Consider the following 58,951-nt stretch of genomic DNA (forward strand, 5'->3'; position numbering starts at 1 on the left):
AATTAGTACATAAAATTAGAAAGATAATAGTGTAAATAATTCAGCGTTCGAAATTAAGTAAGCTTAAAGACATGATACCCATTAGGAAATTGTAATATTAAAATAATATTATGAATATTAGTTTTTAACCTTTTGTGGCAGCAACATCACGTGAATTATTCAGCAACTTGTGATCACATGGTATTGATTCCATTTTGACATAAGTTAGGAATAACATAAATTAGGAATATAAGGTGACAAAATAGTATTGCGTGTTTTGATATCAATTGAAAGTAGATGTGTAGCTTTGTAAGGATTGTTGACAGGATCCAGATACATCCATTTATCTAATGTGAATTTTTTCTCACACCATTAGGTTGAATAATAATGCTTTTCATCAAAGAAGTAATTTGATGAATAAATATCTATATAGATAATTGTCTGATTCAGTTACAGATAACATAATCAAAATACTTGATTTAATGATACAAAAATCATTTGCTATGTAATCAAAAAAGGAACAATTTCCAAGTTATCACATGAATTTAGTAATGTTGATTATAACTTGAATTTTGGTCCTATCAGCAAATATATCCATTTGTGCTACTCCTGCATGATAAAAAGGGTACTCTGATATATATATATATATATATATATATATATATATATATATATATTATAAACTAAAATTACTTACATCATAGATAAGCAATATCTTGAATACTACTACACACAGCAAAATTTGATATGTAATCAAAATAGGATCAATTTCCAAGTTATCATATTGTTGTAGTAATGTAGATGTTAACTTGGATTTTGTTTCTATGAATGTGTGCAAAAAATTTCCAACTCATCCATGTGTCATGTGCCTACATGAAAATGAATGCAATTCTAATCAATTTCAGAAGTGAATTTTGAAAAAATAATCTGATCAGAAACAAAAATAAATTCTAATTACTTACATTATAGGTTTTCAAATATTTCCTTGTAGACCACATTCATGGTAGTTGATAACTCCAATTTATTAGAATCATGGATCAGTATTTTTAAACCTGCCTTGCTCTTAACTCTGGACATAGCTACATAAAGCTGACCATGACTAAACACAGTTCTAGGAAGATATAAACCAACACTATCAAGGGACTGACCTTGAGATTTGTTAATAGTCATTGCATAGGATACTATAATTGGGAACTGTCTTCTTGTAAGCTTAAATGGCCAAGGTGATTGAGAAGGAGACATGTCCAACCTTGGAATGTAAGTCATATTGCCTATGTTCTTTCCTGAGATAATTTTTGCTTCAAGGACATGCTCAGCCATTCTAGTAATGATCAGTCTAGTCCCATTACAGAGTCCCTCATACTGGTCTATACTTCTGAGAAGCACAATAGGAGTTCCCACTTTTAACTTAATTCTGTGGTTGGGTAGACTAGAAGTTCTAAGGGAACTAAGAAATTCAGGAGTTAGAAATTGAAATGATTCACATTCATCATTGATTTCTGATCTGTCAACAGTATCACAGCTTAAATATTCTCGTTCTTCCCCTATTTAAAAATATACGACGAAATTGTAAATTACATTGAATCATTAAATAAACAGTAGTGTTTAATAAATTGGATTGAACATTACCTTCAATCAATGACAGTATATACTCGTTAATTTCATCAACAACCTCAATTGTGGAAGCAAGATAAGTACTCTCAAATTGTAAATATTCAGGATTGTTGTAGTCATTGAAGAAATCCAGATAAGTACTCTCAAATATAGCTTGTATTGGATTCTCAAAACCTTTTATCAAAAACTCAGCCGGTATATCAATCTCAACATTTCCATCATTTGGCTCTGATAACTTTCCTTCACCAACTTTCAGAAGCCATTCAGAAAAGTCCTTCAACTCTTGAGAATTAGTAGACATTGGATTTGGTTGCAGACACATATTCTTGGTGAGTGTTAGAACCTCACATGAATCCCATATGTAAGAAGAATTAATTGATGCATTAACAATGTCTGAACGATCAGCTCTAGGTACTACGGGTAAAATCTGTCTGAAATCACCTCCAAAGACTATAACTTTTCCACCAAAAATTTTGTCATTGTTCAAAATGTCTTTGAGTGTTCTATCTAGAGCTTCAAAACAGAATTTATGAGCCATGGGTGCTTCGTCCCATATGATCAATTTGGTCAACTTTAGAAGTTTAGCAAGTTCACTTACACCCTCAATATTACACATGGAGTTTTCAAGAGTCGGGACCGGTATTTTGAACTTTGAGTGTGATGTCCTTCCTCCCGGTAACAATAGAGATGCTATGCCACTTGTAGCCACTGTCAAAACAATTTGGCAACGACTTCTTAAAGATGCAGCTAAAGTTCGCCACATAAAGGTTTTACCAGTACCACCATACCCATGCAAGAAAAATACACCGCCTTTTTTCCTACTAACAGATGACATGATTTTGTCGTAAATTGAACGTTGTTCATCTGTATGATATTATTTTAGTGACTATGCAGCAGTAATATATATGATTCTATAGTATACAAATAAACTATTTGTTCCTGTTAAAGATCTGAATAACTGTTGAAATTCTACAGCTAAAGCATTTGCATTGTAATTGAGTTCATCATATATAAGTCTGTTACCAAGTTGTTCGACAACATATCCTGATGGATATGGAAAACCCTTAAAATCCTTCAATGTTCTTATGTTTCTTTCCATGTGCCTTTCAATCTCAATTAATGTTAAATTCTTGATCTGTTCTTCATTGAGTTGTAGACCTGAATCATATTAAATAGCAAGGTCAATTACGTGAGAAAACCATAGGTAAGTATTTGAAGACATTAAAAAAATGATCGAGATTATAAACTACAACATACCTGGATTGTTTGCTAACCTTCTTTGTTCATAAAGAATACCATCACTCAACCACTGCCAAGTATTTTCCCAAACATGTGTCGGTCTATGCATACAGCTTGTTATCAAAAGAGTTACAAATAACAGTCTTAGGAAATATCCAGAGCCCCACACATGTGCTTTTTTAATTGCAGCAATGTATTCTTTGTCATCCATCAAAAAACCACTTGCAAAGCATGCTTCCCTAAATGAGTCATATACGACATTGTTGACTGTTCTCATGTCCTCATAAGATGTTGGTCCTTTGACTCTGGTTAACATCATTCTTAAGTAGTATAACTCTCATGTGGTTGGTGGTACCCAAATTAACCTTCCTATAGTAAAACCTTTCTTTCTTGGTTTCCAAGTACGTTTAGCTTTGTCATAAACAAACTTAGATAAAAAGTTTGCATATGTAAGTGTTTTAGCTTCACTGTACTCGGCATTGCATTGAATCCATGATGTAAACATAGACTCAGTAACAGAAGGTTTAAGCATTACATCATCAATATGTTCATAATCATTGAAATAAACCGAGTTTTCACCTTCCAAATGAAAAAATAATCTCTCAACAGATGGTTTTCTTCCATGAATTGGATATGAAAAAATGCGCCAGCAAGCTTCGCTAGGTGAGACATATCGACAATCAAGGTACTTTTTGATTTCATCCTCGTTTTTATTTCCAGATGGATTTGTTGAGTTCTCACAAACAACAGCAGCAGTAATTCGATCATAGCCTTTGTTAATGTACTTGAAGAGGTATTTGATTGAGGTTGATTGGTTGCACCACTCCATGTTCATATGAGCTTGATATTTCATTAACAGATGAGGATTGTGTGGAACAACATGTCGATTGTCTAGTGTGATTCCACTCTTTAGAATTTGAGCACCGTTATCCCTTCTTCTATAAACAGGGTATCCATCATTATCAACAATAGTGTTGTTGATAAATTTCTTTGGTTAGTACTTGGTACATCGGCCTTTAGGATTCATGCAAGGAGACTTTTTATTTGCTAGACCACAAGGACCATGCATCATGTGAGTTCCCACCAATTAGTATAATTCTGGATGTTTACTTGCACATGGTATCGCAGCCGAAATGATTTTATCTATGTCTTCGGGCGTTGGATACTTGCTAGACGGGTGTAGAAAAAGAAGAAGATGTGCATGCGGTAATCCTCTCTTTTGAAATTCAATTGTATACATGTCTGTAAAGAAAAATAATTAAAATTCAAATTTATATGAAAATAAAAGATATATTTAGATTTAAAATTTGAAAATAATTTGACATTAACTTACATGCAATGACCTTCCCAAGCACATGATTCTTTGTTAGATCTTTTAGCAGCTGATCAAATTTGAGCTTGAATACTCTTGTAATGATATCTGGACGATCATGTGGTTTAAGATTTTTTGGTCTAACAAATCTTTGGATCTCAGGTCAATTAGGATTGCAAGTAAAAGTGATGAATAAATCCGGAAATCCAACCGCACTTGAGATTGCCATGCCATCAAAATAGAGTTGGTCCATGTACCTTCGACTACCCACATAGCTGGATGGCAGCACTACTCTCTTACCTTGCTTAGAAGAGTGAGCATCATTGTTGTTTTGGTTCTCATTTAAAGTCTTGTACTTACCCACTCTTAACTTGGATTGATTCCTTCTCAACCATGCTAATCTATCAGCTTCCATCATGGTGAAACCATCGACCAAAAATTGTTGAAATAGTCTCCTTGAACATAAAATTGTCATAGATTCAAAATATCTTGTTTGCAATCTAAAACATAACCACTCCCTAATTGTTAGATGATTTCTTTTTGGTTTTTTTCCTGTCTTCTTATCTCTGTGTAGAACATCATCTCTATAGCCATCTTCTCCATATGGAAACAAAAGTGGATATTGATATGCCAAGTAAGCAGGATGAAATTCATCAATCCTTTGTAGCTCCCCACTTTGTGTTTCCATGATTATATCTCTTTTTGGAGCATAATCGACATCACCAACAATAAGAGCAGCAACTTCGGAAACAGTTGGTTGATTGTATATCCGACCATCAGTAGTCCTCTCGGAGATGAGTTTAAGTTTCAAATTTTGAACATTGCCTTGTGATAATCTATCACATTCCATTCTAAATGATTTAGCATGAACATTGTTTTGATCAATCATTTTTTGCAAATCTGCCATCATTTGAATATCAAGTTTTCCTGCATTGCTAGACAAAACATATCATAGCTTTAAGTACCATTGAATGCAATGTTCAAATTGTCTATAAAAAAAATTATTATAATTAGTTTCATACCTTAGTCCTTCGACTCGATGTTGTAACTCATTCTCCGTGTCATATATATATAACTGTGCAAACTTTGATTTAACTCCAGGAATTGGGATCATGCTACCAATCCTATGGCACGATTGTCCTTGAATTCTAATTGTAGGCGGGCCTCTACCTCTTGTAATATTTTTGTCTACTTTAAAACCGAGCGAGCTAAAAGCAAACATGTTGTTATACAACCGTATATGTTGCTGGAAATGTTTGGATTTAAGATCATTGTGATCAAATAGTAGTTTGTTAAGCAACACAGGTGGTTATTCCATATAGGGTAGCTGAATTTTCCCATCACCACAGCACAGTCCAAACTTAGGATTGGCACTGTGTCTAGATTTTTGTTTTCTTTCCTGATACCACATGCATGCTCCACATCTCTGACACTCCATAAGAGGATCACCAAGATCAGCATATCCTAAAAATGTAAACATTTGGATATGGTGATTGAATCTAACAAATTGTCTTCAAGATAAACTTATTCAAAGTAGCACAGTTCTTAACGGATTAATAATATATAATACGATTAAATATTTTATAATGCTATTACCCTCATTTATTGATGAGTATTTGATTACATAGATAAAAATTACCTTGGTGATCTATTTGATCCATATCTCTAGAATAACTACCCTCAAAGTCATCTTCATCAGAAGATTCGCTCTCAGTCTCGTGAGCTGCTTCATATGCTTCAAACTCTTCACTGTCTATTGAACCTTCATTTTCATCATTGGTCACATTTTGTTCAGCAGAAGTAGAAGCTGGTGCCATAGGATTTCTATCAATCTCAGCTCTAAATTGATCAAGTAAATTGATCCCTAGTGTAACGCCCACTTTCGTTTAATCGTTTATTTAATCGAGTTTAGGTGATTATATTATAATTATATAATATATGCATGATTTTGGTATGTTTTGATCGATGACATGATGAGTTATGAGTTTTGGAAGATTTGATAAGGATATGAGAATTATTTTATTGTTAAATAAAATAAAGATTTGAAAATAATATAAAATATTTAGTTGAGGGCTGTTTTGATATTTTAGATAGTTTTGGGGGAGAAAGTGAGATAAGATAAGTGATTAGAAAGAGGTATAAATAGGGAAGACCTAATATCTTTAGAAAACCATTGTACGTGAAAACTTTTGGAAAAAGGGAGAAAAGCTTAGAGAGGAGCAAGAGACCAAGAGTGCTGCGATTTTCTTCAAACAAGGTAAGGGTGAGACTAATAATTCGATAGCGTTAATTGTTGTAATTCTGATGATTAATTGACAAAGTTAGGATTGATTTAGAAAAGTTTTGGAATTAGGTCAAAACCTTAAAAATTGATGATCAAACGGTAAAAACTTGTTTAGATTGATGTAGAAACCGTCCTTTAACCTTAGAACATGTTTAGGATGGATTATGGAATCAAAATTAGGCTTTGAACCATGTTGTGTGTTGGATTTTTGAGAAAAACCCTAGTCTTCCCGTGCTTCTGTTCATCGCTCGCCACGGTGAGTGATGATCCTCGCCTCGCGAGTGATGAACTTCATCGCTCGCCACGCGAGCCCCCTTCCCTTCGCCTCGCGAGTTGTTTGGTGCAACTCGCCATGGCGAGCAACCCTTTCTCGCCTCGCGAGCTTAGGCAGAGTGCATGTCATATTTTGTGTTTTGACCTTTTTAGTTGGACTTTGGATGCCATAGAGTGCCTGAACATACCTAGTATTGATTAGGAATGAATGTAGGATCAGAGGGAACCCAGAACAACATTAATTTGGGAGTTGAGTGGTACTCGCCATGGCGAGTAAGAACTCTCGCCTCGCGAGTACAACCAGAATGAACTTGTTTGTGTGTTGTGCGATCTGTGCCGCACTTGTTGATCAAGAGTGAACCCCTAACTAGTAATGAGACCTAGGGATGTCGTTAAATGCAGTCTGTAGAGTTGTTTAAGTCATGATAATATTAATTGAACATGAGCTAATGTAATGTACATTTATGCAAGATATGAGGATTTGATAATGATACAATTTATGTGCTATTGATATAATGATATCATCTTGTTATGTGACCTGTTTATGCTGTTTCCGTTATTTAACTAAGTGCATAAGTATATGATGAAGTTTAGCTCCAAATTATTGGATGCATATTGATAAGTTGATTACGATGTTTTGTTCATATGTGTCCATGCATAGCATCTCATTGAGCTTAGTCCTCACCACGAATATTAGGAGCTTTGTCCTCCGCACGTTTTATAGGAGCTTTGTCCTCCGCACGATTAAAGTATATTAATACTTATGATGACGATTGGTACCACATGCATATAAGGAGTCTAAGAGCATTATCGCATTGTCATGATTAAGATGCCTTGTTGATAATGATTGATTACGTGATTATGTGATAAGTGATTATCGAATATGTTATGTTGCTCCTGATAATTGGTTATATGATTATGTTATAACTGTTTAGCAATTATGCAATGTTATTTAAGGATGATTATGATGTTAATTTATGATTCGCAATTACATTGATTAATGTTATTTGATTATGAAATCTCACCCCTTCTGCTTGAAAATGTTGCCCTTCGTATGGGTAACTTGCAGGTGATCGTGCTTAGTGTGCAGTTTACTTTCGTGAGTTGGCCTTGCCTTCACTGTGTCGTCTAGGTCGCTCTGATACGTAACGGGATGGGGTTAATGCTATAACATGCTTCATTCTTTTACGTGAACTGCTATGATAATTTCTGTTTTGATTAACTCTTTTGAGATACTTTATTGGGGCCTGCGTGCCAAACTGATTTATGGTTTATGAACTAATATTCCGCTGGCTAAAATATGGTTTTGGTCCCTGCAAATATGCCTCGTTTTGGTTTTAGTCCCTGCAAAAAAAATTTGTTGTTTTTGGTCCCTGCAAAATATTTTGTTTTTGGAAATAGTCCCTGCAGGGACTATTTCCAAAAACAAAGCAGGGACTATTTCCAAAAACAAAATATTTTGCAGGGACCTTTTTCAAAATCAAAAGATTTTGCAGGGACTATTTCTCTAATAAATGGTTAAGTCATCATGTGACACGTGTGCAAATTATCACAAAAGTGGAGCCAGGGACCAAAACCAAAATGAGACATATTTGTAGGGACCAAAAACAACAAAATTTTTTTGCAGGGACTAAAACCAAAACGAGACATATTTGCAGGGACCAAAACCATATTTTAGCCTATTCCGCTGCTATGTTAAGATATTATGTGGAAGTTAAATTATTATTTAACTGTTTTTGGATTATTTTTTTATGTGATATCCCGTTGTTTGATGTTTACTCTGATAAATGTTATGTTTTTAAAGAAGTTTTGATAATGGGGAAAACGGGGTGTTACAATTGGTATCAGAGCAGGTTGGTCCGTCCGGTCAATTAGAGAGTCGTGTCGATTCTTAGTAATATTTATATTACTATCTTATGTTGTTGTTGCTACTTTTGTAGAATATCAGAAATGGCCGGAAGAAACGATGCTGCGTTAGCTGCTGCTCTACAAGCTGTTGCCCAAGCTGTGGGATAACAACCTAACGCAAATGCTGGTGCGAATGCTGAAGCTAGGATGTTGGAGACGTTCATGAAGAAGAACCCTCCAACTTTCAAAGGACGTTATGACCCTGATGGAGCCCAGACGTGGCTTAAGGAGATTGAGAGGATTTTCCGGGTTATGCAGTGCACTGAAGATCAGAAGGTGCGGTTTGGTACTCATCAGCTAGCCGAGGAAGCTGATGACTGGTGGGTTGCTCTTCTGCCTACCCTTGGGCAGGAGGGAGCTGTTGTGACTTGGGCTGTTTTCAGGAGAGAGTTCCTGAGAAGATACTTTCCGGAAGATGTTCGCGGGAAGAAGGAGATCGAGTTTCTTGAGTTGAAGCAAGGGAACATGTCTGTGACAGAGTATGCTGCCAAGTTCATGGAGCTGTCAAAGTTCTACCCGCACTATACTGCTGAGAATGCTGAGTTCTCGAGATGCATCAAGTTCGAGAATGGTTTGAGGCCCGACATCAAGAGGGCGATTGGATACCAACAGCTTAGAGTTTTTCAGGATTTGGTCAATAGCTGCAGGATCTATGAAGAGGATACGAAGGCTCACTACAAGGTAGTGAATGAGAGGAAGGGCAAGGGACAGCAGAGTCGTCCTAAGCCGTACAGTGCCCCTGCTGATAAAGGGAAACAGAAGATGGTCGATGTTAGGCAGCCTAAGAAGAAGGATGCTACAGAGATTGTGTGTTTCAATTGTGGTGGGAAAGGCCACAAAAGCAACGTCTGCCCTGAAGAAATCAAGAAGTGTGTTCGGTGTGGCAAGAAAGGTCATGTTGTAGCTGATTGCAATCGTACGGACATTGTGTGCTTTAATTGCAACGGAGAGGGTCACATTAGTTCATAGTGTACTCAGCCTAAGAGGGCGCCGACTACTGGTAGAGTCTTTGCTTTGACTGGTACTCAGACAGAGAACGAGGATCGTTTGATCAGAGGTACTTGCTATATTAATAATACTCCTTTAGTTGCTATTATTGATACTGGTGCTACGCATTGTTTTATTGCTTTCGATTGTATTTCTGCTTTGGGTCTTGATTTGTCTGATATGAATGGAGAGATGGTTGTCGAAACTCCGGCTAAGGGTTCGGTGACTACTTCTCTCGTATGTTTGAAATGTCCTTTGTCTATGTTTGGTCGTGATTTCGAAATGGATTTAGTTTGTCTACCTTTGAGCGGTATGGATGTGATTCTGGGTATGAACTGGTTAGAGTACAACCACGTTCTTATTAATTGTTTTAGCAAGTCAGTGCATTTCTCTTCCGTCGAAGAGGAAAGTGGTGCAGAGTTTTTATCTACTAAGCAGCTGAAGCAACTGGAACGCGACGGTATCTTGATGTTTTCGTTAATGGCTACTTTATCTTTTGAGAATCAAGCAGTGATTGATAGGTTACCGGTGGTGTGTGATTTTCCTGAAGTTTTTCCAGATGAGATTCCTGATGTACCTCCAGAGAGAGAAGTTGAGTTTTCTATTGATCTTGTTCCTGGAACGAAGCCGGTCTCGATGGCACCTTATCGTATGTCTGCTTCCGAGTTATCTGAGTTGAAGAAACAATTGGAGGACTTGCTTGAGAAGAAGTTTGTTAGACCAAGTGTTTCACCTTGGGGAGCGCCGGTTTTGTTAGTAAAGAAGAAAGATGGTAGTATGCGGTTATGTATTGATTATCGGCAGTTGAATAAAGTAACTATCAAGAATAGGTATCCACTTCCGAGAATTGATGATTTGATGGATCAGTTAGTGAGTGCACGTGTTTTTAGCAAGATTGATTTGAGGTCAGGTTATCACCAGATTAAAGTAAAGGATGAAGATATGCAGAAGACAGCTTTCAGAACGCGTTATGGTCACTATGAATATAAAGTTATGCCTTTCGGTGTTACCAATGCACCTGGAGTGTTTATGGAGTATATGAATCGCATCTTCCATGCATTTTTGGATCGGATTGTGGTTGTGTTTATCGACGATATTTTGATCTACTCCAAGACTGAAGAAGAACATGCTGAGCATCTGAAGATTGTTTTGCAAGTGTTGAAAGAGAAGAAACTTTATGCCAAATTGTCTAAGTGTGAATTCTGGTTGAAAGAAGTGAGTTTTCTAGGCCATGTTATTTCCGGAGATGGTATTGCAGTGGATCCGTCTAAAGTTGAAGCGGTATCACAGTGGGAGACTCCTAAGTCAGTTACTGAGATTAGAAGTTTCTTGGGTTTAGCTGGTTACTATAGAAGGTTTATTGAAGGGTTTTCTAAGTTAGCTCTTCCGCTAACGCAGATGACTTGTAAAGGTAAAACTTTTGTGTGGCACGTCCATTGTGAGAACAGCTTCAGTGAATTGAAGAAGCGTTTGACGACTGCTCCAGTTTTGATTTTGCCGAAGTCGGATGAACCTTTTGTGGTGTATTGTGATGCGTCCAAGTTGGGTTTAGGAGGTGTGCTTATGCAAGAAGGTAAAGTGGTAGCTTATGCTTCAAGACAGTTGAGAATTCATGAGAAGAATTATCCTACGCATGATCTCGAGTTAGCGGCCGTAGTCTTTGTATTGAAGATATGGAGACATTACTTGTATGGTTCGAGATTTGAGGTGTTTAGTGATCACAAGAGTTTGAAGTATTTGTTTGATCAGAAGGAATTGAATATGAGACAGTGAAGATGGCTTGAATTGTTGAAGGATTATGACTTTGGTTTGAATTATCATCCAGGTAAAGCTAATGTTGTTGCAGATGCCTTGAGTAGGAAGACATTGCATATGTCCGCTATGATGGTCAGAGAGTTCGAGTTACTTGAACAGTTCAGAGATATGAGTTTGGTTTGCGAATGGTCACCTCAGAGCGTGAAACTGGGTATGCTGAAGATTGATAGTGAATTTCTGAAAAGTATCAAGGAAGCACAGAAAGTTGATGTAAAGTTTGTGGACTTGTTGGTTGCTAGAGATCAGACTGAAGACAGTGATTTTAAAATCGACAATCAAGGTGTGTTGAGATTCCGAGGAAGAATTTGTATCCCAGACAATGAAGAGATTAAGAAGATGATTCTTGAAGAGAGTCATAGAAGTAGCCTGAGTATTCATCCGGGAGCTACGAAGATGTATCATGATTTGAAGAAGATTTTCTGGTGGTCTGGTTTGAAACGAGATGTGGCACAGTTTGTGTATTCCTGTTTAGTTTGTCAGAAGTCGAAAGTTGAGCATCAGAAACCTGCTGGAATGATGGTACCTTTAGATGTGCCAGAATGGAAATGGGATAGTATATCCATGGATTTTGTGACGAGCTTGCCAAATACTCATAGAGGGAACGACGCAATTTGGGTTATTGTTGATAGATTGACGAAGTCAGCTCATTTTCTACCGATTAATATTAGTTTCCCTGTTGCCCAGTTGGCAGAGATTTATATCAAGGAGATCGTGAGGTTGCATAGTGTTCCTTCGAGCATTGTGTCAGATAGAGATCCAAGATTTACTTCTAGATTTTGGAAAAGTTTACAAGAGGCTTTGGGTTCGAAGTTGAGGTTGAGTTCGGCGTATCATCCGCAGACAGATGGTCAGTCGGAGAGGACAATTCAGTCGCTAGAGGATTTGTTGAGAATTTGTGTTCTTGAGCAAGGAGGAACTTGGGATAGTCATCTTCCGTTGATCGAGTTCACATACAATAATAGTTACCATTCAAGTATTGGAATGGCCCCTTTCGAGGCTTTATATGGTCGGAGATGCAGAACTCCGTTGTGCTGGTTTGAGTCATGTGAAAGAGTGGTCTTAGGACCAGAGATTGTTCAGCAGACTACTGAGAAAGTTCAGATGATCCAAGAGAAAATGAAAGCGTCGCAGAGTCGACAAAAGAGTTATCATGATAAGCGTAGGAAAGATCTTGAGTTTCAAGAAGGAGACCACGTGTTTTTGAGAGTCACTCCTATGACTGGTGTAGGACGTGCTTTGAAGTCAAAGAAGTTGACCCCGAAGTTCATTGGTCCGTATCAGATATTGGAAAGAGTTGGAACGGTGGCTTACTGAGTGGGTTTACCGCCGCATCTTTCGAATTTGCACAACGTTTTCCATGTGTCGCAACTTCGAAAGTATGTTCCGGATCCATCTCATGTGATCCAAAGTGATGATGTGCAAGTTAGAGACAACCTTACGGTAGAAACTTTACCGGTGAGGATTGATGATCGTAAAGTGAAGACGTTGAGAGGCAAAGAGATACCTCTCGTGAGAGTCGTTTGGACGGGAGCGACTGGTGAAAGCTTGACGTGGGAGCTTGAGAGTAAGATGCTGGAGTCTTATCCAGAGTTGTTTGCTTGAGGTAAATTTTCGAGGGCGAAAATCTTTTAAGTGGGGGAGAGTTGTAACACCCACTTTCGTTTAATCGTTTATTTAATCGAGTTTAGGTGATTATATTATAATTATATAATATATGCATGATTTTGGTATGTTTTGATCGATGACATGATGAGTTATGAGTTTTGGAAGATTTGATAAGGATATGAGAATTATTTTATTGTTAAATAAAATAAAGATTTGAAAATAATATAAAATATTTAGTTGAGGGCTGTTTTGATATTTTAGATAGTTTTGGGGGAGAAAGTGAGATAAGATAAGTGATTAGAAAGAGGTATAAATAGGGAAGACCTAATATCTTTAGAAAACCATTGCACGTGAAAACTTTTGGAAAAAGGGAGAAAAGCTTAGAGAGGAGCAAGAGACCAAGAGTGCTGCGATTTTCTTCAAACAAGGTAAGGGTGAGACTAATAATTCGATAGCGTTAATTGTTGTAATTCTGATGATTAATTGACAAAGTTAGGATTGATTTAGAAAAGTTTAGGAATTAGGTCAAAACCTTAAAAATTGATGATCAAACGGTAAAAACTTGTTTAGATTGATGTAGAAACCGTCCTTTAACCTTAGAACATGTTTAGGATGGATTATGGAATCAAAATTAGGCTTTGAACCATGTTGTGTGTTGGATTTTTGAGAAAAACCCTAGTCTTCCCGTGCTTCTGTTCATCGCTCGCCACGGCGAGGGATGATCCTCGCCTCGCGAGTGATGAACTTCATCGCTCGCCACGCGAGCCCCCTTCCCTTCGCCTCGCGAGTTGTTTGGTGCAACTCGCCATGGCGAGCAACCCTTTCTCGCCTCGCGAGCTTAGGCAGAGTGCATGTCATATTTTGTGTTTCGACCTTTTTAGTTGGACTTTGGATGCCATAGAGTGCCTGAACATACCTAGTATTGATTAGGAATGAATGTAGGATCAGAGGGAACCCAGAACAACATTAATTTGGGAGTTGAGTGGTACTCGCCATGGCGAGTAAGAACTCTCGCCTCGCGAGTACAACCAGAATGAACTTGTTTGTGTGTTGTGCGATCTGTGCCGCACTTGTTGATCAAGAGTGAACCCCTAACTAGTAATGAGACCTAGGGATGTCGTTAAATGCAGTCTGTAGAGTTGTTTAAGTCATGATAATATTAATTGAACATGAGCTAATGTAATGTACATTTATGCAAGATATGAGGATTTGATAATGATACAATTTATGTGCTATTGATATAATGATATCATCTTGTTATGTGACCTGTTTATGCTGTTTCCGTTATTTAACTAAGTGCATAAGTATATGATGAAGTTTAGCTCCAAATTATTGGATGCATATTGATAAGTTGATTACGATGTTTTGTTCATATGTGTCCATGCATAGCATCTCATTGAGCTTAGTCCTCACCACGAATATTAGGAGCTTTGTCCTCCGCACGTTTTATAGGAGCTTTGTCCTCCGCACGATTAAAGTATATTAATACTTATGATGACGATTGGTACCACATGCATATAAGGAGTCTAAGAGCATTATCGCATTGTCATGATTAAGATGCCTTGTTGATAATGATTGATTACGTGATTATGTGATAAGTGATTATCGAATATGTTATGTTGCTCCTGATAATTGGTTATATGATTATGTTATAACTGTTTAGCAATTATGCAATGTTATTTAAGGATGATTATGATGTTAATTTATGATTCGCAATTACATTGATTAATGTTATTTGATTATGAAATCTCACCCCTTCTGCTTGAAAATGTTGCCCTTCGTATGGGTAACTTGCAGGTGATCGTGCTTAGTGTGCAGTTTGCTTTCGTGAGTTGGCCTTGCCTTCACTGTGTCGTCTAGGTCGCTCTGATACGTAACGGGATGGGGTTAATGCTATAACATGCTTCATTCTTTTACGTGAACTGTTATGATAATTTCTGTTTTGATTAACTCTTTTGAGATACTTTATTGGGGCCTGCGTGCCAAACTGATTTATGGTTTATGAACTAATATTCCGCTGCTATGTTAAGATATTATGTGGAAGTTAAATTATTATTTAACTGTTTTTGGATTACGTTTTTATGTGATATCCCGTTGTTTGATGTTTACTCTGATAAATGTTATGTTTTTAAAGAAGTTTTGATATTGGGGAAAACGGGGTGTTACACCTAGTCTATTAGAAGTGGATGATTTCTTAGGAACTCGACTGTAGTATTGGGATGAGCTTGGTTTAGTGAAAGTGGGTGTTTTAGTTTGTGAATAATGAGTTGATATCAGAGTTGGATTTTTAATAATAGAAGGAGAAGCTGTGAAGGTGTTAGTTTGATAGGGATTTGAACTTGATGCTGTATAGTTTGGGGTATTGATTGGAAAAGGGTGTTTTGGTTTATAAAAGGGATTTTCACCTGGTGTTTGATAAGTTGTAGAAACAGCTGGTTTTTTATTTGTCAAGTCCTTTAGTGTTGTTTGTTTTGGAGTTTGAGGAAGTGTTTTGTTACAAACAGATGGACTTGTTTTGTTAGCAGCAATATTTGGAGCAATTGATTCATAGTTTTGATTTTTATCAGATAATTGTGATTTAGGGGAGATTATAGTGTTAGTGATATCATTAAATGGAGATGAGGAACCTGGTTGCTGCTTTTTTCATTTTTTTGGGAACTTGGACTGCAAAATCTGTTTTTGCCTCATCCTTGCCTTAGCTGCTTTGTTGTGAACATCATGTTCATCAGGATCATCCATAGTTAGTGTTTGCCTTGCAATGCAGAAAATGAGAATGAGCATGTGATTAGTAAATCTCTAAGGAAATGATATTGAAAAGATTTAGATTTCTAATTAAAAAATTAATATAGCTATAGAATGCTTAGGTTGAAATATTAGAGGGAAAATTGTCTTTGTTAATTTTCAGATTCCCTCCAAATTTCCCTATTGTAGAGTTAGCATAAAAAGAAATAAACATATCAAAAAGGCTACATAGACATCCTAAGACCTATTTTCAGCATATACAAAAAGTTAAATTATATTTTTCTCTGTTATTTGTTGGATGAACAGAGATATGGAAAGATTTGGTGTTCATACATCAACATCATGTCATATCAGCAAAAGGCTTGGTGTATATCACGTTTCTCGATGTTAAAATTCAACTACCAAAGTCAGCCTCTAAGACCAAGATGTAATACACAGTGCCAAACTTCCATATGCTAGATTAACTTTATTTGTACTATTCAACAGCTACCTGCAATTTCCCAAATGATGTAAAATCCCTTTCTGATAAATATAAATTATTTTTCTAGTCATTGTATTTTCAAAACATGAATTCTGTATTTGTGATGTAAAACTACTTTTCTGTTCTCAATCTAAACAATAGTATTCAGAATATGTTTGTTGTTCATAATTCATTGGGCATGATCTTATAACATTTATATACCTTTAGTAGTGATAACATGTTAGTTTCTATATATTATACTATTGAAGAACTATTTCTATAGCAAAACATGTTATCGTGGTTAGCTAGTTGAAAATCAGTTTAGAAAGAGTTCATAAGCATGTCATTAAGTGATTTTGTTGGAGATTCACAATATGCATGTACAATAAGGTATATTCCAGATTCTGAAATTGGATAGTCAAACACACACACACAAATATATATATATATATATATATATATATATATATATATATTGATAATATATAAAATATCATAATAGATGATTTTGACATCAGCACATTTTTGGTATCATTGTTCAGATAGCTTGGAAGTCAAGTAAGCATAATACTGTCATGTTTTAAACACATAGTTAACATATTACAAAACACAAATAAGTTTAAAAGACCAACATATTGTACTTAATAAGTTGTTCAGTTAGGTACTTGATAAGTTGAGTTAAACAACTTCTAGCAAAAAGTGATTCATCACAAGAGTTTCCCTCAATTCTTAGGCTCTAACTTTGGCTGTTTGGTCGGCTTAGGTTGCTTGGCGAGCTTAGTAGATGAGAGTTGGGTAGCCTCCACATCTTGGCTAGAAGCTATCCAATCAACCTCATCCTGGGAAAGTCTCTTTGGAGGAGGGGTGGCAGAAGTAGACGATGGATCATTTTCACCGCAAAGTGACTGCTGCACATGGTTGTAGATGGAAAGATTTTTAAGTATAATTTGGCTTTAATCTTAATTTGTATGAACTTTGGTATTGAACTTAAAAAATGTGAGAATTAAACACTTACAGTGTGATCAATTTCAACATCTTTGTTGTCAGCATCACTAATTTGTTTGTCAGCATCACTCATTTGTCCACCTATTGCAAGCTTTGAACTCACCTACTCAAAATTGATTTTTGAATGTTAGATTAGAATGATCCAGTATATCTATAAACATGAGAATTATAAGTAATTTTTATACCTCTTCTAATCCAAATTGCTTTCTCAGGTTGGTCAAGAGTTGTTCGTTGTCACTAATTTGACTAACGATACATGGATTCATGCCAGGAATTGCCTTAATTTTCAAAAAAAATTCTTTGCAGACCAGCTTGTCTAGAGCTGGAGGATAAAGCTTAGGATGAAATTGACCAACCTAAATCACGCAGTGTTAAAGCAGTAGTTAGGTTTAATTTTAATAAGGCATAAACGTTGTTACCTCAATCATCTCCTCTTTCAAATCTTCAGCAGATATCCCTACAATGGATGTGACCTCATTGTCCCATAGTAAAAACCTAGCCTTAACATCTTTGTGGATGGCTTGAACCTCAATTCTATACCTGAAAACGAAGCAATTAAACGAAAGAATGTGTTAGTGTTTATAAATTATTCAATATAAATTGAAGTTTATCATTGCTTTGTAGGCATATATATATATGCAAACTTAACAACAAATAAAATGTATTGTTAATATTTATACCAAAATAGGGAACTCTCACTAAAAAATGAATAACACTTTGTGTTTTACAGTTGGTGCCCCTAGAGTGCGTACTGAGGTAATAAATGTGGTGGGCAGTAGGCAAATTTTCCTAAGGGGTTTGGCTTGGATTTTGGTGGCTGGCCGTGTCTGGCAGCAATCGTTTTCCTGCATTATTTAGCAAGCTTTCTTGCTGGCCAGCATCTGCTAGAGTGTAGTTCAACTGGCAGCAAGCTATGTTTTACACCAAAACTTTAAGTAGTACTATGTTCTACACCAATTGTATTTGTAAAAAAAAAACTTGAAAACCAAGAGTCATACAATACAAAACAATGCTTATAACTTCTGAAAAGCGAAACTTAGTTAAGATAAAAAGTGACTTTTTACCATCAATTTTCTTGAAATTGTTCGATTTAGGCGGAGAATCAAAGATTAAAGGTTGTTTTCCTGCATTATTTAGCAGGTTTTCTTGTTGGGCAGCAGCTGCTAGTGTGCAGTTCGCCTTCCAGCAAGCTATGTTTTACACCAAAATTTTAAGTAGCGCTATGTTTTACACCCCATAGTGCATGCAATTTCACATGGTTACTTTAACATATACTCAACAGTCATGCATTAATTATATTCTACTATCATTTGCATACTCACTTCATCACTTTTATTTATATTCACCACTTCAGAATTAATTGATCAGTGGTCTGTGCAGAACTTAAGCTAACAATTGAAATTTCTAATTGATAATAAGGCATAGAATGAACCTTGCTTTAGGCTTTTCATTAATATGGTTACTGGTGCATTTCAGTTCACCATTGTCCAAGTGAACAACCTTACCACAAAAATTGCATCCATCATATGTCCATCCAAATTTGTTGGCATTGATCTTCTCAATTTTAGTGATACTGACACAAACTGTTTCCTATTAGTAAGATATAAATATCAAAGATTAAGCTATGAAATGATGGCTTTAAGTATATTTGGATTGACTTTGCAATGAGGTATAAAACTTCTTACATGTTGAACATGATTCACCTCAGAAAGAGTGAGGAAATTGACTTTAGACATAATATCAGTTTGCTGAGTAAGTTGAGAACCTTGACTAAATTGCGAAGACTGTTGAGTTGGATTGACATCATCAAGTTGTTCCTCTGCAAATCTGTGTTCAAATGTTAAAGATATTGTTGTGTAAGTGAATATAAGATAAACAGAACCAATTAAGAAAAGTTTGATATAAGTACAACCTCGCTTTGAATTCATTGATTTCAGGAATATCAGCATTAACAATGAGCTCAGTACCAGACCATGTGTTTGTAACACATAACGGGTAAACTCCTAATCGCAATAATAAGATGTAATTAAAATGTATTTCAGGTTACAAATGGAAATTCAATAATTGAATGATATGAAAGGTCTCTAGTACCATGAGCAGGTTTGATCCTCCCACGTTTCACAACAACGAAGACCCTGTCATCATTGACCTTAGAGAATGAATCCATGAAGTGCTTTGCAAAATCATCGAACATACATACGTGGACCAAGTGACCACTGATTTAAACAAAACAAAAAAAATCACTATTATTAGTTTTATAAAGCAGAAAAGTCAATGATGTGGATATGTATGAAGTTTCTCTTCAATAATTGAAACAAACCTAGTATCCTTAAGAAGAAAAGTCACTGATTTGAGTCTGCCTTTATACTGATTTGTATTGGTGACTGAATGGAAACATCCAATGACATCCGCAAGCATGGGTAAACAAAGTATAGTTATTATATGAACTATAAGTAGAATACCGTACATGTTTTCAATTTTCATACCTGTGAGCAAATCAGTACGGTACTTTCCAGCCAATATTTCACCGAAGTCTTTGAACCTCATAGGGAATATAGGGATTTGAGGAAAATCAACTTCTTTAATAATGGTTGCACCGGTGACAGCAAGCCTGTATGGATGAGTGCATGCCTTTAAAACAATATCATTTTTAAGGACCTTAAAGTTCATCATCTCATAAGTCTTATTCTTCACCAACTTTCCTTTCCATTCATCAAGTTCATCAGTTGGAACTGTAATTTGAACACTGTCACTCTGCACAAAAAATTATTACAACTCATTAACAATAAACTTAAAATAGATTATATATAAAAATAAGATGTAAAAAGAAGTACACTATTTGACAGTAGAATGACCTGCTTATCAACCACGACCATATCGAAATGCTCTTGTCTGGATTTACCCATAACAGACCAAGCATCTGCAATCCTAACGGAAAAAGTCCAAAGATCTTTGGATTCATTCACATCTTTAATCTTGTCATAGGGACGACAAACAACTTTCTTCTTATCCAAGTTCAAAGACGTTCCGACTTCAACACCTTTGTTCTTTTCCATGTTCAAAGTCGTTCCCACTTCAACAACTTTCTTCTTGTCCTTGTTCAAACACGTACCCACTTCAACTGGTTTCTTGTTATCCATGTTCAAACTATGAGTGTATATGCACAATCTTAGTTAGACAAAATATGAACAATGTGACAAAGATCCAAAATTTAAGTTCTTATCATTAAAGCTAAAACAACCAAGTTTATATAGTTTTTCCAAACAACAATGGCATAAACACAACCCCTGAACCATAAAACAGAATTGAGTCCACCTTTTACAAAATTGTTGATTCCTATCCATGTTCAGACTCAAAGTGTATATGCACAAACTTAGCTAGACAAAATATGAACAATGTGACAAAGATCCAAAAATTAAGTGTATATGGAAGCCTTTTCATAATTGTTTCTTGTTATCCATGTTTAACTATAAGCAGAAAGTTTGTTACACACAATATTAACAATGTGAGAATGAGATTAAGCTTCACTACCAATAAAAAATGGTAAAATTATACATTTTCAGTTCCTTTTGGGTGAAATTTTTTTAAGATCTACAACATGTAAAATTAAGAACTTTATACGAAAATGATGACAAAAACACATTATATATCTTCAAGGATGTAGAAAATGAATATGACACTGATTTAACAAACTCATGAAAAATGGCTTCTTTCAACACTAAAATATCGGGAAAACCTATTCAAAATCAACACAAGAAAGCATGAAATCAATGCTTTTGTTTGATAATTTTTATAATATGATGAATAAGTTAAAGATTGATGCCAAAATAACTAAAGAAAGTTGGTACTCAGTTCTGAAAACAACATTGGAAGCTAAAATATATTGAAAACAAACAAAATGCAAGTAAGGATCAAACACATGAACTAATTAAACAACATGCAAGTGATAAGAGAAGAAAATCGAAAGGAATGGCTGATTGAGATTACCTGAAGCAGAGATTTTGTGATGGAGAGAAGGAAATCGGTGGGGAGAGAAGGAACTCAATGGGGAGAGAATGTGGAAAGTTTAGAGAGAGTGAAATGAGAAATGAATTGAATAAGTTGGGATAGATATTATGAAATGATGGAAGAGTGTATTTAGCTTCTCAATGAAGAAAAAGGTGGGTATTAGGGAGTAGGCTGTGTTACCCAATGGATAATAGAGTGTAACAACAGATATGAGGTAAAATTTAAATCTAACAGCAAAAATGTCTAATTTAACCTTTGTAGTAAAACTGTAAATTCAAATGGTGAAAAATTAGGGATGGGTAGTAAAGAAATTATGGTAGTACTTTGCTTTCATATATTGTTAGTGGATTGAGGGCTCTTTAGTTAGATTTAGGATTTTGGGATTCTTCAATATTCAGTTTGTGACCTTGAAAAGATTTTAACTAATTTACTTTTTTTAATTTTTAAAAATAGGATTTTGGTTTGGTTCATTTCAGGTTAGACATTGTTGGAACACATAGGGTGTTACGGTGTGAATTAAAAAAAATCTCATGTCAACTTTCTCAATTAGTACTCATTTATGAGGAGAGATAAAATCATTGATTTTCTAACAGTCAACTAATCATAGCTGTTGAATTTGTAACTTTTTTTTTTTTTTTTTTGATCCAATTGAATTTGTAACTTATCTTTGGTTCTTCACCTATAAATTGAGCTCCTCTCCCTCACTTCTACTTACCCCAAAAGTTCTCTTGAGTTGTTAAAGAACTTTTCTCTTTTCTCCTTCCTTTAGCTTGTGTTGACGAGCTATTCTTTTCTTCTCCCTCTTTTTCTGACCCTTCGGATTTAAAGAGTGTTCTTAAGGTCATAGTCTCTTCGGTTTATAATGTCCCTTCGGAATTAATAATGGTCTTAAGAACATAGTCCCTTCAGTAAATTTTTCCATTTTAAAATAAGAGTATTATTAAGATCATAGGCCCTTTCGATATATATCGTCCCTTTGGAAATAAGAATGATCTTAATAATATAGCCCCTTTTTATGGCTTATGCCTTTGGAGAAGTTAGAGGTTAGACTGGTCTTAGTACCATAATAGAGTGGTATCACAGCCATATAGAGTGGTCTTAGCTAGCACCATATTTGAAGATATATAGAACATATCCTATAGTGCAATAGGACTTTGATACAATTGTAGTTGGGCTCTTTTATGCTACACATATAATATTATCATGCACATATAATATCAACACAATATTAATGATAATAATTTCTTACACAAAGCAAATAATTGATTAAAAGAACCACCTGATATTTTGACAATTTACATGCACTATCTCAAACAAACAATTTTCATACATCAACAAGAATGAAAATCTACATAGGCAAGTACTATCTATGTTCAAACATGTATCACATATTTATATTTTATTTATTTTTTATACATGTTATTTGAGTCACGCAAATGCAAAGAACTTATGATGCTTCATATACATTATCTCTTATATTTTTCCATAAAACAAAACACAAGTTTAAAACCGGAACAACATTGATTTTCATTAACTTGGCTTATTGGTTCCAATCAGTTTCAATTTTTTGTGATTTTTAAAACAATTTTATGCTTTAATGAATAAATTTTCAATGTTCATTGTCAATTGGAATAGAACCCTTGAACCCGTAAACATATGGCCATAAAATGATCAAGAACCGACACAACATTTCACATATAAATGGGAGTTGTTAAATATATAAAGACAAGCAGCATGTTGGTTACAATTTCAAACAGAAATCAGAAAACCACTAATTACACATAAAGTGAAAGAATTAATTTAATTCAATGCAATCTAATTATCAATATTCATATAAAGAATATAAGCACCTCATTCATAAGCATGCATTATAAACAGAACACATCATATTTATAAAAATTCACATACTTAAATAGTATATAAAACACGCATATTTATTCAATGTCACATGTTAAATTTAACATATACTAGTATTATCCATAAATTTATATAGATCATCAATCATGTCATATATTCATATAAACAAACTGTGTACCTTTCACCATCGTCTTACATTAACAAGAATGCAAGTGACCATCGTTCTATGAACGTTACAGTCATTAACCACAAATACGTCATAAATCAAACCTAAAGATTGTTAGAACTTGTGTTGAAGGTCTGCTACAATAACTTAACTAAGAAGATGATAAAGATGTATATGATGAAGTGTGCACATAAATTCGTTGGAAAGAGGCTGTTGTACTTGAAACCTGAAAAGTTTAATGGTTATGCATGTGAAACTCAAAGCGCATGGGGTTGCAACACTAACCTTTAGGTTCGATTCACCCCCACCAATAACTCTATATTGGATGCAATAGGAATGACCAGCGAATCCCCTTAGTATATTATGAGTTCCTTGACGTGTATTGCACAACCGCACCAAGCATATCTCCTAATAGTGTTTTACAGATTTATGGTTCCAGCAATTCATTCATGCATTAGAGAATTGATGGATGATTTATAGTAAGAGAATGAGGGAGAATTATATTGTTAATGTAACAAAACTCTGTCCAAAATTATGTTGCTTTTGTGTCAAATTAATGCCCAAATGTCAAACATTTATAGTGCATTACATGACCCTTCACATGAGAGAAAGCACCCCTTTGACTTGAATCAATGTTATAGTTCATTAAGCACCCTTTTACCAAAGGTTATGATCATATACACTTGAATCAATGCTAAGGTTCATTATGCACCCCTTTGCCAAAGGTTCCAATGTATATGAAAGATTCCCATGAAGAGTTACAACTCTTGGTGAAGAGTTACAACTTTTGGTTATAAAGTGATTCCATTATTTTGGAAATCATCCACATGAAGGATATTGTTGATTGCAAGAAACAATTAGAAGCTCTTCGATCCACTGTCATGGGGGAAAATCAAAATCAGCTGTTGCACCTACGAAAGAAAATGCAACAGCTCCTCATGCATGATAACGCGTATTGGCAGCAACGTGCTAAAACTTTTTGGTATAAAAATGGCGATCGCAATAATAAATTTTTCCACGCATCCGCAACTGCTAGAAAAAAGGTGAACCACATTCTTTCACTCGAAGAAGATCATGGGGTGAAATTTGATGATAATGGTGGTATGTGTACGGTTGCTAAAAATTATTTCTTTGATCTTTTTCAAAAAAAGAACAGTGTCCTTGAACCCATTCTTGATACTATCCCACACTCAATTACAAATTAGGATAATGCTCAGCTTACAACGCCTTTCACCAGAGAAGAATTTCGAGAGGCTATTTTCTCAATGCAACCAGATAAATGCCCGGATCTAGATGGGTATAACCCGGGTTTTTATCAGCACTTATGGAACTTGTGTAGTGATGCTATTGTGAAAGATTGTTGTAATTGGCTTGAGACCGGAAAATTTCCCGTTACTTTGAATTCTACGAATATTGCTTTGATTCCAAAAGGTAATATTTAGACTACCATGAAGAATTGGAGACCATTCCCCTTTGCAATTTCCTCTGTAAACTGATCTTGAAGGTCTTGGCAAATAGATTGAAAGTTGTGCTTTCTAAATGTATATCTGATAGTCAGTCAGAGTTTGTTCCAAGTTGGTCGATACTTAATGAAGCTATGGTTGCCATTGAGGCTATTCATTACATGAAAACTAAAACGCGTGGGGACAGAAGGTTGTGCAGCTCTTAAGCTCGACTTCAGGAAGGCCTACGACAGGATAGATTAGGATTACATGAAAGAGGTGATGCACAAGATGGGTTTTAATAAGCAGTGGATTACTATGTGTATAGAGACGGTAGACTACTCGGTGCTTGTGAATAGAGAAGCGGTGGGTGCTATTATAGCGGGGCGAGGATTGAGACAAGGGGACCCCCTTTCCTCTTATCTTTTTATTATATGCGCAGAAGGGCTTTTGTGCCTTATCAAGTGAGCTGAAGCACAAGGAGAGCTCGGAGGTACTTCTATCTGTAGAGGTAATCCGCCGGTTACTCACCTCCTTTTTGCGGGTGATTATTTCATGTTTTTCAAAGAAGAAGTGCACCAAGGCCACATTATGAAAGATATTCTCACTATGTATGAAGCAGCGTCGGGGCAAGCCATAAGTCTTCCTAAGTTTTAAATATTTTACAGTCGAGGTGTGCTTGAGGATCTGAGGAATGAGAGTACGTCTATTATGGGTGTTCAAGCCGTGTTGGGCACATGTAAATATCTTGGCCTCCCTTCAATGGTGGGAAGAGATCGTAATTCTGTCTTTTCTTATATCAAAGACCGTTTTTGGCAAAAAAATCAATTCTTGGAGTAGCAAGTGTCTCTCAAAAGCAGGGCGAGAGGTGATGATTAAATCTATGTTGCAAGCTATCTCGTCGTTCGTGATGATCATTTTTCTGCTACTACATCATTAATATCTACCATAGGAAAAATGATGAATTCTTTCTGGTGGGTGACCGGAGGTGCTACGAATCGAGGTATACATTGGTTGTCCTGGGAGAAGCTTTCTATGCACAAGACGCACAGAGGAATGGGCTTTAAAGACTTGACTATATTCAATTTGGCTATGATTGGAAAACAAGGTTGGAAATTCATGCCTGAACCAAACTCTTTGGTGTCTCGTATCTTCAAAGCTAGATATTTTCCCAACAGTAATCACCTGAATGCAAATTTGGGACATAACCGGAGTTATGTTTGGAGAAGTATCTTGAAAGCTAGATTTATTGTGTGTGGTGGGGCTCGTTGGTGTATACAGGGGCGTAGCCCTTCATATGGGAAGGCTAGCCTTGGCTACCCCAAAAATAAAATTATTCTTGAAGTGGTCGGTATGTATATTTATCCGGCTACCCCAAATAATAAATATTGAGCTACCCCAAACACATTCCGTTGCAAATATTAACATAAATAATAAAGTAAAAAAATTACTACAAGATTGATGGATATTTGTATTTCTTTGATACTCCCGATCTCAATAACAACAATAGAGAAACTTTTTTCAACAATAAAAATTATCAAAACAATAGTCATAGACAAATTAAATAGATAGTGAGTTTCTTGCAAATAACTTATTTATTTACATTTGAAAAGACATTATTAATCTATTATTAAACAGTCAATTATTGATGAAATTGGATTCCTGAGGGTGCATTTTGCCCAACGTTTCTAAATAGCGATTTTTATGTTAAGTTTCTAAGATTCGTTAATTTTAGTCCTTAATTTTTTGTTAGAGATTAAATTCAAGACTAAAAGTACTTTGTTTCTGTAAAATTTTAAAAAACTGAGATAAAAATTGAATAATTTTTATTAAGGACTAAACCTAAAAAATTATAATTTATGTGACTAAAAATATATTTTATCCTTAAGAATATATGTTCGTTTTAAAAAATAAAAAAAAAATCTTCTTTATAGTTGGTTCCTGCATAAATTTTTTGCAAGCTTCGCCGCTGGGTGTATAGGAAATGGAGAATCAATACCTATATTTAATGAACCTTGATTGGCGAATGGGGACAAAATTGAAGACAATATTGTGGGCGCTCACTTTGTTAGAGATTTCTCTGTTAGTAGCTTAATTGATCACAGTTCGAAGACTTGGAATTATGATATGCTACAACAAGTATTCAGCCCGGATATTGTAGTATCTATTGTTCGCACACCTCTTTTAGTGCAAGTAGCGGAAGATAAATTGGTTTGGAAGGTAGAAAAGAATGGGGTGTATTCGGTTAAGAGTGCATATCAGCTTTGTGTTGAGGACTTAGTTGACACGCCCCATCTTCGAAGACCTGGTATGATATTTGGAGCTTGAAATGCCCGCCGAAAATTAAGAATTTAATCTGGCGTATTTGTCGTGGTTGTCTTCCTACGCGTGTTAGACTCCAAGATAAAAGGGTGCATTGTCCGTTGAATTGTTTTTCGTGTGAGGTTGGTTCTAAAGATCTGCATCATGTGTTTTTTAATTGTCCATTCGCAATGCAGGTTTGGAAGCCTAGCGGCCTTTGGCAGGTGATTCAGCAAGCGCTTCAGCACATTGTGACAGCAGTCGAGTCCATGTTTCAGCTGCTGCATAATTTGCCTTCTGATAGCAAACAACTTTTTGTTGCAAATATTTGGAGTCTTTGGAAACACACAAAACTTAAGCTTTGGGATTCGGAAACGGTTGCTCAGGTTGTGGATCGTGCTATTCGAATGTTGGAAGATTGAAAGATAGCAAACAATTATTCTGTAAACACCAGCAGTTTGCACTTTACTTCTGGCAGCAGCACCAATTATGATTCGCGCATCACATCAGGTCCGGGGCAAAGACATCAGAATGCTCCTGTTATTATAGAAAGCTCAGCGCAAATCAGGTCCAATGGCAGCCCCCTTCTCATGGTAGAGTAAAATGTAATGTGGACGCCACATTTTTGGATCAGTGGAACAGCACGGGGGTTGGCATTTCCATAAGAGATGACAAGGTATGTTTGTCTTAGCTAAAGTGATTCCTATTTCCCCACTGTGTTCAGTCTCCATGGGTGAAGCTCTAGTTTTTTATCTTGCCTTGGAATGGTTGAGTCATATGTCCTTTGACCACGTTGATTTTTGCTCCGACTCAAAGGTTACCGCGGATGCTTTTCATCATAATCGAGTGGATGTTACAGAGACTGGTCATATCCTTACAGCATGCCAACAATTGTTTACCACACATTTTACAAACTCTAAGGTCGAGTTTAGTAGGCGACAAGCAATTAAGATAGCTCACACCTTAGCAGAAGTTGCCACATTATCATCTAGTTCCAATATTTATTATCGTGTACCTCGTTGTATTAAACATTTTATTAATAATAAAATGCTATAAGCATTCTTTAAAAAGAAAAAGACATTGCATGATAATTTTATAGCGACTGAAAAATACAACTTTTTTATGGAAAAGAAAAATGAAGCTTGATAATTTTGTAGGCACAAAAATACATTTAGGTGTATTATTTTTAATCACTACCGCTGATTTTCAGTTTCCTTCACATCTATTCATGTGGGAATACAGTGGCTTCCATTTTATATCAATCCCTAGAGGCTAGAGTTAATCTCTAGGCAAAGTTTTCTTTTTTGGTCAAATACATCTAAAGGTCCATTAAGTTTTTCATTTTTCTCAAAGTCGTCCTTTAAATTTCAAAAGTCCCAAAGTGGTCCTTTAAGTTTCAAAAGTCTCAAACAAGTTCTTTTAGTTTTTGAATCGTTTCAAACAAGTCTTTCTAGAGGATGATGGTGATGATTCAGATGATAGCAACAAAGAGCATTATCCACCATTTGTCATGCCTAAAAAGATGACTAATTTTAAGTGGGTGTTAGGAGGCAGATTTGGTACCAAAGATGAGTTCAAGGAAGCAATTACCAACTATGCTATCTACAATATGACTTGTTTGAAACGATTCAAAAACTAAAAGGACTTGTTTGGGACTTTTGAAACTTAAAGGACCACTTTGAAAAAAATGAAAAACTTAAAGGACTTTTAGATGCATTTGACCTTTTTTTTTTTGATACAAAAGTTTTTTTCTTTCTAACCCGTCATAATAATGATCATTGACCTCCAATAAACACCCTAATATATCTCCACAACTTAGACTCCTTGTACACGCTATAAGATTAATCATCCCGTTAATTGTTTTTTCCCTGGAGAAATACTTAATTGGTCACGAGACCAAATGCATGGTGTTTAGACATACACACAATGATACATTTGTTCCCTAAATGTTTATTTTACTTTATTTTCTATTATTAGAAAAAATGTCTCTTCGTATGTGTGCCTAAACATTATACATTTGTTCTTGTGAGTTTAACTCAATTAGTATGAACAATGCATAATATATATAAGGTTCGAGGTTTAAATCCTAGCTACCACAAAAAAAAAAAAAACACTATACATTTGGTCTTGTGACCATAGAAGACTTGCTCTTTTCCTGGAGCTAGACTAGCTTCCAAATAAAAAATTTAAATTCTTTTCTTCGGAGAGAATCACTTCCTCAAACTCTCCTAATATCATACTTCCTCCGTCCCAAATTGTACGACGTTTTTGGCCATTTAACACATATTAAGAAATGTAATTAATATTGTGTGGGAAATATATATTATAAGTTGTTTTACAAAATTGTCCTTAATAAATAATATGGAAAAGATGAATGAAAGAATTGAAAGAAGAAAGAGTAATAAATAATGAAGGATATAATAGAAAAAATAACTTTATTATTTTATTGATATTGTAAAATGACATACAATTTAAAACAATTTTTTTTTTTTAAAATAACATACAATTTGGGATGGGATGGAGGGAGTACTTTATTTCCAAAAATAATTAGAACGTACCTTTCTTTTCTTTCTTGGGCAATGGTTTCTCTCTCCTCAGAACGTGTCTATTTTATATCTCTAAAGTCTAAATACATTTGCATCATTTACGCTTTCTCACACAAAAAACGTGGCAAGTATTTGCTGACCACCATTTCTATTTATATTTTATACTACACTATACTGTATATATTATTAGTCTTGTCACATGAAGAACATGATTTATCACGAGTCAAAAAAAACTCTCTAACTAGCCTATTCAAATATCATCATAATCATTTTATTTTTTTATTTTTTTTTAAAATTAAATGATTCTTATATATTAGATTATCAAAAAAATACAACTCTAATTTAATATTTCAACAGCTGTTTAAGAACATCGCACAAGAAATATAAAATCAAGCATGTGCTTTCAGTTCCAAAATAAGCTGTCACTAGTTGACCTTAGTCTATGATTTTTTTTTTATCTATATTTCCACAATCTATACCACCCATTTGTTTATAAATATCACCAAAAGTTCCCATTTCTTTCAACCACAAAACAAGAAAGATTTTCTTATGGTCATGGAGTATTTAACTCTAGTATACACTCATCTAAAATGGGCAATAGATTTTCTTACATATTATCCATTCTATAAGCTCCATGATTCTCATTTTCCAATAATTGGAGAAATGTATAATATATGCAATTATGAATCCATCCCTGACTCAGAGAAAGATGTAGAATGTGTTGTGTGTCTATGCAAAATAGAAGAAGGAGATGATATTAGAGTATTGAAGTGTGATCATATGTATCATAGACATTGTTTGGATAAATGGGTTGCTTTCAAAAACCACACTTGTCCTCTTTGTAGAGAATCATTGAGACCAGAAAGGGTCATCATTGAAAATCATTGCAGAGAATACTATAATCCTTTTTCAGTTTTAGGGTTAGATCTATCAAGTCCAGAAAGGGTCATCATTGATAAACATTGATGATGAAGAGACTTAGAGGATCAATTATATCTAGTAGTTGATTTAAATTAATGAGTAATTATTGGCAATATGATGATCTTATCCAATGGTGTATTCTTTGTTTTGTATCAACTTTCCCTAAAAAAAATTGCAATTAATTGATGTCTTTTATCTATTTCATGCAATATCCATACTTAATCAAAGTTTGATATCCCTCATTGATTTAATAGCAAAGATAATGGAGGTATAATTAACTAGGCTACAAACTTCAACAATTCCACATTCTTTTGGTCAAATATTTTTGCAATTATTTTCTTAGTGAGAGAGAAAATAAGAATAAATTAAGATACTATTGTAAATAGGCTTATATTATGTTTCTTTTTATTCTTTACGGCATTCTTTTCTTAGTGGATGAAGTCTCTGCATCACGATAACCTAGACCAGGAACAACAACCCAAGAACTTGTTCATCATCACCACCACCACCACCAACAACAACCTCCACAACCCTGACAAACGTCTAAATCCATCATCAACAAAATCAAACGAAAAACCCAAAACCATTCCCTTCCAACTAACAAACGTAAACCCATAAATCCTTATTCATCATCAACTCAAACTCATACAACAATCTTCGTCATCATTATGGAAAACCCATAAAACATTTTTCGTTCAAACTAACAAACTCAAACCAAGAAATCCTGCAAACTCTCTACGTCACAACCATCCGAGTTCAAATTTGAGTACAACATAGAAGAATATTGAGAAAGGTAGATCCCAAATTTTTTATTTAACCTATTAAAAATCATAAACTTGAAAGCTATTTCTTATTCTTCACAAGCAAAAAAAAATGCAGTGAACGTGTTTGAAAAAGGTTTCTCCTTTGCAATTCTCAAGAACAAAACAAGAAATAATCACAGAAAAATCAATCAAAAAACAACAAGAACAAAAAAGCAACAATAGTCTCAAATGGTAGAAGGCAAATCGACGATAATGGTGATGAGAAAGAGATGGTAGAAGAAAAATCCATGATGTTAATGACGAGGAGAAAGAGATACAGTGATGAGGAAGAGATACGACGAGAAAGAGAGTCAAGAGATATGTGGTTGTCATTCGAAAGTTGTTAAAGAGAATGAAATGACGAGGGATGAGAGTGAGGAGAAGAAAATCTAAGAAAATGATGTTTTTCTTTCGATTTCTAGTTTTATGGTTGATTAATTTTCTATGTTTTGAAGATAATCAATTATAGAATGAAGAAATTGAATCTTCTGTTGGTTATAATTGGATTTGCGCTATAGAAATCGTGTTTGTGAATTTAGATAGTTCTTGTGCTTTGATGCGGTTTAATGTCGCATTTGAAGCTGGATGCAACAAACTATTAAGGTTCATACAAAAAATCATTTTTTATTACAAAATCTTTATGCTATTTGTTTAATAAATTTTATGGAAATTTAGGATTTTTTTTTTTTATGTTAATGATGGGTTTGTGTTGTTGGATTATGAATTTTGAGTTGAACATGAAAATTAAGAGGTGTTGATATGAAGCTTCTTCAAAAAAAAGAGGTGTTGATATGAAAATGAAATATTACGGGCAAAAGATATGAATAAGAAAATCAAAAATTCGTCAACTTATTACATATTTGAGCCTATCTTTAATGACCCGAAACCTTAGAATTTAATTAATTATTTTTTTTCAAAAGTTATGGTTTTGGTACACACCAACATGCAATAAACACGAGCTATGCGTGTCTGGTACACACAAGTGTGCACCCTCCATTGATTAGTGCAAGTCAACTATTGTCATTGATGTGCAATTAGTGAGACAAGATCATGTCATTGATTCCACACTGGTTTCTCGAACCTCCATTTAGGTTACTTCATTGGTTCTTTCATTATATGATGAGTGTTCCACCCTCACTAATCCACACAACAACTGTTCTAGTGAGTTATGAAGCACTCTGCTCTCTTCTCCCTTTGTCTGCTCGATGCACTTCTGAGCCAATTTCTCCCTCTTTCATTTTTGTCTCTTCAGATTTAAAGAGTGTTCTTAAGACCATAATCCATTTGAAATTAAGATTTATCTTAAGAGCATGGTCCCTTTTATAATTTATGTCCATTCAGAATTATGAATATTCTTAAATCATGGTCCCTTACGAGATATATCGTCCCTTCAGAAATAAGAATGTTCTTAAAAATATAGTCTCTTTCAATATTTTATGCGCTTAGAGAAGTTACAGGTTAGAATGATAAAACAACATATTTGAGTGGGCACAATACCGTCGTAATGTGGTCTCTTACCATATTAAATGTGTGTTTTTAGAACGGATCATATAATACAGTAGAACTCTGATACAATCGTAGCTGTAGTGTTTTTTCTTAGGGATGTCATTTGTTTCGCAATTACAATTTTATTAACTACAAGATTAAAAAGCCTATTGTAACTCTCCTTCAACGCTACACCATCTACCTATGACTCATGCCTCATGCCAAAGTAACACACCCACTCCAGCCACCTTTGATAGATGATTAGAAAAATCAATTCCATTCAGCAAACCATTTTCCCATTTATAGTTTAAAATATTTCTCCAGCTTACCAAATCAATACTCCGCCCCCTTCACTTCACCACTCCACATTTTAACCCCATATTAATTTTCCAACACCTTATACCAGAACCATTCTTTTACTCTCATCTCAACTTCCAATACCATTTATACAATTATTTATTTGCCTACGAGATCAATTATATCATACATAAGTGAGACATGTATTTTAGTAAAAACTAGTTACAAACCCGTGCTTTGCACGGGTTGAATAACGTATTTTTTTAAAATTTAGTTTCGAATGAGAAATCTTATAAATTACGGAAAATTGTTGTCCTTTTTAAATGTGAAAATCAAAGTTGCGTAAACCAAAATTTTGTAACACAGAGCCTAAAACACTACATAAAAAATAACATAACAACTATTATAATATCTTATTCCTTAAAGTTAACCCGAACGCAAAATTTTGCCCAAAATTTATTCTAACTTCTTTGCTTAATTTTACTGTATTAACCCTATTTAATTTAATCAAAATGTTAACGTTAATTGTTAGGGAAATCAAAATAAACAAATCGCTTCTAATTTTTCTCCTTAATTTTACTAAACAATTTATATTAACCCTAGATTTAATTTATGCAAAATGTCATCTCTTATTTATAAACGTTAACCCGTGACGCAATATTAACCCTAGATTTAACCTAATTTTTTCGTGTGACTTTACTATATTAACCCTAGATTTAATTTATGCAAAATGTCATCTCTTATTTTTAAACGTTAACCCGTGACGCAATATTAACCCTAGATTTAACCTAATTTTTTCGTGTGACTTTACTATGTTAACCCTAGATTTAATTTATGCAAAATGTCATCTCTTATTTCTAAATGTTAACCCGTGATGCAATATTAACCCTAGATTTAACCTATTTTTTCGCGTGACTTTACTATATTAACGCTAGATTTAATTTATGCAAAATGTCATCTCTAATTTTAACCTAATTTTTCCCTCCACACTTTTGCATTTAATGTTTATCTAAAGTAAAATAAAAGTATGTTCCCAATTATATGCTGTTTTTTTGAAAAGGAATAACCGTTAACCCATCTAGCTATACTTAACTTAATCTCTTACTTATAAATGTTAACCCGTCTTGCTATACTTAACCTATTTTATTTTATTTCTTAAAGTTAACCCGGACGCAAAATTTTGCCCTAGAATTAACCTAACTTCTTTGCTTAATTTTACTGTATTAACCCTATTTAATTAACCATGTTTAATTTGATCAAAATGTTAACGTTAATTGTTAGGGAAATCAAAATAAACAAATCGCTCCTAATTTTTCTCTTTAATTTTACTAAACAAATTATATTAACCATAGATTTAATTTATGTAAAATGACATCTCTTATTTCTAAATGTTAACCTGTGACGCAATATTAGCTCTAGATTTAACCTAATTTTTTTTCGTGTGACTTTACTATATTAACCCTGGATTTAATTTATGCAAAATGTCATCTCTTATTTCTAAATGTTAACCGGTGATGCAATATTAACCCTAGATTTAACCTATTTGTTCTAAAAGTACTTTTTTTAGTAAGTACTTAATTGATATTATGTTTGACCTAACTTCTCCTTAAAAATGTAGAGAAGTTTGAAAAATGTCGGGTCAAACAATACCTTAATCTTCCACAACGGCAATGTAGAAGCAACTGGATTTGGGAGAAAAAATTGAAAAAGTTAAAAATTTAAAAATTGGAAAATAATTAAAAGTTATTAAAAATATAAAAAATAGAAAATAATTATAAAAAATTGGTTAGGGGCAAAAATAGAAATTCATAGGCCATTGTTAAAAAAAATATAATATTAAAAAATAAAGAAAAGGTTCTCGGCGTAAGTTGAAAAGAGGTGTTTGTGAAATAAATTGTCGAGAAGTAGTTTTTTAAAGTAACATTCAACATCTTCTGGTCAAAGTTTATTCCATTCAATTTTATGCGTTCAAAAAAAGTACTTTTTTTAGTAAGTACTTAATTGATATTGTGTTTGACCTAACTTCTCCTTAAAAATGTAGAGAAGTTTGAAAACTGTCGGGTCAAACGATACTTTAATCTCCCACAACGGCAATGTAGAAACAACTGAATTTGGTATAAAAAATTGCAAAAGTTAAAAATATAAAAATTGGAAAATAATTAAATGTTATTAAAAATATAAAAATTAGAAAATAATTAAAAAAAAATTGGTTAGGGGCAAAAATGGAAATTCATATGCCATTGTTAAAAAAAAAAAAACTCAACCAATAAGTAGAATACCAAATTGCCCCTTATAGGGGCAAAATGGTAAATTCAAGGGACATTTATTTTCTTATTAGTATATAGATAATAATTAAGACATGTCTTAGTAATCGATGGTATTGCACCATTGGGTGTTTGTTTCCACAGTTAAATTCATAAGCATTTGATCAAATGTGATATGATAACTTCTAAATCCCATGATAAAAACATATTTGTAATTGTATATATATTAGATAAAGTATGCGAACTGCAAAGAATCTATTTTGTTTTCTAAGAAAAAGAAAACATCACACATCGCCCTATCCATATGGGTGGTATTACAATAACCAACGTTCTTGTGTCATAATATCATGAATAATTGGCTTTAGAATTGAGTAGTTAAACTATGTCAGATTTTGAATACTTTTGAGTTTTATTTCTTTTAATTAATAGTATATTGTAAGATAAGTGGGATCTATTTTAGAGTTTTGGAGAAGTGGTATGGATATTTAAAAAATGTAGTTGAATGGTTTAAATAATTGAGAAGTATGTAGTAATATAATATAGGCTTAAATATGTATTTCATCCTTATAATTACGGGTCGTTTAAAAATTCGTTCATGTATTCGCTAATCCTTGCAAACTAACTTTGCAATCATTAATCATTTAAAAGTTCGTTCTTTGACCAACTTAATCACTACCATGTCACTAATTTGATGACGTGACAATCACTGTCACACATGAAATTCCAATTTTACCCCTGGGTTTCCAATTCTTTCTTCAATATTTTATCCTTTTCTTGAGGGTAAAATTGAAATTTCATGTGTGACAGTGATTGTCACGTCATCAAATTAGTGACATGGTAGTGATTAAGTTGGTCAAAGAACGAACTTTTAAATGATTAATGATTGCAAAGTTAGTTTGCAAGGATTAGCGAATACATGAACGAATTTTTAAACGATCCATAATTACAAGAATGAAATACATATTTAAACATTTAATATATTATATAGGATCCATTTATACCACCCACGTGCGTGGCATGGATGTGGTTACTATGTCACAACAATAGATGACACATCACTTCACCTCATAGAGAGCACACTAACACTTTCTTTCACGTGAAATGATTCATTGCTTCATCTCTAAGCCAACCCACATGTTAGCACACTCTACTATCTTCTTGTCGCCTTCACTTCATTTACACATCAAACTACACACAACTTATTTTCCATTCTTTCTTCCCAAAGTTGCTTTCACCCACCAACATTCTGATTCTAACACCATTTCCCTGTTTTCTGTTTTCTTCCCCTAAATCCACATTAATTGCAATCTAATCCTTCTCACTAATGGGAAACTGTATAAACTCAACTGAAAAACTCACGGCGGAGATTTTACCCAACGACGGAGCCACCGAATACCCCACCGTCCGTCTACACGGCACGCCGGACAGTATTTTCTCTACATACATTCGCTTCGCCATTCTCCAAAATACCACTTCCTCGGACGTCATTCCACCTTCCAGACAGTCACCGCCGCCGTATAAAACGGCGGCGCGTGGGTTACAACCTAACTGGGAGAATTCAATAACGGTTCCAATGAGGTCGGAGTTCGAGTCAGGCTCCCGCGACGCGCTTCTAAGGTTTATCGACGCGCGGTTTCCGGACCTATCGGCGGAAGAACCGTCGTCGTCGGTGGTGCCGGTGAGTGGAGGTGTTGAGAGCGAGGATGCAACGACGTCGTTGATGGTGAGAGTGACGCGGTTGCAGCATAAGAGCGTGACGTGGCATTTGGAGAGGTTGGTGAGATGGGCTGAGGATCTGGCAACACGTGGAGGGAGGAAGGCCGTTGATCCGAAGATGGGGAGTTGGAAGATGGAGGTGAAGAAATTTGGAAGGAGCTACTCTCAGTTGCTGGAAGTGATGATGGAGCATGCTCAAATGGAAGAGAGAGTTCTCTTCCCTATTTTTGATAGAGCTGATCGAGGTACACTACAAAAATAGATTGCACTACAAAATTTTAATTTTAAGTAGACGAAATGACAAATAGCCATTCAAACTCGAATCCCGATCATGGCGTTGAGTCCAACAATTTCAGCATTTTTGTCTTGGACTAGTAGAACTAGTACTTGTGGACAAAGAATTTCAATTTAATTACTACAATTACTAATTAGTGTATTGCTCCATAGCTATGAGCACGAACGCGGACACCGGACACAGCACAGGCACTGATACGTCGACACTGCTGATAATTTGAGAAAATCACATAATTCAGTGTAATTATATGTGCGGTGACATCAGAATACACCTAATTCAAGGAGTGTCCGTGCTTCACAGTTGCGTAGTATTGACACTATGAAAAAGAGTATTCAAACTGTATACACCATGAGAATCAAATGGCTGGGTTGAGTTTATGGTCACAAAAGTTGATTAAAAGACCAATAGATTAGGGATAGTTCATTTCAATCTATGGGTGTAATAACTTTTGGTCAAACTTAGTTACATCTTAATTGAATTCCAAATTACATAGATTATTTACTACAAGAATAGGATGTTTAACATAAAAAAAACTGTATATTAGCAAGTCTAGATCTACACACTAAATATAGCATAATTGTGTGCATTATGACTTTCAAAAGTTTAAAAAAGTCTAGAGAACTTATAGCGATGGGTGTTTAATTAGAGTTTATGGGGAGCTCCTACTTGTCTGATAGCTAATTGTCTTCTTAATAAGATCAAAAGAGTGATTGCATTTTAAGATCAAAATAGTTGATAGTTTGTTAGTAGGATTTCAGCATTTATTAAAACACAAAGAAAAAGAAGATTGCTTGCATTTGAAGCAATATTCGAGCCACGTGACAGAGTTAATGTGAATGCAGGGCTATCTAAGGCTGCAAAGGAGGAACATGCTAGGGACCTGCCTATCATGAATGGCATCAAAGAAATCATCAAATCTATTGAGGTTTTAGACTCAGGAAGCCCCAATTACAGTGAGACTTTGTACAATCTTTCTATCAAGCTCAATTCATTTCAGGTAAATAAGTCTAATTCCTAAGAATAAATTATATGGAGACAAGTATATAATGGTTTTGTAACTATACCTAGTTCATTTGGAACTTTATTTATGTGAATATTTTCCATACACATTTTGTCAATGGAAAGCAACTTTGGGACATATTATTTTTTGTTGGGAAAGAACTTTTAGAATATCTAATTGTAGTAGAGAAAAGGGAAGTTTTCATACTTCATTTATGTTTAAAATAGGAAAATATATTGTAATTGTTTATCTTACTTAAATAGATATGAACTTGATGTCTAAATTAGATAGATATTTTGGATCCAATTTCTTTAGGAACAATGCAAACAACACTTCATGGAAGAGGATTTGGAATTACTTCCATTAATGGAGGCAGTGGAGTTGAGCAAAGAGCAAGATAAGAGAGCACTAGAGCAATGTTTTGATGTGATGCAAGCAACACATAGTGGGTTGTTAAAGTTCCTTGTTGAAGGGCTCTCACCTAATGATGCAATGAAGTACATGGACTTGATCAGCATGTGCAAGGACAGAGAGAAAATGGAATCAATGTTACGAAAGATGATTGAATGACATTCTCTTCACATGACCATGGGTCCAACTAGAACACTCACATGGATGGATGAATTATGAAGCATATTGCCATATTATATGACATTTTATATTGCCATATTTTATGCACTTTACGAAAGTCCATGCAAAATTTCAACTGTTTTTTATTCTTCTTTTTTCCTTCGTTGGTGTAATTTGTCCTTGTAAAAATCACCATGAGTTTTAATCTATAGTCCTAGCTCTTTAGCTTCCTCTTTGCAGTGTTACTGCTCTGTAGAGACGATTAAACATGATCCGGGTTCTGAATGACTTGCTCAGCACTCGTTCTATGTAAAGATCAAGTCATATGCCCATTCGATGCTCGAATACGTATTAGTCTATTCTGCATATTTCTGAATGAAGGAACGTTAACTACATTAGATAATCTATCACGGTACAACGGATCTTCATAAAAATTGGGAAGTGCCTCGACAACATTATTTCTTAGGTCAGTGCCTTTTGTCCCCTTTATAGGCCAAAGTCTTCTTCTGTAATATTGGCATCATTTGTGTAGATGGAAGAAAAATATATGGTCAACTAATTATGCTTGACATAATTTGTAAGCATATAACTGATGAAATGTTCAATTGATTAAGTATATGTTTGGTTTGGAGTTTAGACGCATAGACACGCATTTCTAGCATCCAAACCTGATCGTTGCCAAAGCTATAAAGTTGTTTGGATTGTTTTGTGTGAAGTCAATGCTTCTATTAAGAATTGAGTTTAGTTGAAGCTGATATTAATAACTTCTAAGTGTATCCAAACATAAATTACTTCACATCCATTTTGCTTTTGATCAAATCAATCCAGACAAAATCAATTTAAAAAATTGAAATATATAGAAGTAGCCACATCCTTCAATGATGATGGATGAGAGGGTAAGCAAAAGATTGTAACACCTTGCTGGTGATAGAATAGAATATTAGTCATAATTAGTTATAATTATTTTCCTGTAATTATGTTGTATCATAATTAGATAGTTGACCTACACATGTATAAATATATTCTATTCACATGATGAAAAAGCAAACAATTCCATTATCTTACATGGTATCACCCTAATCGATCCCTTAATGTCTGTTTTCTTTCTCTCCAACCCTCACCCATAAAAACAGCCGCCGCCGCAGGTCTCCTACCCTGCAGCTGCCGCAGACCTTCTGCCCCGCCATTGCAACCACAAGTCTAATACCTTGCAACCGTCGCCACAGACCTTCTGACCCACCGCCACCGCACGCAGACTTTTTCTGCCCTGCCGCCACCGTTCATATCCTTTCTCTCAGTCATGAGATGTCTGAGTCTGATCATAGTGACAACAACAACAAATCCACAAAGTCCTTTGGTCGTAATTCCGGCAACATGTTATCCTCCAAAACCGAGTTTCATCCAGCCCTTGCTGCTTCCAACATCAAGAACCATATTCCCATTGTTCTTGAGATGGAGAAAGACCAATATGATACTTGGGCCAAACTTTTCCGCATTCATGCCCATTCTTGTCGGATTGGGCCAAACTTTTCCGCATTCATGCCCATTCTTGTCGGGTTCTGCATCATAATGTCCCTTCTACGGACAAGACCACACTAGTAGATACATCCAGTGTCAAGTATGAGCACTTGACTCCACCGTCCTTTAGTGGATATACTCCACAATCTCCACCGACCTGCTAACTACCATCTTGGAACCAGACTGCACTGTTATGGAATCCTGGAATCGTTTAGCTAACATTTTTCAGGACAACCAGAATGTTAGGGTTGTCACTCTTGAGCAAGAATTCTCGCACACTCACATGGAGGATTTTCCTAATGTCTCTGTTTACTATCAGCGTCTTAAAATGCTCTCTGACAAGTTGAGATATGTCAGTTCACCTGTCAACAACCATCGTCTGGTCCTTTGACTAGTATTTGGTCTCCCATAAGCTTACTGTAGTGTTGTCACTTTGATTTGCCAGAGCAACTCTCTTCCTGCATTCAATCAGGCTCGCTCCATGCTCACCTTGGAAGAAGCTGGTATGGCAAAAATGGAACTCACCGACTCTCATGCTGCCATACACACAACTGAGTCACAACCTTCTGAAGACACCTCTCAGTGTGGCCAACGACGTTCCGGCAACCGCTCTCGCTTTTGTGGCAACCAGGGTCGTGGAGGGGGACGTGGCAACTATAGTGCACCTCAATCTGGAGCTCCCAATGCCCCGTCACCATGGTCCACTCCACCTTGGCAGCAACAATAGCAGTACGCATCCTAGAAACCATGGGGTTGGACTCCACCTCCTAGGGCTATGCCTCCGTGCATGTATCCCACCTCCCAATGGACACCGACAGACATTAAGGTAGCTATGCACACCATGTCCCTTCACACTCCTGATAATCATTGGTACAAGGATACTGGCGCAACATCTCACACAACTGCATTACAAGGTAATCAGAAAGTTATTGTTGGCAGTGGTCATGGAATTCCAATTCACGGCACTGGACACACACAAATAGCCACATCTCACCAACCTCTTCACCTTAACCATGTCCTGCATGCCCCGAAAATTATTATAAATCTAATTTATGTGAGATGACTCGCAACTGATAACAATGTTTATGCTTCCTTTGACTCTTTTGGCTTTACTCTCTCTGATTTTTAGACGGGGATCACTCTTCTCAGATGTGACAGCAATGGCGATCTATATCTAGTCACCACTTATCCAAGTTTTGCCCGTCTCACGTCAAGTGTTTGGTATAGTCGCCTTGGTCACCCTGGCGTGTCTATTTTAATTTCTCTTCGCAAAAATAAATTCATATGTTGTGAACATTTTAATTCTTCTATTGTTTGTGACTCTTGTGTTTTAGGAAAACAAGTTAAATTGCCATTTTTTAATTCTCAAACTACGACATTGATGCCTTTTGATATTCTGCATAGTGATTTGTGGACGTCTCCAATTTTAAGTTCCGCTAGTCATAAATATTATGTCTTATTTTTAGATGATTTTACAAATTTTCTGTGGACTTTTCCCATTAGCAAAAAATCTCATGTATTTGAAACGTTCAAATCACATACTCAACTCATTCACACTTAATTTTTACAAAAAGTCAAATCCTTTCAATGTGACAATGACGGTGAATATAATAATGAGCTTTTTCAACAATACTATATTGCACTTATCATGGCCTTATTTTTCGTTTTTCTTGTCCCCACACATGCTCACAAAATGGGAAAGTGGAACATAAAATAAGAATCGTTAAAAACATGTTCCGCACTATGCTAGCTCATTCTTCTATTCACCCGCCATTTTGGCATCATGCACTTCACATGGCAACTTATCTGTTAAACATTCTTCCTTGTGAAAACACTTCAAAATTAGTCACCAACATGATGTAGTATCAAAAGTAAGTATTTTTGCTATCGTCTCCACAGGGACTGGTGCGATATTCAAGCCGTTCAACAATCGATATTGTTCTAAGCTTTAGAATTATCAAATGTTTTGTATCGTAAGCTAACAGGCTATAAATTATGTCACTCCTAGCATCTGAGTTTGCATTGAAGGACTTGGGGCCCCTGAGTTCTTTTTTGGGTATTGCTGTATCTCGTCATCCTGGTGCAATTTTTCTCAGTCAAAGCACATACGCTTTTGAGATCATCGAGCAGGCTGACAGGACATCTTGCAAACCGTTAGCCACTCCTGTGGATACTAAGCAGAAACTCAGTACCTCTTCTGGCAAACCTTACGAGGTTCCTTCTTTATATTGCAGCCTTACAGTACCTCACAATCACTAGACCTGACATCTCTTATGCCGTTCAAAAAATTTGTCTTCACATGGATGCACCCAGCACAGAACACATGATTGCTCTCAAGCGAATATTGTGTTATGTACAGGTTACCATACACTTTGGATTACACGGATGTTGATTGGGGTGGATGTCCCGACACTCGACGCTCAACATCTGAGTATTGTCTTTTTCTCGGTAACAACCTTATCTCTTGGTCTTCCAAAAGGAAGCCACTCTTTCTCGTTCTAGTGCTGAAACTGAATATAGGGGTGTTGCAAACTTTGTCTCCGAATCATGTTGGATTCACAATATTCTATTGGAGCTTCACTTTCCCATTCCTCAAGTCACTCCGGTATATTGTGACAATGTTAGTGCTATCTACCTATCTGGTAATCTTGTGCAGGATCAGCGTACCAAACACATTGAGATGGACGTTCATTTTGTTCGGAAAAAAGTAGCTCGTGGTCAGGCACGTGTTCTTCATGTTCTCTCAAGACACCAGATTGTAGACATCTTCACCAAAGGGCTTCCTCATATTCTCTTTGATGATTTCTGGACCGGTCAAAGCGTTCGTGAACTTCCCGTTTCGACTGCGGGGTGTGATAGATCGAATAAAATATTAGTCATAATTAGGTATAATTATTTTCCCTGTAATTATGTTGTATCCTAATTAGATAGTTGATCTACACATGTATAAATATATTCTATTCACATAATGAAAAGGCAAGCAATTCCATTATCTTACAGTGGGGGTATTAGATACTAAGCCTTAATACAGTAACTTGATATGCAAGCCAGCTGTATTCTGTACGTTAGAACCAGACTTAACTGATAAACTAACTCTAGTTACAGTTAGTTATGATTGGTTAAGGGCTGTTACAGTTAGTTAGAAACTTCTGTTACGGTTAGTTAGAGACTTCTCTTTCACACAAACCGTATATATATTTGTAATCCTTCCTTTGTAATCATTCAATATACAATGTCAATCCATTTTCTCTCTATACTTGTGATTTCCTCTATAGCACGAGTTAAAGAGAATGTGCTGCCAGAAAACGGATGAAGAGTTCAAGCTATTGCAAGAATATACCAACAAAAGAATGAAAATGATATTTGAGTCGTTCTTCCGAATGGCTGAACAAGCCATCTCTGGAAATTAAAGGAAAAGAGTTACACATAATAAAGTACACACCTTTTATAATAGAGAGGAGTGATAGTTGGTAAAAAGTGGTTGTACAAATATCATTTCTCTTTATAATATTGTGTGATGTACATGTATCAGATGTTCTTCCGATATTAATGCCTTTTGGACATACCGTTTAGACACGGGATGGACACCTCTCGAACACACCTTGGCATTAGTCAAGAGAATGTGGAAACACTTACCGATTGTTGGACACTTTTTGGAGATTCATAACATAAACCGTAAATTTTAAAGATTCCATTGAAAAATAATCTTAGTTTCAGTGATCTCTTTGTGATAGTCAATGATTACATGAAATTATAAAGCTTAACAACTTTATCTATAAATATTAATTCTAAATTTTAGATTTATGCGATATTTATTAATCATATATATATGTGCGCACACTATGCTTCTGTGTTATATGTATATTCTGAACCTCAAGTAGTCTGCTTCTATGAAGTTTGATAATAAGAAACATGAAAAGAAAGCTTTGTCTAAAATGAAGAACCTTGTAAATTTATGTGAATTTGATTGTTCATTTATTTGATTTTGCATTGTGTTTTCACCTTCCCATTGTAGTAGCTCTACAATATTTCTTTTGTACCATGTTTTCACCTCTCTTATTTGCATGGAAAACGATCAAAGAAGAGGTTTTGGCAAAGGGGCATGGGGAGAGAGGTTGAGAGAAGATAAGAAAGAGAAATTGGATAAAATAACTTTGGGGGCAAGGGAAACAATACAAATAAAATGCAAAAGGCAACTAAGGGAAACAAAATTTCGGTAATCCATTACGATCCCTAGCAAAGTCTACCATCAAAGCCTGAGGAAGAGAAGACAACCAAACAGTGCCTAAAACCGAGTAACCATGTGTTGCTAATTTATCCGCACAAAATTACCTTCCCGGAAAGTATGAGAACACATAGCTTGAACGCCGAGATGAAAACAATTATGCCAAGAAATTCAATATTAATTCAACAAATGTTGATTGGTACAACTTTTTTAGCACAATGACCTTAAAGAGATAGCAAGTGCTAAAACAACAAAAACTATGTTCTTAACAATTTTTTGTGGCCCTAGGAGATCCAGATTTTATTGCATCAGTTGTGACTTGAACAATGAGTATCATGTTGCATGTGTTACAAGTCTTCACCATGGAAACTTGAGATAATATGACGGTCTTATTTCTCAATAACAACGCTAGACTTCCTGCTGAAAAAATGAAAACTATTTATAAAGCTTTATTCACTTTACTAACTTTATACATAAAAATACCATTCAATATGCATAAACAAATCAATTTCTTATTCAGGAAATCTACAAGCCAAAATAAACTATCATATTGTGTAATTTAAAAAGATATTAAATTTGCAGTACATAATTAATAAACATACAGCAGATCTATGCATTATCATATTTTAACAAAATAGTATAAAATTCTTCAGCAGACCAATATACGATAAAACCTTTGGATATAATTTTTTTCTAATAAACTTTATAAACTAAATTCTGCAAAAATAAATTTTTCTCAATTAATTTTAAGACACACCAAATATTATTGTATGCAGTCTCTCTTGGTAGTAAAGAAATTTTCATAACGTTAATTGCTAAATAAATGGAATAGCTTTGCGTACCTGCTCTTTGAACAATTGTTCAATAGTGGTATTAAGATCATCTTTCCACCGTTTCTTTTCGTTTTCCACTTCAACTGCTATCAGGAATGGTGCTACTGTGAATCCTGATGAGAAAATCTTCATTTGAGGACATCCTTTAACAACAACATCTAGTAAAGATGGGAATATGAATGCTTGTTTCCCATTGCAGAAACTTCGCAAACTTAACAAAGAAGAGAATTCCAAGATTTCCAAGTTTTCAAATATGATTTCTTCTTCTGCTTTCTCTTGATCAACCTTCACAACATCTAACATCTTTTCACAGTTTCCTATTACTAATTTTGTGAGTTGTACAAGACTTTTAGCTGTTTCGGTTGTTATCAAATAAACCAGTCCTATGCAATTGTCCACCTCCAAATCAGTTAAGTTATTTAAAGGCAACGATGATGGTGCCAAACATATCAAACTGGGACAGCTGCGTAAGCTCAAATTTTTAAGATCTTGCACTAAAAAGTAACCCACTGAAAAGTCTTCCTGCCAAATAAACCTGAGTTGTTCTAATTCGAAAAGAAACAAATTTTTTATTTGCTTGAGTGATTGTGAATTTAGATTATCAATTCCTCCAGTGAGGAACAATGTTTCAAAAGAACTAGCACGCACTTGAAGTGTTACCACATTGGGAAAGATTGCATGGAAACCCTTCAGAAAAGTAATTGGAGTTTCCTCGAAACACTGCAAACGAAGAAATTTAACTTTCTGAAAGAGATTTTCCGGACAACAACCGCTCAATATTTTCAATGCATCCTTGCCACATAAAGCCAAATCTTTCATGTTGTGGCTTACCTGGAAATTTTCAAATCCAGAAACCAAATAAGTACTAGTTCAAACAAAGTAGGGATATAGTTCTTCATCTAAGTTTACTTTACACAAAAATAAAGAAGGCAAACATGGATGAGGCATGGTGTTTTTTTACCTTTTCAATATAAAATAGAGGTATTTGGAATGGCATATCATGAATTTCATCCACCTGAGCTGGCTGTTTGAAGCCTAAAGGACTGAAGGAAAACATCTTCAATGCTTCACATCGATACACTTTTAACAAATTCAATGAAGGGCACTCTAATGTGTGTTTTTCTGGATAAAAACTCTTGACGTTTGTCAAACCAACTAATGCCATTTCAGTCAATCGAGGAAAACTAATGCTATTTTTCATTGACCCATTTTCCATTGCAACAATTTCGTTAACTTGTCCACAAAACCATATCCGGAGTATTTCAAGATGTCGAAGATCTTGGCATAGTGATAGCAATAATATATTTAACAAGCTTTGGCATTCAGAAACATCCACTATTTCTAATTTTCCAAAGCTGATAATTTCACAAGGGTCCTCATTCCATATGTGCTTCAGTTTTGGTAAGCTAGACAAAGTTAATTTTTTCAATTCAGCAATTTGCTTCACCAATTTTTCTTTAGATTGAATACATTTCACATCAAACACTGTTTCTAATGAATCACAGTCTCTCACTTCAAGCTCTTCGAGTCTAAGAAGCACTTGCAATATATTTGATGGAAAAAGTACATTTGACAAAAAATCACATCGTTGCACGACTAGTGATTTCAAATTGCAAAACACATTGGGGTGAAGTTGGCCATACCACAGATCCTTCAGTTCAGGGAATTCAGACAATGTTAAATGTTCAAATTCACAAAATGCAACCTGTAAATCAAATATTAAGTGGTAAGTCAATAATTTTTTTCATGCAATATTTGGTCATGTATTTTGAACATAGCCAAAAACTACATTTTGTCTACACACAATAATCAGCATATGGTTTCCAATTTCGAAACTACAGAGTGCCACATTTGCAAACAGTTTTATGGAGTTAGCTTCTATAAAAGATACATTTAGCCAATTTCAATTATATAAAATTATATATGTTAGTTAAACTCTTTCAAGATAAATTAGCCTTTTCAATTCTATTTTTTGTAGTTTGAAATTAAAAAAATTATTACAAAAGTTAAATTAGTTAGAGAATCTAAATGTATCACATGCCAGGAATAACAATAAAAGTACATAAGCTAAGTTAATATTCCAAATCATTATGAGTTTGAATTAGAGAAAAACAAAGTTTTGTTTATTCACTAAAAAACTATATAATGGAAAAATAGGAGATAGTGTTGTATGAAATAAGTTATTATTTTCATTTATCCTATCCTACACAATTTCGGGATATACTTCCTAAAATAACTGGTTTTCTTCAAAGTTTCTTGATTTAAAAGATAAAAATCAACCATCTTGTATTCACTGGAAAGCAAATGGAGAATTGATTATTTATTTTTTTTTGAAATAAACAAATAGAGAATTGATGTTACGTAGGAAATCAATTGGAAAATATAAGCATACCTTATCTTCATACATATTCTTTATTTTATCATTTAGGTTCCCTTTCAAATGCCATTTCCCAACATCTTGTGCAGTTTTCACTTTTTGAAGAATTGGAGAGCTCACATTTCCCTCAGAGAAAATCTTCATGCGAGGACATTCTCTCACAACTACTTCCTCCAACAATGGAAGTTTCAATAAGCACTTACCAGAGCAAAATTTGTTGAGCCTTGGCAAACATACAAGCATCAATGTTACCAAACTAGTAAGTGCAATCTCAACATCTTCACTTCCTGTGATTATTTCTTCAAGTGAATTACAGTTGTTTACTATCATTGTTGTGAGCTTGGCAAGACTTCTCGCTGTTGGAGATGTAATTAATTTTATCAACCCATTGCAATTTCTTATTGTCAAATTTGTCAAGTGACTAAAAGTACCAGAGGAAGGTGACAACATCGTCAAACTAGGACATTCATAAATTTCAAGGTCTTCAAGTTTTTTAAGAACCGGATCGATTTGGTATCCTTCTTCACATATATTTTGAAGTTCAGGCAAATAACTAAGCTTCAACCATTTCAGCCTTGTGTAACTTTCCTTGGTTACCAATCTTCCATCTGGGAATATCTTACATGAATATATGATAACAATGTTAGAAAACAATATTCTGAAGTCGCAACAACTGAACAGAAACAACTCATGATTTTTTGACAAACAACTGAACAGAAACAACATAACAGCAAAAAGCCACTGCAAAATAGCTGACAGGATCAATATACTTGAAAAACTTAGACTGCATAAGAATTTGTTGACCATAAAACTATCTATTACTATTAAAGTTACACACATAGTGACCATAAAGCTATATATATGTATATCATGTACGCTGTTGTACGATCCTTTCATCCTTGGTAGTTAGCTCTAGATTGTCTCATATTTTGGATGATTTGTATTAGCCTTCTATATCAATCATTTTCCACTGCACAATCCTGCCAACAAATGTTTTGAAATCCCGATTTTATTGTTATTTCTATATTTCTCGGACATATAATTTTCCTCTGATTCCCCAAAGGGAGCAATATGTCATTTAATTTGATGACTCTTTTGGACTGCTCTTTGATTTTTCTTTTAACTGGTTCTCTTATGTAATGGTTTAAATTGAACTTTGTTGAGTTAAATAATAGTAACTTTCTACAATTTCTTATCCTCATTTTCTTTAGTCATCAACGTAAGTGAACCTGGAAACTAATTTTTCATCAACACAGTAAAACAACATCATGTAATAAAGAGACGAAAAATAATAAAATAGAGAAGGCAAACTATATTACCTTGATCAACAACAATGGCAGCGGCGCTGGGATGGTCGGAGACGGCGGCGGCGGGTTCGTTAGTGTTGGTAGCGGGATGTTGACATTTTTCTCACTAAATCTTCATTTTTAAGCTCCCTATTCATCTTTTTAATCTAAAAATTATCCCAGTCCTCTCTAAAATCATCCAGGCACTCAAAACTAACCAAATTATACCTTATAACAACAATCTAAAAATCATGATATCTCACTCACTGACTCGCCATGGCAAGTGGTTCTGCTCGCGAGGCGAGCCATGAAGTTGCTCACTCGAGATGCGAGACAGGCTACTCGCCGGGGCGAGCGATGAATATCAGCACGGGCAAAATGCAGGTTTTTCCCAAAAATCTCAATTTCACTCATCAAATCAGTTTACAGATATGAGATGGAATGTTGTATGCACTCAGAACCTATTTCTAACATCAAACCAGTGATTCCTACACTCAATTCACCCAAAAACCCAAGAATTCAACATAAACCCAAAATCCCCAATTTCTACCATAAACCTGTTAAACCAAAATCAGAATTAAACCTCTATACTACTGAAGCAAACCTCACCCTTACCTTAATTCAGATGAACAAATGCACACAAATCTGGTTCCCTTGGCTCTACTTGGCTCTTCTCCCCTTTTCTCCCAAAACTTGTCTGTTTGCACGTAAAACTGATTTCTGACTATTTCTTTTCCTAACTCCCAATACATAACTCCCCTTTATTTCATTTAACTCCCCTTAATTCTATTAATTTCTAATTAAATCCCCAACCTCCAAAATAAGAATAATTACCACTTATTCTAATTAATATTAAAATAAACCATATAATAAAATAAAACACACCACATATCAACAATAATTATTTAAAATCATATAAAAGACTCTAAATAAATCATAAATAAATAAATAACGACTAGGGCGTTACACACTTGAACATATATCAGAGTATCTAATTGTTCTTCAATATTTTGTTATCATCAAAACTCTAGAGAATTGTACAAAACCAGTTTTATTCCAACAATCTTCCCCTTTTTAATGATGACAACCTCAAATATTTGGAACAATTGTTGTTAATCTAATTATCAAGTTGACTTCAGGGTACGAGGTTTGCAAGCTACCAAGCTCCCCTGAGTCTTGATAGTCCATAAGATGAGATTATAAGCTCCTCCTAAGTCCTATCGAGGTCAATTAAATTAATTTTTAATCAATTCAAGTGCATAAGAGCAACATAAATCAAAACTTAATAGAGCTAAAGCTAAGTGAAATATGAATAATTTCTTATAATTCTGGTTTAATTAAAACTCTTAGATATTGAAGCTCGTTAAATTCAACCTTAGGGTCTGTTTGGATTGATGGGATGTGGTGGAATGGAGTGGAATTGAATGGTATATAAGTAAATTTCATTGTTTGGATTTATAAAAAAAAATAATGGAATGAAATGGAACACAATGGAATCAATGCCATTATATACCACTCAATCCTTCAATTTTTCAATCCCCCTAATTTGGGGTGTATCAATGGAATGAAATATGAATCTTGAAATATTACCATTTTACCCTTATTTCAACTGTCTCTTCCTTTACTCATCAAATACTTTTTCCTACGTTCCTCCTCACTGAGTTCACATTTTCACTTCCTTCTTCTGTGAAGTCTGCTAGCTTATTCTTCTGCTCATCCTTCACTTTCTTCCAGGCACAAGCAAAGTACTCCATTTTATGAAAATATTCCAATTTTGAGTTTTTTTGTTTTTCTGGGTTTTCGTTTTTAGGTGAAATATATCTGATTTGTGACGAAAGGTTGATTTTAGTGGTGCTGGACTGCTCCTTCAAAAAAAAAAGCGGTGCTGGACTACTGGTTCTTGTTGCCATAGGAGATCGATTAGTGTGATTCCTTTGATATTGGTGGTTTCTTACTTCATGGCCATTTTGTGAGATGTTTTTTTTTTTTTTGGTAGATAGACGAAATGGCAAAGCCATTATAAACTCACACACACAAGTGGAGGTACCGGGGTTCGAACCCCGGTCATGGCATCCGGCCTAACAATTTCGGCATTTTGCCAGTTGAGCTAGGACTTCTGGATATTTTGTGAGATGTTTTATTATCGTTGTTTTAGTAGTTTCCAGTGAAGGTATAAATAACAAAATACAAGGAAAGGGAGCTATATAAGCTATATATATTTTATTTTACGTAAAAGTGTGCTTTAAAATAAGGGTATGAATGGAACATAAAAATTATAATTGTTTAATTCCATTCACTTTCCAAACAATGGAATAGAGTAGTTATTCTATTCCGCTCCGTTCCATTATATTCCATTCCACTCTGTTCTGTTCAGTATCATCAATCCAAAAATGTTCCAGGATTCAAACTTTTAATTCATTAATGCTCGAGTTGGAATTTTCTAAGCTCTCTTATACGTTCATACTAAGACTTAATTACTTTATATCATACTCCCCCTTTTTGTCATCAACAAAAATAAGATAACACAGCACACAAAGAAACGAATAGAAAATAAATTGTATACTAATTCAGAATATCAAAGTTAATGAATATACAAGTTCAAAAGTATTTTTTGCAGAAAATAAGACAAATATAAGGGTGTCCTAAGGTTGGTTGGAAAGCAGTTCCATCAGAGTCTTGAGATCAGTACACATTTCATCTTGATTGGCCTTCAATTATGTTTGGTTCTGCATAAACACTACTTAGAGAACAAGCTGGAAGGGGAGTACAAACCAGGTTACAATCAAATTGCAATGGATACAAGAGATCAAGATAAGATAGTTGCAATGCCCTTGCTACGTACTTTTCAAAGGTGCATGCTTTCTATCTTTGCCGATATGATAGAAAATTCTATAAAAGTTTGTATGGATGATTTTTCAGTTTTTGGCACCTCCTATGACAAATGTCTTGAGAGCCTTGATGGTGTCTTAAAAAGGTGCATATAAAAACCAATTTAGTATTAAATTGGGAGAATGTCACTTTATGGTCAATTAAAGAATTGTCTTGGGGAACAAAATCTCTTCTAAAGGGATAGAGATAGATAAAGCCATACTTGAGGTAATAGAAAAATTACCTCCTTGTGTTATCCAAAAAATAAATAAAAATTTACCTCCTTGCATAAATGTTAAGGATGTTATAAATTTTTTAGGACATGATGGGTTTTATCGTAGGTTCATTAAGGATTTATCTAAAATTTCAAAGCCCCATTCGGTCTTCTCGAAAGGTAGTTGAGTTCCTTCGGGTGAGAAATAATAGGAATTGATCTAGCTATAGATATAGATAAAGTGTCAGATGACAGGTTTCGCCCCTAACTCCTTTATTTATCGATGTCGCTGATCCGCCGTTATCGTATCACGAAATGTGGGGCCGCTGCAATTTATTGATCAAAGAGAATGAATTTCACTTTGATGATACGTGTCTACAAGCATTTAATACCCAAGAAAAACTAGTCAATGCACCAATAATCACGTCTCTAGATTCGAACCTTCCCTTTGAATTGTGTGTTGCTAGTGACTATGTGGTAGGAGCTGTTTTAGGGCAGCGTGAAAACAATATTTTCATGGAATCTACTACGCTAGCAAGCTTGGAACTGAGTCAAGAGAATGATGCAACACTATGCCACTTTTTAGAGATTGCATTGTCCGAGTTTTCAAATAAATAAATAAATAAAGGGAAATGCTAACTTGTGCCTTAAGAAACCAAAGATATAAACATTTTGTTGGAAATTGTGCATTCAATATTTTAGAACTTTAAAGTCTTATCTTTTCAAGACAAAATCTGTTTTAATTCCATTTATAGATTCTTAACTTGTGACATTAGGGCACAAGTTAACACTATCCATAAATAAATTGTAAAATATGTGTGCGCGCCCAGTCTTTTATATATTTTGAACTATTAAGTAATATGCTTTTTTGAAGTTTGGTAATAAGGAACATGAAAAGAATGCTTTGCCTAAAATGAAGAACCTTGTACATTTATGCTCCTTTTGATTGTTCATTTCTTTGATTATGCATTGGGTTTTCACTTACCACTGTTGTAGCTCTACAATATTTCTTTTACACCATGTGTTCCACCTTTCTTGTTTACATGGAAAAGGATCGAAGAAGAGGTTGTAGCAAAGGTCGATACATGAGAGAGGGTGAGAGAAGACAAGAAAGAAAAAATGGTTAAAATCATTTTGGAGAGTTTGTGAATTAAGAATTCGAAAAGTTCAACATGTTTTATTACAGAATTCAATATTAATACAGCAGTTATCAAACAAATGTTGACTGCTACAACAGTTAGCAAAATGACCATAATTAAGAGCATCTCCTATGCTAGAACAAAAGTTCTGTTCTTTCCAATTTTTTGTGGCCTTATGAGATCCAAGGTTTATAACATCAGTGGTGATTTGCACAATAAGTATCATGTTGCATTTATTACAAGGCTTCACCTCAATTCTGCATGTGAGAATATGACGGTCTTATTTCTCAATAGAACGCGAGACTTCCTGTTGAGAAAATGCAAATTATTTAATAAAGCTTGCTCAAGTTATATACCATTCACTCAGCTAACTTTAAACATAAAAATATCATTGCAAGCAGAAAAAACTCTACATAAACAAAACAATTCTATTAAAAAAAATCTTATCAGAAATCTGTTAGTCAAAAAGAAACTTTCATACTCTCATAATTTAAAAAGATATTGAATTTGTAGTGCATAATAAAACATTTGAAATCTATGCAGTATCATATTTATTTTCAAAAAAACCATTATTCAACAAGGTATGCGATGTTTCTTTCTCCACTGCTAAGGCTTGGTAGTTTTCAATAAGTCAAACATTTAGTAAACATTAATTGCTGAAAAATTGAAATAGCTTCCGAATATACTGTGTACCTTCTCTATGAACAGCTGTTCAATAGTGGTGTTAAGATCATCTTTCCACCGTATTCTTCGGTTTTCGACTCTAAGTGTAATCCCTGTTAGGAATGGTGTTATTGTGACTCCTGATGAGAAAATCTTCAACTGAGGACATCCTTGAACAACAAAATGCAGCAACGACGGAAATATGAATGTTTGTTTCCCATTGCAGAAGCTTCCCAAACTAGACAAAGAAAAGAATTCCATGAATTCCAAGTTTTCAAATATGACTTCTTCCTCTTCTTTTTCTTCATCAATCTTGACAACATCCAACATCATCTCACAATTTGCTATGACTAATCTTTTGAGTTGTACAAGACTTTTAGCTGTTTTGGTTGTTATCAAATAAATCAAACCTTTGCAATTGTTAACCTCCAAATCGGTTAAATATTTTAAAGACAATGATGATGGTACCAAGGTTATCAAATTGGGACAATTGAGTACGGTCAAACCTTCAAGATCTTGCACTACAAAATGATCTCCTGCAAAGTTTTCCTGCCAAATAAATCTGAGTTGTTCTAATTCGAAAAGCCACAAATTTTGTATTTTCTTGGGAGATTGTGAATTTATATGATCAATTCCTCCTGAGAGGAACAATATTTCAAAAGAACTACCACGCACTTGAAGCGTTACCACATTGGGAAACATTGCATGGAAACCATTCAAAAAAGTAACTGGAGTTTCGTCGAAATGGTGCAAACGAAGAACTTCAACTTTCTGAAAGTTATTTTCCAGACAACCACCATTCAATATTTTCAATGCATCCTTGCTACATAATGCCAAATCTTTCAAGTTGGGGCTTACCTGAAAAATTTAAAATGCAGAAACCAAATGAGTACTAGTTCAAACAAAGTAGGGATATAGTTCTTCATCTAAGTTTGCTTTACACAAAAATAAAGAAGGCAAACATGGATGAGGCATGGTGTTTTTTTACCTTTTCAATAGAAAATAGAGGTATTTGGAATGGCATATCATGAATTTCATCCACCTGAGCAGGCTGTTTGCAGCATAAAGGACTGAAGGAAAACATCTTCAATGCTTCACATCGATACACTTTTAACACATTCAATGAAGGGCACTCTAATGTGTGTTTTTCTGGATAAAAACTCTTGACGTTTGTCAAACCAATTAATGTCATTTCAGTCAATCGAGGAAAACTAATGCTATTTTTCATTGACCCATTTTCCATTGCAACAATTTCGTTAACCTGTCGACAAATCCATATCCTGAGTATTTCCAGATGTCGAAGATCTTGGCATAGTGACACACAGACCAGAGGTGAATAAGTAGCATGGTTTGTTGGTCTATATGGCGAATAAGAATATGTGCTAGCAGGGGGTGAATATCGTTTTCCAAATTTCAGAAGAGTTTAGCGAAAGTGTAATTAGAAAATGTATGACTTTTCGGATTAATTCGTGCACAATAAGGATAACAAAAATTAATACAATGATCAAAACACTAAGATTCAATATTCAATTGAGAGGTTCAAGTGTTGAACCCTAATAAGTACATCAAATATCAATAATCAACAATACAATTCACAAAATTAACACTAAGGAACACAAGATATATGAATTAATGATTTGAAACTTAACTGAAGTTTAATTGTGATAAAATTGAATTTGAAAAGAATCTTAATCCAACGAATTAAGATTAGGTTAAGTATGAAGTATAATCACAATCAAATCAAATAGCTACAAACATTAAAATTAATATACAAATAATAAAGGATAATCAAATAGGAAAGCGAAGAGAAGAACACTAGAATTTCTATATTAGTTCCCCCTTACGTCCTCGCTTCAGGGTACGTCTATTATTCTTGATAGAATACGTCTCTATCAAGGACTTCCACTATTGTTGAAATTTGATTACAATTGTCATAATTACAAAGAGTCCCCCCCCCCCCCCAACGACTCTTGGGATCAAGATCTAAAGCTGGTTGACTATCAACTCGCTGTCTTTTGGGAACGTATCACGGGTCTAAGGAAATTTAATACACGTTCCAACAAAGCTAGTAACATTCACAACCTTGTGCTTAGGTACCTTCAAAGAGTGATGGCTTGCACCATTTGGGGTAGGACTGAATTGTGGAACACTAGGACAGATGAGCTTTTTATGTTATGGGCTATGCTTAATAACCACCCCGTTAACATTTGCTTTTACTTGCTTGATTACCTTTCCTATGTAGGTAATAGGTCTGATGGTAAAGGAGAGATAGTAGTGGGTGGCATCATCACCTATATAGCTAGCCAATTGGGAGTGGGTGAAGACCAAGGGATAAACAAGATTGAGGGAAACAATAGGCTTAACATAGAGACCCTTAATTCTATGAACTTCATTAAGCATCGTCCACCCATGACCTATACACTCAAACTCAATGTGGCTATATTAATTATACTTCCTAACCCATCTCGGACTAACACCGAGGTGGAAGAAAATTTGTTGTATGTTGGTGATGGTTCACAGGTACATGAAGTGCACAATGCTGGAGAAGAGGAAGGTGCACACTTGCACCATGATGAGGAGCACCATGACCATGATGCCGGAGGAAACTTTGAAAATGAAAGATCGGCATGGATGTAAACTGAGGTACAAATGATAAGCACCGAGCAATAAAAGCAAGATGTTGAATTATTCGGGCTAAGAAATGATGTCCTAAGGGGAAACCACATATCCGAAGAGAATAATCAAATGCTTCGAAACATGATGCAACATCTCAACCTCCAAGGTCCACCCTATGGACCTCAATAAAAAATGTGAGCTTTCCTCTTCCTCTCTTCCCTTATCTCTTCTCTCTTTCTCCTCCTACTCCTTATGTAGTGTTCCAAACTCCCTTGAACTTTATTCTTTTGTTTTGTTATGTTTTGTTGCGAAAGGCATGATTAAGTAGCTTGTTTTTATTGAAAATTATGACATAAATTTTTTATTGTCTCCTCTAAATTGGTTGTTTCTTGTACATGAAAGAGAATTCTTGTGTTTTAAGTTTCCTTGATATACACACATCTTGTTTTATTGTGAATAATTCTGCAATGAGGAAAGCACAAGTTGCATCCCTTGAGGAATTGTATGAATATGTACTTTTAAGGAGCACGTTCTAATTTTAGTGGTACATTAATCCTTAAAAGTCGTTAGAGTAAAAGTAGTATAAGTTTGTGTGGGGAATAAATAGATAAATAGAAGTGGGGCGGAAGCAAATATATTTATAAAGGAGACATCACTGGATCATGGAGGAAAGAATACCCCCTTGCTAACTTCCTACGTGAAGGTGATGTTTCTCTAATAACTCAAAGTAGCTTCCATAAATCCTTCTAAAAGAAGGAAAGAATTAATTGCACAATTAAGAGGCATCATTAACGTATGGAGGAAAGGATACCCCTGTTGCGCTAAAAACACACTTAGAGCAAGTGTACTCTATCGCAGAAGTAGTATAAAAGATTATCGTATCCACAGGGATTAATTAATAAGTACCAAACTAATTAAGATTAATTTATTATTTAGACGAACAAGTAATAGAATGGTTTCGGTAACTAAAGAAAAAGTAATGACGAAGAAGGATAAAAATGCGAAGATGTAATCAATAAAGAGAGGTCTAGGGTCGCGGTTTCACTTGCAAGTTTCGATTCCCTAATGTCTAGTTCTAATCAAATTCCTATTTTTATTCAATCACCAATCCCTTTACTAAAACTACTAATCCGTTTGGTCATTCGTGATTAATATTCTTTCTCCTAAGTTAACACTTTGTTTGGTCATTCAAAGAGTTGAAACCAAGAAAAGCATGAAGCGCGAAAAGGTTGAATGATTGGAAGACTAAAATTAAGGTTTGATCATGCAATAATTCTAGTCTCAATTGTTCTATAGGTCCACCAATTAATTGCGGTACGATCGCTGATCAATTAATTGATTGTTAACATGCAAAGGTTTGATCATTCCTAATCATGTGATTAAATCAATAGAACAAATTTGATTGGAATAGAAATAGAAACTATAATTAATAAACTAGAACATGACAAGGTATCTCAACATACAAGATTCACCTAAGACCCTAGATAAATATTCAGCTATCCATAATCAAAAACAACATTAAAATATAGATAGAATTCATGAAATTAAGAACAAGAAATAACCTAAAAGAAAGGAAAATTCTTGCTCCAAGACTTGAATCTTCAATTTCTATCCCCAAAGCTGTTCTCTTTGTTGCATGTAGTGTCTGTGTAATGTGTAGTGAGTCCCTCCAAAACTGAGTTGTGATGCCTATTTATAAGCATTCTCCTTGCCGCCTCCAAATTCCTTCAACCTGAAGTCTTCAGCTCTCTTTAATCCCCTTACTTCCAAGTTGAACTTTCAATTTATGTTGCCTCTGATCCGTACAGACAAAACAGCTTTTTTCCCAAGTTGTTTCTTTTTGAGGTTGCTTACTGTACCCACCGCCTCATTCATTTGTCTTTTGCGCTGCCTCTTCCTTGATTATTTTCACCTGTATCATTCTCTTGTGCAGCAACTAGGTGTTAGAAGATGACAAAATCTCTAGCTTCCCCTTTCATTGAGTCACCGCCCCAGTTCCTTTTCTTTCCCCAACTATGACTAAAAGACACAAGCACTTTTGATTTTATTTGGGTCTTCATGTAAATATTCTCTTGGGCCTATACTTGTTTATTGTTTTAAAAAGAGTAAGGCAAGCTCATTGTTATGTGAACGTTGGTGTGTGTAAAAAGAAATTTTAATGCTTTCACATAGACATACAAGCACACATATATATTTATCTATAAGCACATAGATTAGAATCTTTACAAAAATCTAATATTTTTAATATATTTTATTCTACTTTCTTGTCTATATAAAATAAAGAAAAATAGATAAGTATCTAATTAATAATAACATAA

General features: G+C 34.8%; 7 protein-coding genes across 8 annotated transcripts; 2 read left to right on the top strand and 5 right to left on the bottom strand.

Moving 5' to 3' along the window:
• Window positions 1–942: 942 nt before the first annotated feature.
• LOC112418547 (ATP-dependent DNA helicase pif1-like) lies at window positions 943–2,428 on the bottom strand. Its single transcript, XM_024774940.1, has 2 exons — window positions 1,609–2,428; window positions 943–1,523 (listed from the first exon to the last, which is right to left on the bottom strand). Exons 1-2 carry the CDS (start codon window positions 2,426–2,428, stop codon window positions 943–945), a joined length of 1,401 nt encoding a protein of 466 aa, XP_024630708.1.
• A 14,512-nt stretch (window positions 2,429–16,940) lies between these two features.
• On the bottom strand, window positions 16,941–20,363 carry LOC112418548 (uncharacterized). Its single transcript, XM_039830313.1, has 11 exons — window positions 20,079–20,363; window positions 19,710–19,977; window positions 19,544–19,607; window positions 19,315–19,439; window positions 19,136–19,226; window positions 18,909–19,050; window positions 18,656–18,813; window positions 17,643–17,763; window positions 17,409–17,579; window positions 17,234–17,326; window positions 16,941–17,126 (listed from the first exon to the last, which is right to left on the bottom strand). Exons 1-11 carry the CDS (start codon window positions 20,361–20,363, stop codon window positions 16,941–16,943), a joined length of 1,704 nt encoding a protein of 567 aa, XP_039686247.1.
• Window positions 20,364–36,408: 16,045 nt separating this feature from the next.
• Window positions 36,409–39,274, top strand: LOC25483235 (uncharacterized). The gene is made up of 3 exons (XM_013611892.3): window positions 36,409–37,274; window positions 38,167–38,321; window positions 38,640–39,274. Exons 1-3 carry the CDS (start codon window positions 36,638–36,640, stop codon window positions 38,892–38,894), a joined length of 1,047 nt encoding a protein of 348 aa, XP_013467346.1. The 5' UTR covers window positions 36,409–36,637; the 3' UTR covers window positions 38,895–39,274.
• A 925-nt stretch (window positions 39,275–40,199) lies between these two features.
• Window positions 40,200–41,139, top strand: LOC25483236 (uncharacterized). The gene is made up of 3 exons (XM_024774942.1): window positions 40,200–40,394; window positions 40,642–40,764; window positions 40,858–41,139. The coding sequence occupies exons 1-3, from the start codon at window positions 40,200–40,202 to the stop codon at window positions 41,137–41,139; spliced, it is 600 nt and encodes a 199-aa protein (XP_024630710.1).
• Window positions 41,140–44,802: 3,663 nt separating this feature from the next.
• Window positions 44,803–46,181, bottom strand: LOC120580481 (uncharacterized). 2 transcript variants are annotated; one of them, XM_039834099.1, is made up of 2 exons: window positions 45,480–46,181; window positions 44,803–45,054 (listed from the first exon to the last, which is right to left on the bottom strand). In XM_039834099.1, exons 1-2 carry the CDS (start codon window positions 45,771–45,773, stop codon window positions 45,046–45,048), a joined length of 303 nt encoding a protein of 100 aa, XP_039690033.1. In that variant the 5' UTR covers window positions 45,774–46,181; the 3' UTR covers window positions 44,803–45,045. The 2 variants fall into 2 exon arrangements, with proteins under 2 accessions (XP_039690033.1, XP_039690024.1); XM_039834090.1 differs by having other exon boundaries at window positions 44,803–45,057.
• On the bottom strand, window positions 45,965–50,887 carry LOC25483237 (uncharacterized). Its single transcript, XM_039830316.1, has 5 exons — window positions 50,780–50,887; window positions 47,863–48,465; window positions 46,432–47,175; window positions 46,119–46,301; window positions 45,965–46,015 (listed from the first exon to the last, which is right to left on the bottom strand). The coding sequence occupies exons 1-5, from the start codon at window positions 50,885–50,887 to the stop codon at window positions 45,965–45,967; spliced, it is 1,689 nt and encodes a 562-aa protein (XP_039686250.1).
• Window positions 50,888–53,360: 2,473 nt separating this feature from the next.
• Window positions 53,361–55,562, bottom strand: LOC25481017 (uncharacterized). Its single transcript, XM_039834116.1, has 3 exons — window positions 55,006–55,562; window positions 54,048–54,875; window positions 53,361–53,661 (listed from the first exon to the last, which is right to left on the bottom strand). The coding sequence occupies exons 1-3, from the start codon at window positions 55,258–55,260 to the stop codon at window positions 53,635–53,637; spliced, it is 1,110 nt and encodes a 369-aa protein (XP_039690050.1). The 5' UTR covers window positions 55,261–55,562; the 3' UTR covers window positions 53,361–53,634.
• Between the last annotated feature and the right edge of the window lie 3,389 nt (window positions 55,563–58,951).

This window comes from Medicago truncatula, chromosome 1, assembly GCF_003473485.1.
Source record: "Medicago truncatula cultivar Jemalong A17 chromosome 1, MtrunA17r5.0-ANR, whole genome shotgun sequence".
In the NCBI taxonomy this organism is placed as follows: domain Eukaryota; kingdom Viridiplantae; phylum Streptophyta; class Magnoliopsida; order Fabales; family Fabaceae; genus Medicago; species Medicago truncatula.

What these genes read in the sequence shown, in the direction of transcription:
- LOC112418547 (XM_024774940.1), bottom strand. Translation starts at nt 2,428, where the DNA reads ATGTCATCTGTTAGTAGGAAAAAAGGCGGTGTATTTTTCTTGCATGGG. An exon ending in TATACTGTCATTGATTGAAG is followed by an intron (nt 1,524 to 1,608) that starts GTAATGTTCAAT and finishes ATTTTTAAATAG; the next exon opens with GGGAAGAACGAGAATATTTA.
- LOC112418548 (XM_039830313.1), bottom strand. Translation starts at nt 20,363, where the DNA reads ATGGATAACAAGAAACCAGTTGAAGTGGGTACGTGTTTGAACAAGGAC. An exon ending in TGGTCGTGGTTGATAAGCAG is followed by an intron (nt 19,978 to 20,078) that starts GTCATTCTACTG and finishes TTTTTTGTGCAG; the next exon opens with AGTGACAGTGTTCAAATTAC. An exon ending in AATGAAAAGCCTAAAGCAAG is followed by an intron (nt 17,764 to 18,655) that starts GTTCATTCTATG and finishes CTTCGTTTTCAG; the next exon opens with GTATAGAATTGAGGTTCAAG.
- LOC25483235 (XM_013611892.3), top strand. Translation starts at nt 36,638, where the DNA reads ATGGGAAACTGTATAAACTCAACTGAAAAACTCACGGCGGAGATTTTA. An exon ending in TTTTGATAGAGCTGATCGAG is followed by an intron (nt 37,275 to 38,166) that starts GTACACTACAAA and finishes ATGTGAATGCAG; the next exon opens with GGCTATCTAAGGCTGCAAAG. An exon ending in TCAAGCTCAATTCATTTCAG is followed by an intron (nt 38,322 to 38,639) that starts GTAAATAAGTCT and finishes CAATTTCTTTAG; the next exon opens with GAACAATGCAAACAACACTT.
- LOC25483236 (XM_024774942.1), top strand. Translation starts at nt 40,200, where the DNA reads ATGTCTGAGTCTGATCATAGTGACAACAACAACAAATCCACAAAGTCC. An exon ending in CCAAACTTTTCCGCATTCAT is followed by an intron (nt 40,395 to 40,641) that starts GCCCATTCTTGT and finishes AACATTTTTCAG; the next exon opens with GACAACCAGAATGTTAGGGT. An exon ending in TCTCTGACAAGTTGAGATAT is followed by an intron (nt 40,765 to 40,857) that starts GTCAGTTCACCT and finishes TTGATTTGCCAG; the next exon opens with AGCAACTCTCTTCCTGCATT.
- LOC120580481 (XM_039834090.1), bottom strand. Translation starts at nt 45,773, where the DNA reads ATGTTAGATGTTGTGAAGGTTGATCAAGAGAAAGCAGAAGAAGAAATC.
- LOC25483237 (XM_039830316.1), bottom strand. Translation starts at nt 50,887, where the DNA reads ATGGAGTACTTTGCTTGTGCCTGGAAGAAAGTGAAGGATGAGCAGAAG. An exon ending in TGAACTCAGTGAGGAGGAAC is followed by an intron (nt 48,466 to 50,779) that starts GTAGGAAAAAGT and finishes TATTCATGTAAG; the next exon opens with ATATTCCCAGATGGAAGATT. An exon ending in AGAATATGTATGAAGATAAG is followed by an intron (nt 47,176 to 47,862) that starts GTATGCTTATAT and finishes TTTGATTTACAG; the next exon opens with GTTGCATTTTGTGAATTTGA.
- LOC25481017 (XM_039834116.1), bottom strand. Translation starts at nt 55,260, where the DNA reads ATGGAAAATGGGTCAATGAAAAATAGCATTAGTTTTCCTCGATTGACT. An exon ending in CTCTATTTTCTATTGAAAAG is followed by an intron (nt 54,876 to 55,005) that starts GTAAAAAAACAC and finishes TAAATTTTTCAG; the next exon opens with GTAAGCCCCAACTTGAAAGA. An exon ending in AACAGCTGTTCATAGAGAAG is followed by an intron (nt 53,662 to 54,047) that starts GTACACAGTATA and finishes TTTTCTCAACAG; the next exon opens with GAAGTCTCGCGTTCTATTGA.